Raw genomic sequence first — 58,192 nt, 5'->3', positions numbered from 1 at the left:
TCAATTCTTGTTACAAACTCAAGAGATCAGAATTGAACAAATGAACTCCATTGCTGCCCTGGATCTGCAAAATCCAACTGCAAATTATGCTGCAACAAATAAAAAAGGACCTCCACCACAAAGTTCTAACACCACCAGAGGAAGTCGTAATCCCAACAATCGTGGAAGTAATCGACCAGTTTGTCAAGTATGTGGACGATCTGGTCATATAGCACTGAAATGCTATCATCGTTTCGACTTGAGCTATCAAGGTGAAGGAAGCTCTAACACTCAAGAATCCACTCAAGATGAAGCACAAGCCATGCTTGATACAGCTTCAACTCTCACGGATCCTCAATGGTATCTAGACAGTGGTGCTTCCCACCATGTCACTGCCCATGCCACTTCCTTAACTGATACAGTGGACTACAAAGGAAAAGGCAAGCTGACCGTAGGTAATGGTGCCTCCCTTTTTATCTCTGCTATTGGCAATTGCTTTCTTTCTTCCTTTTCTCACCCTTTGATACTCAAAAATGTCCTATATGTTCCTACCATTCATAAGAATCTCATTAGCATTTCTCAGTTTTGTGCTGATAATAATGTCATCATAGCATTTGACACTAACAATTGTTTTGTCATTGACAAGATGAAGAGGCAGGTCCTTCTTCAAGGAACTCTTAGCCATGGCTTATACAAGTTGTCTCTCCCCACTACAAATTGTCCATCTGCAACATTTCTTTCTGCAAATTCTTGGTTGTATTCCCCTACTGTTTCTTTTAACAATTCGAATAAAATGGCCTATAATGTTTCTAGTTCTTGTACCAATTCAGATTGTGTTGCTACATTGTGGCACAATAGACTTGGCCATCCCTCCTCTGTAATTCTTACCAAAGTTCTTCAAAAAATAAATACAAAGTTGTCTAAATCTAATTTACATTTTTATGATGCTTGTCAATTTGGCAAAACCATTTAATGCATTTCAGTAGTTCTTCTTTAAAAAGAACTCAGCCCTTACAACTCATACATTCTGATGTTTGGGGACCCTCCCCAAACCCAACTGCTGAAGGTTACAAGTACTATATTCTATTTGTTGATGATTTTACTAAGTACAGTTGGATTTATCCAATGAAAGTTAAAACAGAAGCTTTTCTAGTATTCCTATCTTTTCGAACTCTAGTAGAAAAGCCATTTGACACATCAATAAAGGGATTACAAACTGACTGGGGTGGGGAATACAGAAAGTTACAACCTGTCTTACAGCAATTAGGCATCTTGTTTAGACATCCTTGTCCCCACACTCACCAACAACATGGTACAGTAGAAAGAAAACATAGGCATGTGACTGAAATGGGATTAACTTTGTTAGCCCAAGCCAAAATGCCTCTAAATTTCTGGTGGGATGCATGTGTTTCTGCAGTATATCTCATAAATCGATTGCCTACCATAGTCAATCAATACAAATCTCCCTTCCAATGTCTTTATGGTCTACAACCTGATTATAATTTTTTAAAAACTTTTGGGTGTGCTTGCTTCCCATTTCTCAGACCATACAATAACCATAAGTTCCAATTCAAGACCTCTAAATGTGTCTTTCTTGGCTATAGTCCATTCCATAAAGGATATAGATGTCTCCACTCTTCGGGTAGAATTTATATTGCAAGAAGTGTCAATTTCAATGAAAAAGAATTTCCCTATACCACTCTATTTTCCAAAACCCAATCTACTACTTATCATAATAATCTTCTTGCTCCTGCCTTTGTCATTCTACAAACTCACTCCTCTGTCAGTTCCCCTCCCATTCAATTTGGCTCTCTAAATATTGATCTTGATCTAACCCCAAACACTACCAATATTTCTTCTCCATCACATCAAAATACTCATCCACCTACACTTGCAACAGACAATCTTGTTGATCCTACTACATCTGCTGAGTTTTTCAACAATGATGCAGAAACAGAAACAAAAATACCTACACCTGCTATTCCACCATCTCTTCCACCATTACCTCAAGGTCACCCAATGCAGACTCGATCAAAATCAGGTATATATAAACCCAAAGTGTTTTTGGTTACTGCTTCCAAACAGGAAATTTATGAAGAGCCAAAATCTGTCAAACAAGCACTTACAATGCCTCATTGGATGAGAAGGCAGCTTTGCTAAAGAAGAAAACTTATATTCTGGTTCCTAGAACGGCTGACATGCACATTTTATCCAATAAATGGATTTTTAGGGCCAAATATAACAAAGATGGGTCATTGAATAAGTTCAAAGCAAGATTAGTGGTCCGGGGATTTGAACAAACTCCAGGTTTGGATTTTCACAACACTTTCAGTCCAGTTATAAAAGCATCCACCATCAGAATCATTTTTTCACTAGCTGTCACTTATGATTGGGATATACAACAAATAGATGTAAATAATGCTTTTTTAAATGGAGAGTTAAAGGAGAAAGTGTATATGCAGCAGCCTCAAGGGTATGAAGATCCCACTAAACCCGATTATGTATGCCAACTGACCGAATCCCTCTATGGTCTCAAACAAGCACCAAGAGCTTGGTTTGACACCTTAAAAGGAACCTTAATTCAATGGGGATTCAAAGTTTTAGTTTCAGATTCTTCCCTATTCTATAAAAACCAGCAGGGTTCATTACTTCTTGTCTTGGTTTATGTTGATGATTTGTTGATAACAGGTGCTGATAACACTGCCATTTCACATCTGATATCCAACTTGCATACAAAATTTGCATTAAAATCTCTGGGCTCGGTTAGCTATTTCTTGGGGTTTGAGGCCTATCGAAATGCATCAGGAATTTATCTAACACAATCAAAGTATGCCACTGATCTTCTTTCCCGCACAAACTTTGAAGAAGCCAAGGACTGTAACACTCTTATGGTTTCAGCAAACAAATTAGCTCAAGATGACAGTCCTAGCATGGACAAACCAGAAATTTATAGGAGTACAATCGGGGCTCTGCAGTATCTCACATTGACAAGGCCGGAATTGCCTATTCTGTCAATAAATTGAGCCAATATCTCAAGTCTCCAACAGTTAAACACTGGAATGCTTGCAAAAGAATTCTGAGATATATCAAAGGAACCCCTCATCTTGGACCACATTTCAGACCATCTGTTGGGTTTTATGCCCTAAATAAAACTCATTTCAATATAATCAGATTTACTTATTAATATAGATCAGAAATAACATTTAATGTTGCATGGTTCACATGATTTATTTCATGATTATATGTACATAATGTATAAATTCATCTGAAACCCTTTTCACATACTTGATCCTGTTTATTGTGCCGTCAACACATTGGAAAGTAAACATGACTATGTGAATAAAGTTTCCTAGATTTATCAGACATAGGGTTTTACTGATATGATAATCTACAACAGAGTTTACTTGCATTTGGAGAAGTGCTATGTTCTTTCCAGAGCATTGGTTAAAGTAAAGCTCAGGTTGGATGGATGGAGTATGCATCGGAAGGAACCGATATTGAACTTTGACTTAGATTTAATTAAACTTACCGTAAAATCTATTCAAGTCAATATCGCCTAGTTGATCCTAGATCAAATGATCTTAATCCTGTTATGATTAGGCTCAATCTTGAAAGGCTATTCGTGTTCCTTGAATTGTTAGTTAAGCCTACCTTTTGGTCAGGGTGATACGTACTTTTTGGGAACACGGTAGTGCAATTGAGTGGGAGCGCTATCATAAACATGGAATCTATAGCTTCTATCTGGCGAATAGTAAGCAAAGGATGATCTCCTTCGAGCTTGACCAAACGAACATAAATGGTGGAGTACTCATTTCACATAAGCTGAAATATCATTTATACGGGGTCAAGTGTTTTAAGGAATAAATACGTTGTAGGGTGTAACGGTAATTTAATCCCTTTACAGTGTAGATCATTCATATAGAGGATCATTGATCACATTAGGATTATAACAATGGATAACTAATGATGTGTCTATATGGTGGAACATATAGAGCATTCTATATAACTGAGAGTGCAATTCTAAGTTCTATGCGTGGATTCAACGAAGAATTAATAAGTTAGTGAATTTTAGTGCTAAATTCTTGATCTACTTATTGGAAGCTCGGTTATATAGACCCATGGTCCCCCCACTAGTTGAGATAATATTGCTTGTAAGACTCATGTAAATTGTTTTGATTAATCAATTATAATTCACAAATTAGACTATGTCTATTTGTGAATTTTTCACTAAGTAAGGGCGAAATTGTAAAGAAAGAGTTTATAGGGGCATATTTGTTAATTATGATACTTTGTATGGTTCAATTAATAAATATGATAAATGACAATATTATTTAATAATTATTTATAGTTATTAAATAGTTAGAATTGGCATTTAAATGTTTGAATTAGGAAATTGGTATTTTTGAGAAAATCAGATACAAAAGGTGGTAAAATTGCAAAATTTCAAAGCCCAAGGCCCAATCCACTTATGTATGGCCGGCCACCTATATGTATATTTTAAATTTATTTTTTCATTATTTTAATGCCATATAATTCAAATCTAACCCTAGTGGAATGCTATAAATAGATAGTGAAGGCTTCAGGAAAAACACTTCTTCTGAATTCAGAAAACTGAGCTTTCTCTCTCCCTATCTTTAGCTACCACTTCTTCTTTCTTCTTCCTTTGATGATTTCGAAATCCTTAGTGATGAGATTAGTGCCCACACACATCAAGCAATACCTCAATCATAGTGAGGAAGATCGTGAAGAAAGATCATCAGCAAAGGAGATTCAGCATCAAGGATTCAGAGAAAGAGATCCAGGTTCAGATATTGATAATGCTCGCTACGTAAAGGAATCAAGGGCTAGATATCTGAACGGAAGGAGTCATTATATTCCGCTGCACCCAATGTAAGGTTTCTTAAACTTTATATGTGTTTATTTTATCGTTTTAGAAAGTTCATATTTAGGATGTTAATAAACATACTTGTGAGTAGATCTAAGATCCTGGTAAAATAATTTCCAACAACTGGCCTCAGAGCCATGGTAATTGATTTACTTGCAAGAAATTTGGACTTTAAAACGATTGTTTGTTTGTTTTTGGATGGTATCATGTTGTATTGAGTGTTATTTGATGATTGATTGGTGTTTGTAAATTTTCGTAAAAAATAATTGAATATCTGTTTCTGGAATTATTTTTATTGGATAGTATGGAAAAAATTAAGCAAGTTAGCCTTTTACAGAACTCAATTTGGATTTTATTGAATTAGTTATGATTTTTTGAAGATTTGACAAAATCGGGGCTGTACTTATATTTTCCTGCGATCGCAGAATTGTCCGTACAGTTTCGAATTTTTTCTTTTTTCTTCAATTTTTATACTTTTTCATGGAATTAACTTCCAATTTTTTGTATGGTTTTGTATATATACTATTACTATTCTTAATTCAATTCTAATTATCATTTTGAATTAATTTAATTTTTTTTAATTTAATTCAAGATATTAGTGTAATTTGAATTTGAATAGAATTAGTATTTATCTTTTTGCTTAAAAATCTATCTTATTTTTAAATTTGATTATATTTTTTTTAAATTTAAGGTCAGATTTTATAAGATATTTATAATATCTTTTAAGATATTTATAATATCTTTTAAGATATTTTAAAAATATCTTATCTTTTAAGATTTTTTTTAAATCTTTTTTAGATATTTCGACCTTATTTAAATTTAAAATAAGATATTTATAATCATGTAATTTTAAATAGATGTAAGATATTTTGCTAACTTTTAAATTTTGTTATTTTATTTATTTAAATTAAATTTAAAATCTGAAAAGATATTTCATTTATCTTTTCTAATTTTTTATTTAATTTTTATTTATAAAATAACATTTAAAATTTAAAAGTAGTTAGCAAATTTTGAAATGATATTTAGGTTGGTTCAAACCTAATTTTTCAAAATTGTAGGTTTAATTTTAAATTTAAATATTTAATTAATTTTCGAAATTTTTTTTAAATTTTTTTTATTTTTTTTCGAAAATCTTTTTTAATAATATTTCGAAATTAATTATTTAATTTAAAATTAAATAAACCCTACATCCAACTATCCAGCTAACCCTGTTGCAGGAGTATGTGTTTTAGCTTGTTTGTAAGTTTTTAAAACCTATTATTACTTGATTGCAAATAGCCATGGTTACTTTTTGCCAGATCTAATGATCTGATGGCTCCCTTGGTCAAGATAATAATTTGTAACAGGTATAATTTACAATCTTCTTTCATCTGTGTATGACCTAGCAACATGATAGGACCCATCCAAAGTGTGCCTGTGTGAGCCTATGTGTTTAATTTTATTATAGATGCATATAGGTTAATGTTGCTAAAATAAATTATCATAGTTATTGATAGAATTTATTTAGGCCCATTTAGTTATTGGGCTTATTCAATTAATAACAGTTGTTCTTATTAAGGTTAAATTCCTCTCTTTTGGGCCTTGTGTGAGAGTTGGGAGCCATAGAAGTGGGTACGATATACTGAACCCAGCACCCCCTCACACAAACCACCCCAATTGTGAAGGCCCATTTGCCTGATTTGAATAACTGTACTAGGTTAATTAAACTAGTTTAACCTAATAAAATTGATTAGCAACATAATTAATTTCATTTATTTTGAAATTAATTTAAGAAAATTATAGTTTAAAGAATTTTTTATTCTAAGCTAAACTATATGTATTTTCTTGTATTTAATTAAATATAGAATTATGACCATCTAGATTCTTTCTGGAACTTATTTAAATTTTTCATTAAATATTCTTATTTGAGTTGATATTTAGTTATCTTCAACTAACCAACTTAAATCTGATATCTTTTGAATTTCAAATTTCAAAATTAAGTTGAGGAATTTTAGGCATTGGTTATTAAGATTCTTTAGATATTTTTAAGTTAATATCTTTTCGAATATTAACTTAAAATGGAATATTTTTGAATTAAGTGGTTACAACTTAATTTTTGATATTTAATTAAATTTAAATTTGAAAATATTTAAGTTCTAAATTTTTTCTAGTATAACTTAAATTAGATATTTTTTCAAATTTTGTGGAAAAGATACTTAGTCAAATAAGATATTTTCTAGATAGTTATTTCTAGACTACTTATTATTTCTAATATTAAATAGGAAAATATTATAAATTGTGAAATTAATTATTTAATTAATTTTGGTACAATTTATTTTAAGTATATTTTTCCTAGTATTAAACTAGAAATTAATAATTAAGCCTTCTCTACACTTAATTATTTATTTCTTGAATTTAATACATTTAATTAATTTGAAAAATTAAATATCTAAGTTGATTTTCATCATGATACTTAAATATTTCTTTTTCATGACATTTAATTAAATAGAAAATTATTTTTAGTTGAAATTTATTTTTTCAACTAAATTTAAAAATTTTCAAAATATATTTTTTTTATTTTATTAATCAATTTTCGAAATTGCATTTCTTAAATGCTAGAATTTCGAATTTTATCTTGAAAAATAGATTAAGTTGTAAATTAATTATTTTAATTAATTCTTGGATCAACTTAAATCAATGATTTTTTCATTTATTGATTAATTTAAAATAAATTGAATTAAAGTATATTATTAGAAATTGAATTAATTAGTCAAAGGAAAATCTAGATAGATGATATTTTTGCTTGAAGTATTTTTCTAGTGTATTTAATTAAATAGAAAATTAATATCTAAGTTGATTTTCATCATCATACTTAAATATTTGAAATTTTTCTTATATATTTAATTAAATAGGAAAATTATATTTTTTGTTGTAAATTAATTTTATTAATTAATTTTGGGTCAACATTAAATTAGAATAATTTTTCCAGGATTAATTTTTTATTTTAACATGCATTTTCGAAAATTGTATTCTTAAATACTTTAATTTTTCGAAATGCAATATATATTTATAGAAAATTAAATTTGAGTTGTAAATTAATTTATATTAATTTTGTAACAACTTAAATTGAATATTTTTCTAAATATTTATTGGAAATTATTACTAAGATGGAAATAATTCATGTTATTTTTATATCCATCTAAGTAAAAATTTATAAATATTAAATTAAAATTTATATTTAGAATTTTTCATTCTAAATTGGAAATTTTAAATAAATATATATTTAAAATAAATAAATTAAATAAAGAGAATCAAAGAAAATACAACTCATTTTAAATAATGAGCTTGATTATTATTAAGATATTCGATCTCCATTGTTGGTCTTACAAAAGTTAAATGTTTTCAATATAACCTCGAGACGCCAGACTTCGTCCCCCTATGGATGGTTATTCGTTGAACACATTTAACACCGTAAGATTTCATTTGATAAGTGTTTTGTAAGTTTTCGTCTCTATTAGACTCTCCCCTACGGTGACTACTTAGAGATAAACTTATGAAACATGAAACAATGGTGGAAGCTCATAAAATGAGAATAACCTTGACTCTCGCCTACCGGGACAACGTTGGATTCTTATTTTGATCGAATAAAAGGTTGCTAGAATGGTTTCTATTTTAGATGAGCTTACAACTCTATTCAATAAATGATGCTTTGACTCTCGCCTACCGGGACACTGTATCAGTTTGTTGAAAACCTTGGAAATTATATAGGATTGTATGTTTTAGTATTTTCACTAGTCATTCCTACTTGCTATATGTTTATAATTTCTGAATTGTGTATGAATTTATATTGAACCATGTTATTTTCTGTTATTAAGTTGTAGTTTAATTTCGAATCTTCATTGTTGGTCTAACATGTTTGTTTATCTAATGAGATAAATCCCTAGTGGATTTTCACCATTAGACATACATAATAGTGTAAGATCTCGAAAGATAAGTATTGTATATGCGACATCTAACTGTTCATCAATTGATGACACCTTAGACTAGTATTTTTACAATATGAAACAAGAAGATTACATAAATAAGATTACTTTGTCTTTCGCTAATCGAAGCATCGTTGGATTCTTATTTATAAACGAAATTATCCTAATTCCTCTTAGCTTATTCATTTCGAATTAGCTTTATAACATATCATTGGATGAATGGTCTATAAATCATTTCATGTCATTTTATATGACGCATATGATTATAATCCCGAAATTCTATTCCCAATTGATATAAATCCTCAATCTTACAAATCTCCTACTTGTATGGGCAAATCTGACTTAGAGTTTGTATTAGTAGTGGTGGTCCAAGAAAGAATTACTCATTATATTTGGTTGAATTTAAGTCTTTGACTTTAATTTTAGAATCCAAACAGAAATTTTCTTATATTTCTAATTCCAAATACAATACAGTTACACTTTCTCAAGTGTTTAATATCCATCTTCTATTAATGGATTAAAACTGTATGGAATATGAGTTAGGTATTCTGTGACCAGGATCCACTTGCACTATTCTAAGAACTCTTTGATGTAACTAAACCTATGTCATAAAAAGACTCTACCATTTTTTTTAATCTATGGTATTTGTATCTTGTTCATAGTGGATTTGACAAGATCAATCTCTGCAAAGAGTTAATATGCCTATATCCACTGAAAGTAGTTCATCTCATTCCAGATGGATGTACATTCAGGGGTGGATATGAGTTTTTCGTTGTATTCTTAAAACGATAACTCTAGATTATACCTTTTAGCAAAGAAATTTGAAATGTTTGAAAATTTCATTAATTTCTAGCAATGGTTAAAACCATTAAGGTAAGTGGTTAAGGATCTTGCAAACTGATAGGGGTGGAGAAATAGTTAGTAGATATGCAGTTCAAAGATCATTAAATTGATTTTTGAATTATATCCAAACTTACCTCCCCAGAAATTTCGAGTTGCATGTTGATGATTAGTTACTAGTCGTTGCCTAATTCCTTCTATGGTAATACAATTTCAGAATAATGTAATGGTTGTATACTTAATGTAAATCATTATTAGATTCATGGATGACCTAATCAAAATCTTAAGAAAAGCTAGAACTGTTAACCATGGTTTCTTAGCTATTCTAAGTGATTAGGGGTGGACCATCCCATTGTCAATAGATAAGAAAGTGTTTGTTCAAACAAATACTAATTTTCTAAGATAATGACTAAGTCTGAAAACAAGTAGCAAATAAAGGAGATATTTAATTCTTGATTCCAAAAGTGTTCTATCATCTTATATAACATATGATGATCCCACTGTCTTTGTTGTCTTGTCACAACCGAAGAGATCAATACCATTTAGTTTTCTTAGACATAATTCACGGTGCCTTGTCGTAGTGGGAGAGTTTCTAGGAACTCACCTTCTTATGACTTGGGAGACACTAGTGATTACAATCCATTGTAAGTTTAAACAAGTAATGGATTGTCAAGAATAAGAAACTAAGAAGAAAGCCAATAGAACTATGGTTTAATCCATTCACATGGAATAACCTAAAGTTTTCTATTACAAGGACATAAAAGGAAATTTTCGTTTATAAGTCTATTCAATGGACTTAACAAACTTCCTGTTCCTAGTATTATAGGTTTGAGTTTATCTAAACCTATGGCTTGTGGTATACCTGGTAATTACTTACTCTAATGCAAGCAACTTACTTTAGTAAGATGCTGAAGCATTTTCTTTCTAATGGCAATCTATAGAAGCTTCACAACTTCTTAGACATAGATTTTATTTATCTAAGGAAAAGTCTCAACTATTCTTGAAAAGATAAAGCCATGAAAGAATTTCTTATATCAACAGTGAGAGGTCTTAGATATGCTTTTGTATGCCTTAGACCAGACACCTGCTGTTGAGTGGGAGTAATGAGTAGGTATCAGATTATTCCAGGAGAAGAACATTGGAAGACAATCAAGTAAATCTTAAGATAAAGAAGAGGAACTATATGTTAGTCTATAAGGGTGTGTTTAAAACCCTTAGACTACACCATATCAAATTTCGAAATTTGCCTTTGTGCTAGTAAATCTTTCTGATAAGATGGTGATTACTCTGGGGGTGGAATAGTGATTTTGGAGAAGTGTAAAAACCTATCTGAAGTCTCTAGGTCTACCAGAGAGGGACTGAATGTTAAGGTTGCGGGGAAAGGTACTTATTCGCCTAAGGAAAGTTCTATACATTTTTGGCATCATTCCAAATTGCCTTAAACTACTAGTGTTAATTTCCTGATTAACCAAAAGTAGTTGCCAAAGATATAGAATCCAGTATCCCAAGAGAGTAGACATATAGAGAGGAATTTCACATTATCAATGATTTTGTGATTAAGGAAGAGTAATAGTGGAGGAAAGGTTGTGGTTAATTCAACCTTTCATATCCTATTACGAGGAGTTTACTACTACTACACTTGATTTGCATATCAAGGTGTTGAGATTATTTGAAACGCACTTTTTGTTTTATATTAGTGCAAGTGGGAGTTTGTTGGGTTTTATGCCCTAAATAAAACTCATTTCAATATAATCAGATTTACTTATTAATATAGATCAGAAATAACATTTAATGTTGCATGGTTCACATGATTTATTTCATGATTATATGTACATAATGTATAAATTCATCTGAAACCCTTTTCACATACTTGATCCTGTTTATTGTGCCGTCAACACATTGGAAAGTAAACATGACTATGTGAATAAAGTTTCCTAGATTTATCAGACATAGGGTTTTACTGATATGATAATCTACAACAGAGTTTACTTGCATTTGGAGAAGTGCTATGTTCTTTCTAGAGAATTGGTTAAAGTAAAGCTCAGGTTGGATGCATGGAGTATGCATCGGAAGGGACCGATATTGAACTTTGACTTAGATTTAATTAAACTTACCGTAAAATCTATTCAAGTCAATATCGCCTAGTTAATCCTAGATCAAATGATCTTAATCCTGTTATGATTAGGCTCAATCTTGAAAGGCTATTCGTGTTCCTTGAATTGTTAGTTAAGCCTACCTTTTGGTCAGGGTGATACGTACTTTTTGGGAACACGGTAGTGCAATTGAGTGGGAGCGCTATCATAAACATGGAATCTATAGCTTCTATCTGGCGAATAGTAAACAAAGGATGATCTCCTTCGAGCTTGACCAAACGAACATAAATGGTGGAGTACTCATTTCACATAAGCTGAAATATCATTTATACGGGGTCAAGTGTTTTAAGGAATAAATACGTTGTAGGGTGTAACGGTAATTTAATCCCTTTACAGTGTAGATCATTCATATAGAGGATTATTGATCACATTAGGATTATAACAATGGATAACTAATGATGTGTCTATATGGTGGAACATATAGATCATTCTATATAACTGAGAGTGCAATTCTAAGTTCTATGCGTGGATTCAACGAAGAATTAATAAGTTAGTGAATTTTAGTGCTAAATTCTTGATCTACTTATTGGAAGCTCGGTTATATAGACCCATGGTCCCCCCACTAGTTGAGATAATATTGCTTGTAAGACTCATGTAATTGGTTTTGATTAATCAATTATAATTCACAAATTAGACTATGTCTATTTGTGAATTTTTCACTAAGTAAGGGTGAAATTGTAAAGAAAGAGTTTATAGGGGCATATTTGTTAATTATGATACTTTGTATGGTTCAATTAATAAATATGATAAATGACAATATTATTTAATAATTATTTATAGTTATTAAATAGTTAGAATTGGCATTTAAATGTTTGAATTAGGAAATTGGCATTTTTGAGAAAATCAGATACAAAAGGTGTTAAAATTGCAAAATTGCAAAGCCCAAGGCCCAATCCACTTATGTATGGCTGGCCACCTATATGTATATTTTAAATTGATTTTTTCATTATTTTAATGCCATATAATTCAAATCTAACCCTAGTGGAATGCTATAAATAGATAGTGAAGGCTTCAGGAAAAACACTTCTTCTGAATTCAGAAAACTGAGCTTTCTCTCTCCCTATCTTTAGCTACCACTTCTTCTTTCTTCTTCCTTTGATAATTTCAAAATCCTTAGTGATGAGATTAGTGCCCACACACATCAAGCAATACCTCAATCATAGTGAGGAAGATCGTGAAGAAAGATCATCAGCAAAGGAGATTCAGCATCAAGGATTCAGAGAAAGAGATCCAGGTTCAGATATTGATAATGCTCTGCTACAGAAAGGAATCAAGGGCTAGATATCTGAACGGAAGGAGTCATTATATTCCGCTGCACCCAATGTAAGGTTTCTTAAACTTTATATGTGTTTATTTTATCGTTTTAGAAAGTTCATATTTAGGATGTTAATAAACATACTTGTGAGTAGATCTACGATCCTGGTAAAATAATTTCCAACACCATCTACATTACTCAGTCTTGAAGGATACTCGGATGTCGATTGGGCCTCCAGCCTTGATGATAGAAAATCCACAAGTGGCTTCTGTGTCTTCCTTGGTGGCAATTTAATCAATTGGAGTTCTCGCAAACAGAAAGCAGTGGCAAGATCATCAACAGAATCCGAGTATAGAGCCCTTGCCTCTGCTGCAACAGAACTGGTATGGATACACTCGCTTCTCACTGAAATTGGCATCAACCTACACAAAACTCCTCCAGTTCTCTGGTGTGATAATCAGAGTGCTCAATCCCTGGCCCTCAATCCTGTCTTCCACACCAGAACCAAGCACATTGAACTTGATGTACACTACATTCGGGACCAAATTGCTCAGAACAAGCTGCAAGTTTGCTACATTCCAACTCAAGATCAGACTGCTGACTTGTTTACTAAACCTCTGTCCTTTCCTAGATTCCAATTGTTATGTAACAAGCTTTACTTAGAACACTCAAAGTATAGCTTGAGGGGGGCTGTTAGTAAAGGTAGTTAGAGTTAGTTACTTTCAGTTACAATGTTAGTTATTGAGCTGTCGGTTTAGGGAAGAGTTGCTACTCTTACACAGCTCACAATAACAGAATTCTGTTATATTGTATAATGCTTGTTCTGTATAAATAAAGGATTCAAGAGCCTGTAACTTCTTACAGCTCATTTCATCAATCTCAACTGTATCAAATGATTTTAAAGCGGTCGACCTTTCATCTTCAACAAGTCCTTGAAATCCACAGCCTTGGTCAGTTTTATTCTGCATATAGCAAATAATCAATAAAGTTTATCATATAATATATGTGCTTGAATTCTTAAAATTCAACAAAAATTAATTACCTTCCACAACGGACAACCATAAAATAATTCCCCGTTATTTTTATTTTTTCTTACTACACATTTAGCCCCGCATTGACATTTTCTCTTCTTCACAACGATTGAATCGCTATTTTTCTTTACATCGATTGAACCACTACTCTCTTCCATCATAACTTAAGTTACAAAATTAATTTTAATTAATTTATAATAGTTACACCAAAAAACAAATATAAAATGTAATCTTATTATTTTGAGTAACACTTTCCAAATATATGATATTATTATTATCTAACTTAATAACTTGCATGCTATTAGTATATATAGTTATGCATTAGAGAAAAATCCATAAAATAAAATTATAACATTTTATAGTCTAACTAGTCTGAGTCAATACAGTAAAATTATTTACAAAATAATAAAAAATCAATATGCAGTCCATTTTTAATTAATCATAACTATTAGACAATCTAAACTTTGACACAAATAAAAAGAATTCAATCTTGTAGTGAAAACTATAAGAGTAACACCTAAGCATTTCATGGCAAATCTTCCAAGTAAAGATAAATAAATAAATAATAAAGATAAAAAGAGAGTGGATTAGTGAAAAAAAAGTAAGAAATATATTTTAGTTGTAAGAAGAAAAATATTACACAAGATAGAAATACAATTTCAAGCCGCACACAAAATTAAATTACACTAAAATTAGAATATATACCAAGGCATATGATACCAATCCTAGACTTCACACACCAAATCCTTACCCAAACCCCCAAATCTTACCATCACCATCACCGTCACCATTCTCGTAACCCCAAAAATAAACATAAATATATACATATAAACATAAATATGTATATATTATTAAAATTATATATAAATATAAAATACATATACATTAACCTAAAATACATATACATATACATCCGGTCTGATTTGGATGGGATATGAATATGGTTGATTTGAGGATTTGATATATATTAGAGATTAGTGGTTTAAATTTAGGGATAATGTTTACAATTTGAGAGATGATGAAATATAAATTTAATCTTTATATATCAATATATATACCTGAAGAAAATTTTTATTGGAGCTTTGGCTGGTATGGGGGAGCTTGGACAGAGCTTGGACGGTACTTCCACACCAGTAAAAATTTTAGATCTGATGCAGTGGCTGAAACCACTTCAGCTACTGAAGACTGTTTGTTCTTTGCCAACCATATCCACTCTCCAAGAACTTGCTTTTGCTCACCATCCCAAAGGTCTCTTCTTTCACTGTTTCACACACACACACATATATAAATATATAATGTAAAAGAAATGAACTTTTCATGTTTTGGGTCTGTAGAATTGCATTCTGTAGCAACAATTTTTTTTTATACATGAGTTGAGATGGGGAGAAAGAAAGAGATGGAGTGAGAAGATGAAAGATGAAGGAGAGAAGAAGAAGAGGACGAAGTGATCGGTTTGAAGAATTTTTTTATACATATAAAATTATTATCAGAGGAGACCTGCCGGTATTAGTGGGTTCTGCCGATAATAGTATAAATAGGAAAATTATTGTTCTATTAGCGGCGGAATCCGCTGGTAAAAGTCCGCCGCTAATTATTTTCAAAGTAAAAAAAAGCGAGAATTTTCCCGCACAAACCACATTGCCCATTACCGGCGAGACATTCTGCCGGTAATAATTACTGTCTGCCGCTATTGTTCATTTTAATTAAAAAAATAATAATTTGTTCTACTCCGCCGGTAATAAGCCCATTAATAGGGGCGGACATGCTCCGCCGGTAATGTGTCCGCCACTATTTCTAATAAATGTTGTAGTGTGAGTAGTGTTTTTGAAAGATTTTGTGAGTTTGCAACTGATTTTGGAGATTGCATTTATGAATATGATGAAGAATGTGAATTCATTGAGGCTTGGGGGAACATGCTTGGGAAATATAATCTTGAAAATAATGAATGGTTGGCACAACAGTTCAAACTGAAGGAGAAATGCGCTTTGGTATATGGAAGAGAGGCTTTTTGTGCAAATATGACTACTACTCAATGAAGTGAAAGCATGAATAATGTACTTAAAAAGTATGTTAGCTATCAACACACTATGTTGCGGTTTTTTCAACATTTTAAGAGGTTGATCAATGATCGTCGTTATGAAGAGTTAAAAGCAGACTTTAAAGTTAGTCAACGTAATTTAGCACCATCACTTCCAATTGAAATTTTGAATCATGCAGCAATTGAATACACCCCTGCAGTGTTGAGAATGTTTGAAGTTGAGTTTTCAAAGGCTTAAAACTGTGCGATGGAACTTCGTACTGAGGAAGGAGCAGTTACAGAATAAAAGCTTACTCCAAATGGTAAGTATTTTCACCACATAGTTAAATATGACTCATCTGTTAATACGGTGATATGTTGCAAGAAGTTTGAGTTTGGAGGAATATTGTGCTCACATATCCTTAAGGTTTTCTCATTTCATAATGCTGTGAAAATACCATATCAATAGATTTTAAAGAGGTGGACAAAGTATGCAACGATGGGAGTTACAAGTAGTACACCTGAGATAAGACAAGGAGATGATCTTAAAGTGTCTTTGGCATTACGTTATCAAAATTTATCCAGGTCTTACAATCATATTGTGACAAGAGCATCAACAACTGAAAAATCCTATAAACTTGCAAGAGATGTTTTTAGAAGACTTTCAGAAGATTTGATGCATGTTTGAAAGAAGAAACAATTCAAAGCAAAGAGGAGAATCATACTGCCAATGAAATTAATGCAACTATAAAAGGTATAAAATCAAATAACAAGAGAGTTTGTGGTAGTTCTTCACGTCCAAAGAGTGCTCTTGAAAAATGCGGAAGAAGACCAAAGTTTCCAAAAAAAATTCATCTACAAAACAGGTACTTATTCTTGATTTCTTTTTACTAGTTTATATTTTTAATAATGTAGACAATATTAAAAATTACATATTTTATCTTGTAGGTTTCACAAGACTTTAACAACAATGATTAAGTCAATAGTTATATACCACTCTCTCAATCAGACTTGTCATTCTCCGCACCATCATTTCATCATAATCATGTAACAAATTTTATATATTTTTTTAAAATATTATTGTTATCAACGGTGATGTTTATATAGATGATATTATATATATATAATGATCTTTTTTTACAGATTAATGATACACATGAAATTTCAAACGTAAGAGCAAGCATGACTGAATTACTTTTACAGGTATATTGATTTCTTTTTTTTGAAAGTATTGATTTTAATTAATTATGTATGATATATTTTATTTTATTTCTTATAAAATTTTAATTGTTCATGTATACGAGTTGAGAAGGCATCTACTGGGTTTATTTGAAAACAAGCAATTTTTCAAGAATACTAAAATTAGTTAATATGTTTGAAATGTAATTCATAATTATGATTATGTGAAATGTTTATTTAGAACATATTATATATTTTAAATTTGTGGTGTGGATTTAATTAATTAGTTTTATAAATTATAATTATTTTGTTTTTTTTTTCATAAATGAATACATCATATCAAAAGTCTTAGTAATTTGTAAAAATGAATATATTTTAAGATTTTTTTGAAAAAAAGTTAAAGAAGAAAAATATATAAACATATAAGTATATTAAATTCATAATATTGGTATATATGTATATAAGTCTGTTTAAAATTAATTAATATTCTTAAAGAAATTTAATAGTGTAAATATAAATAATTATATATACTGATATAACTATACATAATGTTAATTTAGGAGAAGTTAATTAATAAAAGACTTTGTTTTTTTTTAAAAAAAAAAAAAAAAGACTTTTTGATATTCTTGGAAAGAAAAAAGTTAGCAATTAATGTGGAGAGAGAATACCAATTTTGTTAGTTTAGCTGTTAAGGTTGATTTAATTTTTTATTGAATAATTAAATTAAATTAATGAGGTGGCTGTAATTAATTGGTGGGACAAGGTGGAGACAGCAAATTGGAGAAAAGTGATTTTTTTTTTTCTCAAATAAGAGGCAAGAAGAGATTCCAATAGAAAGAAGTCTTACACTTATTATGTTGATTTTTTTTTTCGTAAGTTTAAGAGTCATCATAGAAGTTTCTTGAGAATATTTTTTTGCTACCACCAAGAGGCTTAGCCTGCTATAATTGCAACTGTAAAGTTCACCCAGCAAAGCATTTATAAGTAATCTATCATAAAAGTGTTGAATTTGTTAAAAAATTAATTTCTAAAAATAATTTTTAATTCTTAGGATAATCATTTTTTATAATTAACAAAATAAATAAAATTTTGAAAAAAAAAAAAGAATCTTGTTGATAACCTACTCTAGCAGGTCATCAAATTGGCACTTCATTAGTCTATTTAGTACTCATCAATGCGTATTACCCATTAAGAAAACATCATATATGTATATATCAATATATATAATGACATTTTAAAATTCCTCCAAAACTATTTTTCTCTGCATAAATCTACAAATTGATATTTTACTATTATTTTAATATTTTTTTTTAAAAAAAAAACATAAATCTACAAATTGATATTTGACTTATTTTAATATTTTTTTTATAAAAATATAAAATATTTTTTTAAAAAAGTTACAAAATAAAAATTAAATTCCAAAAAAAAAAATATTAAAACTTAAATCAAATATAATTAATCATAAATTTCGTTTATATACATACATAAAATATCAATCAATATATATACCTTAACACATTTTTGGCTTTTTTTTTTAAAAAAAAAATAATAATAATAATATAAAAATGATAACTCTAATGTGTACATTTTTTATTTTTTTTTTAAAAAAAAAAGAAAATTAAGATATAATAATAATAATAACAATAAAAGAATCGGTTGTACGTGATACTTGAAATAATATTTTAATTATTTTTTACCACGTTTAAATTTTTATTAAAAATATTAATTAATTTTTAACAAAAGGCTACTTTACATTTTTTTAAATGATAATTTTAATGTCAAGTATCACACAATTATAACTAAGGAGCATTGTTATTGGGCACTAGTGCCCAACACCTTTCATAAGTGGTAATCTATGATTGGTTAGCGATATTCCCTAAATCTTATTTTATCTTAAGTTATATGGGACATGTTACTTAACTACCAAAGACGATTGCCTTTTAGCATTTCTCATAACTAAAATATCACATTTTTTATATTCTTTTCTTATTTTTTAATTAAGATATTTAAAAAATAATAATCACTTTTTTAAAACATATTAATTAATAATAACAGAACAAACTAATAATGAATTTTCTCCAATTTCTTAAAAATATTAAAAAAAATATATTTAAAATTCGAGTTGAAATCTAAGATTAAGATATAGATTTAGAAAATACAATAGTGACGACTACAAGTGAACTACGATAATAATAATGGATGAGATACAATGATGACAGCGGGTGAGATACAGTGATGAAAATAAGTGAGATACAATGAGGCAACAAGTGACATATAATAATAACAATAGTTTTGAATAATCGAAATATGAAAATAATGCATTATGGGAATACCCTAAATTTTTTTTCTGCACCACCCTATTTATTTATTTTATAAAAATAATTTCTTTTAACAAACCAATTTAAAATACTACATATAATAAATTTTAAACTTCTTAATAAATAATTCTAAATAATAATTAATAAAATTGTGCATTTAGTTTTTAATAAATAAAATTATTAATAATAATATGAAATAAGATAATAAATTTATAGTTTTACTATACATTTGAATTATATTTTTAAGTAACTATTTATTATAGGGCCTTTTTCATTTATACAATTCAAAATAATTTTTTTTTTACATTTTTACGGAATTCTACATAGAAACCCCTATTGCAACTAGTGGTGTAACCTAAATTGCAACAAAAAATCGTATAGAAGCCCCTATTGCAATTAGCGCTGAAACCACTTTAGAAAATCAAACCGTAAATTTGAAAAAAAAAAAAAAAAAGTTAAAAAAACAGTATATGGGGTAATTTCCCTTTTTCAAAAAAAAAAATTAAATTAGCTACGCGAAGAGCATTATATTATCTAATCTATACATATAAAGGAGAAGTATGAGGCAGATATAGATAAAGCCAAAAGCAATGATTTTTTTTTTTCTTTTTTGTAAATACTCATATTATGACAGTTTTATACCTATAATCTATTTATGTAACAAACACCGGATTAAATACTAATTTTATACCAAAAATATCACAAGGTTTTCTAATAAGGAAAGCTTCTCATATTATTTTGAAAAAACTAAATTAGAAATTATTATGGTTAAAATTTAATAAATTTTATTATTCAATTATTATTAATTTAATTATCTCATATATATATATAGTTTTAAATATTCGTGGCAAAGTGCTGGCTGTTTACTAATTGAAAAAAATTAAAAGTAGATAGATAAAAGTATTTAAAGTAATTATAAAGTCACGTGTCACCATCTTATAATATATAGATTTTTCATAAAAAAAAAAAAAAAAAAAAATCAATAAAATAAAATAAAGGGATCGAATTAATAACATTTGACTCATTAAATGTATACATCTCATTTTATATAAAAGTTGGAGAAATACTACAGGGCACCAGTGGCGGACCCAGAATTTAAAGTGAGGGAAGGCGTAAATAAATTTAAAAAAGAAAATATAAAGTGTAGTTAGTGAGGTTTGAATCTTTACCCTCTAATCTATTTATCAACTACCTTAACCATTACACCAAGGTTACTATTATGTCTATAAATATCATCTTTTAATACAAATATATGTTGTAACTAATTAAAATACATATACATTTTTTTCTCGATTTTTTTTTTCAGGGGGGGCGACTGCCCCCCCTCGCTACAATGTGGGTCCGCCTATGCAGGGCACCAGTGTGCCTAACAGTCTCTTATGTGTAAATATCGCTATTAGCCTAATTAAGTATTGGGTCTTATATAGTTTAATATAATAGCTAATATAGCTAGCCAATCACAACGCGATATGTCGAGAAGGTACTAAATACCACTAGTGACTAATAACAATGCTCTTCCAAGTTGCAACAAACAATTCAATTCTTAGGGACAGCAACAACAATGGACGAGGAAATGGAATTATGGGACACGCGACCTTTTTCCAACATAAATCTATCTCTCTCTCTTCTATTATTTTATTATGACTCCTTTTCTTACCCGTTACTCTTTCTCTTATTCCATTTGTATTTTCTCATATAAAAGTAACGCTCTCAAAGATTCACAACTCATTCTCTCACTACTCTATAGTCTATAGTGATACTGTTTGTCAAAACTTTAAGCCCAAAGTCATGGAAGCTACAAGATTTGAGTTAACTCAGTCTGATCTTTTACTCATTCCTCATCACTACATCCAAAAGGGACTTCTCTTCCCAAAACCATCTCATCAATCTCAGCCCTTCATTCAATGGATCCAACTCTTGGAAACCGCTTTCTTCAAAGCACTCGATATTTTCTATCCTCTAGCGGGTCGCCTAGTGATGACCCAAAACGACGACATTCAACTTACTAAATCTTTCTTCATAGACTGCAATGGCGCTGGCGGTGCTTTCTTTGACCACGTCACCTTTCACGACGTTACAATTGCCGATATTCTCGATCCGCTCTACATCCCAAACGACGTCGTTTACTCTTTCTTTCCCTTGAACTTGGTTTGTAACTTCCAAGGAGTTTCGAAACCATTGCTGGCGACTCAAGTAACAGAGTTAGTTGACGGCGTTTTCATTGGTCTCTCAGCGAATCATTGCGTTGCGGATGGGACTATGTTTTGGCTTTTCTTCAACACGTGGTCTCAAATCTGTCGCCAAAACGGCGTCGTTTCAGACCCTCCACACCCAGTTTTTGATCGTCACCAATTCTTTAAAGGTATCAACCCATATCTTCTTCCACTTAGAATACCTTTTGATCCAGATCAAAATACAAATAACACTAACTCAACACCAATCTCATTGAAGCAAAGAATGTTTCGCTTTTCAAAAGAAATCATAGCCAAACTCAAAGCTAAAGCCAACACTGAGATAGTCCATTTGTCACCCACAAAACCCATTAATAATATATCCTCTCTTCAAGCGGTGATGGCTCACCTTTGGGTATCCATAACCCGAAACCGAAGTTACCTGAAATCCGAAGACAAAGTGAAGTACATTGTCATAGTGGGTCTCAGGCAAAGAATGGAGCCGCCATTATCAGAAGCGTATTGTGGCAATGCGGTGATGTTTGGGAATGTGGAGACCACAACAGGAAAGCTTTTGGGTAAGAATGGATTGGGCTGGGCCGCATTGGAAATGAATAAGATGGTCGTTTCGCATACCTCGAAGAAGGTCCAAGAGTACTTAAAGAATTGGGTAGAAAGCCCAAACGAAATAAAAATAAAGAAAGAGTTAGGGTGTGAACTATTGACCGGTAGTTCACCACGGTTCAATGTTTATGAGAATGATTTTGGTTGGGGAAGACCAGTTACTGTGAGAAGTGGTCCAGGGAACAAATATGATGGGAAGTTGACTGTTTTTCCTGGGTCTGAACAGGGAAGCATTGACTTTGAGGTTTGTCTTCGAGCTCAGACACTTGAATCTATGTCAGTAGATAAACAGTTCATGGAGACTGTAACCATATGATTAGTATTGTTGTTTCTTTTGAGTAATGATATATGCTTAATCAACTTGTGCACGTTTTTTTAAATTTGGTTTGAAAGGTATTGTATAATATATTGGGTGGATATTTTGGTTCAACACATACTTATTGTTTTATTATCATTGAAATATGTCATTTTAGTATGACAATATATTGATGTATTTGTGAGGTTTGTGAGATTTACTTTATTATTGAAATGAGTTTGTTGCCAAATATCAATTCTTGATTAATTTTTTTCTATTTCTTTTTTAAGTATGTAATTTTATTAATAGCAATCAATTAAAATAATAGTCTGCAATCTAATCAGAACATTTTTTCCATTAGACACAATTAGGATTAAAATAAAAAAAAAAATTGAGCCAAATAATCAGCTACTTAATTCTCAAATTAATTGATAAAAAAAATTAAAAATAAAATCAAATTAAAAAAAAAAAATTGCATCATCACAGACTTTAAAAACACCTATATTGAATTCCATCTACTGTTCAAAAGATAAAATAATATTTATTGCAGTAGGTTTATTTAACTCCTTTAGTCGCATAAAACTTGTTATTCTTAACTACTAATAACGATTTCATTGCGAGTCATCGAAGAAAGAATAACCAACAATAAAACTAAATTAAACAATGTTATACAGACAAGATTAAAACACTCAAATCATGTCTCTAAGACAAAACTAAAACACTGAAAACTGTGTCATATAAACAAGACTAAACGCAATAGCAAAAATCAAATTGCAATAGCAAATACAATCCCAACCAAACTATGTCTATGCCCAGAAAAGGTCAGAGAAAAAAACAACCTCTATAACTATAAATTTAAATACGAGAAATCTATATTTTTTTAAATTATTTTGCAACTCTAGAAAAAGCTTCAATAGTAACTTTGATTCTTTTGAGTTTTGTTTCGAGCGTAGAGATGCTAATCTTCTCGCTCATAGTTTAGTTAAGTTGGCTCTGGAGTTCAAAGAGTCTGCTAGTATAAAATAAAAATTATTAAAATAGAATCTATTTTAAGATGTGCAAATAAAACTTCATTTTACCAATATATATAGGAAGTGACATTTGTATATATAATGACCTAAAAAGGTCCATGAATGAAAGAATGAAAGTGGTTTTAATTTCCTTGTGAGATATGAGCAAACAGCAGGTTGCCAGGTATTATGTTTATCAGGTGTGAAAAATGGAGAGCAATTCTCTGATATGTCTTTTTTTTTTTTTGAGATATTTAATCATAAAATAAATAAATAAATAAATAACCAAGGAAGAAGAAACCGTTCCTAAATAAATAATAATGTTATCAACAATTTAGTAAAGGTTATTTCTACTGCCTTCGATAGTTCTTCCACCAAAGGTCCAAAGCCACCATCACTTGTTAATAATGCTTCCTTTTAGCCCAAACCATGACAAGAGTGAAACCCATCAATGACATTATTACAGTCTGCAAATAAGAGGAAACCAATACCTTCAAATATAACAATCCATAATATGGACTCAGAATTGTAAGTTGTATTACAAAATTAAGTTGAGTTGTTTCAACACCAAATAACCGTTTCTTCATTCTTATTTTTAATTTTTTTTTCTATTTCCAAATTGAACCATTTAAGGTACCAACCCCTCTTACCACAATATGAAACAACTTTTAAGTAATATCAGATCATACACTACAGAAAGACCAAAGTATAAACTTACTGAGATTGCTGGAGGCACACCAACTAGTGGATCCTGAAAAAACCTATTAGCAAGAGCAAGGCCCAGAAGACTGCTTTGCATTCCTGAAACAATATAAAACAAGAATTTTAAAATCAAATATGGATTGTTTAATATTCTACAACTAACAGAATAAAAGACAAAAGAAAAAGAGAAAAAACCTGTCTCGTAGGACAGTGTTCTTTGAAGCGCTTTTACATCAGATTCCTCGTGAAAGACCACTCCGGTGAGCATATAGCCAATTATAAATGCCGATAAATGAAAGGCAATGATGAGCAACAAAACAGTTAATCCAAAAGGAGACAGTACAGACTCTATGTTAAGAGCAAGTGGTGCTCCCACACAGAGAGCTGTCACAAATACTGATAGCGGAGGTAAAAATGGACGAATAGCATCGCAGAGTCGAGGAAAGAACCTAAACATCAATCAGATAACAAGTTAAGACCTAACAAAGAGAATTTTGGATAAAGAAATATATGTTTATATGTAACTATTGTGGTGAAAAAGTATCACCTATTCAGAAGCAAGCCTGAAACAATTGGAGTAATAACAATTTGCAGTATACTAGAAATCATTCCTTTAACATCAACAGGCAATCTCTTTCCAATGAGCAAGAGTGACAGCAATGGTGTGACAACTACTGCTGTAGCCGTTGATAACGATGTCATGACAATGCTTAGAGGAGCCATTTTGGGGTCAGTCAGAAAAGTAGCATAGTTGGAGAGTTGTGCACCACTAACACAGGATACCAACATAATCCCAGCACCTGAAACAGATTTAGAAGAGAGTTTAGAGCAAGCGCACCACAAATACTTATAAGATCAAGTTGGTTGATCCTAACCTATAGGAGTTGGTAGACCAAAGACTAGAACCGAGATTAAGCCAAAAAAATATCCAAGAAGTGGCTTGATTACGAATTGACCAACATAACCAGCAAAAATAGGTAATGGTCTCTTAAACGCTTGAAGAAAATCCTTTTCACTGGAATTAACTCCTACTGCAAACATCAAAAAGCCTAAAGCAGGTGCATAGTACCTGAAAATATAAGCACAAGACATTCAATGCTAATTCTTCATTTCTCAAATGATAAAACTATAAGAAAATTCCACAACCTTGTGGTAAACCATGTAAAGGAAGGTGGATAGATTAAAGCCAGGAGTGTACTAGCTAGGACAACATGAGGTAGAAACGAATTTGATTTCTTCAGAATCTGCAGGATTGAAAACTCCTTTTGCTGAACCATCTGAAACAAGAGATCATTTATTTAAACTAAAATCAGTGAGACTCAAAATCATTTCGAATCGTTATAATAATAAGTTGGCATGAAGTTCAGTAGCACAAAATTAACAGCACCAGCTTCAACATATAAAGTCCAACAAGTGTATTTGAAAATAACAAGACTTTGGAGGTCAACTGTAGATAATGGTTAAATATTAAAAGTTGTATTACAATCGAATCCAACATACATTTTTAAAGTCTGTTTTACTATTTAATTCTTGTTAGAACAGAATATTTTTCCATTGTAAGACAAACCCACTTTCATAAAAAGGGGTGCCTGCCATGCCATCCCACCAAGAGAACTTTGGAGCACTGAACCTCCAAATTAAACTATTATTCTACTCCAACCCAATGAATGAACTCAATTCAACTTAAGAAGCAACGCAGATAATAAATAACTATACTAAACCATTTAGTGGGAAAGCATTCAACAATGAAAAAGGTAAAATGTGCTCTCATTTGGGAATAAGATATGAAACCAATAAGAAATTGCCATTAAAACTGAAAATAAATAAATAAAAAATTATCAGAACCTCTGTCTTTTCGTAGGAACAATCTTGATCGGAGTCCAATTCGATAGAAGCAGGAAACTTTTCCGGTTGACATCTGCGCACTATATATATGCATATATACCCAGAAAGGAAAATTAACCCAATACCAAAAACAAAGGGCAGTTTCTGAAAAATGAAAACTTTAGAGTTGAATTGAAGAACTAACAAGGAGAGAATGACTCAAACCGAGTGGAAAGACCCAAAGACAGAGAGTCCGAGGGAGAAGACGATATTGGGAGCTGGGGTTTTGGCGGAATACGGTGGAGACTGTGAACAGGAAAGCGTGAATACTGGGGACAATGGATCTGCAACCGCCACGGGTTTTGAGTAGATTTCAAATTCAAAAGCATTTTGATTAGCAAATTTCACTCTGTCTCTCAAGAAGTTGACTTTTACAATCAAAATTTGTATCAGCTTCACCTTCACTTCAGATGTTACAATTATTATTATTGGCAAAGAATAAGTAAAAATATATATAATTTATTATTAAAAAAAGGTTTGCACAAATAGAATGGTAGGATAGGTAAAATGATCAGTTGTATGCTGGTTAGCAATGTATGTTGGTAAATATGTTACTTCAAAGCCTTCTTTCGGTCTGGATTTTGATGAGCTATTTACTAAAAAATGTTGGTTCTCAAGAGAATTAGTGCCTTTGTTGAAATTCCAACTGGTGATGAAATTAGGGGAGACTGGGAGTGTATTTAATCTTCATTCCCTAAAGGCCTGGATGGCCTTTTGAGATGTTTTGAAGTATTGGAATATGGTGGGAAGCAATTTATGTGCTGCGGTTAAGGAAGCTTTTCTGAAAGGGGTTGTTAATCCTAAACTCAATTTTACATTTATTTGTCTTATCCAAAAAATTGAGTTTTCTTTGAGTATGGATCAATTCAGGCCTAGAAGTGTTTGTAACTTTTTTTAAAGGTTGTTGCAAACATTCTCTCCAATAGATTGGAATCGCTTATGGATGGTCTAGTGTCACCCTTGCAATCGGCATTCATTCTTGGTTGTTGGATTGTTGAATCCTCCATTCTTACCCAAGAAATCATCCATAAAATCCAACATAAGAGGGGGTCTGAAGGTCTTATGGCCTTAAAGCTTGACATGCATAAGGCTTTCGACAAAATGAAATGGAGTTTTCTCGAGAAGGTCCTTCTTGTTATATAAATTAACAATTAACCCAAGATCTATTTGTATATAACATAGAACACAATAATAAGATATAATAATTAGGTATGTGTACCTGATTGATCCATAGCAATTATCTCTGATTGATCCAATTACTCCAATTTGATAGTGCGATACTATCAACTAAGTCTTCCTCCCTAGATCTCTAAATCAGAAGCAGTTTATTTTCTCTGATTATCAAAAGGTATACAATTGTGATGAGACAATATGTATTTATAGAGTTAGGGAGGGGACTTAGCTACAAAACCCTAGTTGGGTTGGGCCTGCTCATCAAAGGCTTCAGTCAACTAGAAAAGCCCACACTTCTGCTTCACCTAGACTTTACTCACAGATGCTAAGCCCATTAACAATTGATCACCAACAACATGGGCTAACACAGCAAAGAACTATCCAATCAACCCAAGTTTTAATAAAACCAATAAAATTTAATGTAAGCCCAAATAAAAGTCTAACATTCTCCCACTTGGGCTACATTGATTTTAATACATATATATATTATATATCAAAATAATTTTGTTTGAAAACGACTCATGGGTTGAACAACAGGAAAACATTTGTGGCCACTTTAAAAACTGATAGTTCTCTGATAGCATCTCAACATACCGGTCCAATTCAACCTTTGATAATGAACTATGACAGTCATATTGTTTTTAGCTCAACAAAAGACATTCATAATCACAAATACCAAAGTATTAAATCGACATGGTCAATAAGTCTAGTAGTGTGGTAAGGAATTATGTTCAACATGTGATCAATTTAAAATAACATAATATCCTTATCAGTCCTCAATTTCACTGATACCGTGATGCTTAATAAATAAGCCAGTGAAATTAAACATACACCACTTAAAATAAGTAAGTGTCACTAAACTTGCTTAAAGAATTAAGCCAACAACATATCATTGTCAATAAGCAAATAGATTTAAAAGACAATGATCACAACAATATGAACCACATGCTTTCAATTCAATCATTCTCGAGAATATAACAAAACATAATTGAAAACATATCCATTCAATAATAAAAAAATATTGAAACATAAAATGTAGTTCATAACTTTATTCAGAAAATTATAAATAATAATTTCTAAAAACAAACAGAAAACAAAACTCCCACTAACCCAAAAGATCAAAAGATTCTAAAATGCCCATATTAACAACATGTTTATTAAACAGCACGGCACTTAACCCTTTGGTTAGAGGATCAGCTAACATCGACTCGGTCTTGCAATTTTCAATGACAATGTCTCCTTTCTTGACCAAGTCTCTGACAGTGAGATATTTTATTTCCATATGTTTAGAAGCACTACTAATCTTGTTATTCTTTGAAAAGAAAACAGCAGCATTATTATCACAATAGATTAGCATAGGTGTGGAAATAGAATCAACCACTCGTATCTCCGAAATAAAATTCTTCAGCCACAAAGCTTGCAAAGATGCCCCATAACATGCAACAAACTCAGCATACATAGTAGATGACGTGATCAAAGTACGTTTGACACTCTTCCAAGAAATAAGAAGACTCGCCAAGGTGAAAATATAGCCAGAAGTTGACTTTAAATCATCTACACAACCACCAAAATCTGAATCTGAATAACCAACAACTCGAAGATTGTCAACATGCTTATACACAAGCATAAAACTCTTCGTTCTTTGCAAATATCTCAAAACTTTCTTGGCTGCAACCCAATGATCAAGACCAGGATCAGATAAATATCTCCCAAGAACATTGACTACGAAAGCTATGTCAGGTCGAGTGCAAACCTGAGCATACATCAAACTCCCTACTACACTTGCATAAGGGATGTTCTTCATTGCTCCTCTTTCCAAGTCGTTCTTAGGACATTGCTGCTTAGTGAACTTGTCCCCTTTCGTAATAGGAACGAACCAGCCTTTACACAAATCCATGTTGAACCTTTTGAGCACACGATTAATGTAAGCTTCTTGAGATAAGCCAAGAACTTTTCGATTCCTGTCACGATGGATCTCAATCCCCAAAACATAGGATGCCTCTCCAAGATCTTTCATATCAAAATTGGAAGACAGAAAATTTTTGGTCTCATTTAGGAGTGACAAATCACTGCTGGCAAGTAAAATGTCATCTACATAAAGAACAAGAAAAATATAACGACTCCCACTGATCTTCATATAAATACACTGATCAAACTTGTTCTCTACGAAACCAAACGATGTCACAACCTGGTCAAACTTCAAGTACCACTGGCGAGATGCCTGTTTGAGACCATAAATGGATCGTTTCAACTTGCAAACCAAGTGTTCTTTTCCATTCTCCTTGTAGCCTTCAGGTTGAGACATATAGACTTCCTCATTCAATTCTCCATTCAGAAAAGCAGTTTTAACATCCATTTGATGCAACTCTAAATCAAAATGCGCAACTAAGGCCATAATAATTCTGAATGAATCTTTAGTGGAAACAGGTGAGAAAGTTTAAGTGTAATCAATACCTTCTCTTTGAGTAAAGCCTTTAGCCACTAAACGCGCTTTAAACCTTTCAATCTGTCCCTTTTTATCCCTTTTAGCCTTTAAAATCCACTTACAACCTATTGGTTTAAAACCATCAGGTAATAAAACTAGCTCCCATACACCATTTTTCTTCATGGAGTCGATCTCATCATCCGTAGCTGTTAACTATTTTGAAGATTGTGGACTATTAAGTGCTTCACTAAAAGTGACAGGATCCACAAAATGATCAATATCATATTCTCCTTCTCCAAGATAAACAAAATTATCATGACACTTTGTTGACTTCTTTTGTCTCTGAGATCTTCTTAGAGGAGGTACTTCTGGAATAACTTCTCTTTGTTGATCATTGTTTTGAATAACATCTTCCACAACTGGAATTTCTTCAATAACAGGATTCTCATTAACAATAGGAGCTTCATCATTAATAGGCCCTTCATCAATAATAGGGCCTTCATCATCTTCGATATCGGGAGCAATGTATTCATCAACAATGGGAGCATTACCAACGGGAGTAGGATGAAGACTACTATTATCATCTCTTGAAAATGACATAGGAATACAAATTCCTTTAGATGACTCCCCCATTTCAAGAGATGTTGAAGGAATTTTTTCAGCAACATCAAATTCCAGAAATTTAGCAGTCTGAGATTCAACAATTCGCGTACCACGAGTAGGACAGTAAAAGCGATAGCCTTTTGAGCGCATTGGATAACCAATGAAATAACAGCGATTTGTTCTCGGATCTAACTTTTTCAAATTAGGATCATAAATCTTTACTTCAGCTGGACAACCCCATACTCGAAGATGATTTAGACTAGGCTTCCGCCCAGTCCACAACTCAAAAGGGGTCTTGGGAACACGATTTAAAATATAAGTTGCAGTCATAAGTGCTTCACCCCATAAAAACTCTGGAAGATTTGTTCTACTCATCATACTTCTAACCATATCCATGAGAGTGTGATTTCTCCTTTCAGCAACGCCATTTTGCTCAGGTGAACCAGGCATAGTGTATTGAGCAACTATACCATTTTCTTGTAAGTACTCTGCAAAAAGCCCCATGTGTTGTCCAGATTCTGTATAACGACCATAATATTCTCCTCCACGATCAGAATGAATAACTTTGATGACTCTTCCTAATTGTTTCTCAACCTCATTTCGAAAAATTTTGAGTTTATCAAGGGCGTCAGATTTTTCTTTAATTAAATAGGTGAATCCATAACGAGAAAAATCATCGATAAAAGTGATAAAATACTTATTTCTGCACAATGTGGTGGAATAAGGACCACTGATGTCCGTGTGGATAATTTCCAATAAAGATTGACTGCGGTTTGCAGTCTTCTTTCTTGTTTTATTCAATTTTCCACGAGTACAATCAACACAAGTATCCCAATCAGAAGCATCAAGAGGAGGAAGTATTTCAGATTTAATTAAACGATCAACCCTTTCTCTGGAAATATGACCCAATCTTTTGTGCCATAACAATAAGGATGTTTCCTTAATATGAGGTCTTTTACCCACAGTATTCACAACATTAAAAGAGGAATCTAAAGGAGCCAATGACAACTTGTAAAGACCATCAGAATAAAAGCAATTTCCAATAATTCGAGAGTCAAGCATAATGTCAACATTATCATTTGCAAAATGAAAAGAATATCCTTGTTTAACCAAAAGCGGAAGCGAAACTAAATTCCTTTTAAAAGTAGGAACATAAAAAGTATTGTTCAGAATAATCTTATCACGAGACTGTAATTCAAGAATAAATGTTCCAACATAGATAACGTCAACTCCAACATCATTGCCCACTTTAAGCTTGGACTCCCTCTCACTTGGCTTCCCGAGATCCCTTAGCCCCCGTAAGGAAGCGAAACATGAACAGTAGCACCACTGTCTAACCACCAAGAATCAATAGGAACATCAACTAGATTAGATTCAAAACAAACACATGCCAATGGATTACCTGATTGTGCTTGCTTCTTTTCTAACCAAGTCTTAAATTTGTGACAGTCCGTTCTCCGATGCCCCAATTTTTCACAAAAGTAACACTTCACATTAGAGTATTTGGACTTTCCGTTGTTATTCTTCTGTTTATTCTTATGCTCCTTACCATTACCATTCTGTTTAGTAGCACCATCATTTTTATTCTTGAATTTTCCTTTTCCTTTGTTGGGCTTGAGGTGAGAAACATAGTTAGCAGATTCATTCTTCTCCCTTTTAAGCTTGCTTTCTTCAGCTACACACTGAGAAATTAGGTCGCTGATAGTCCATGTTTGATTGTAAGTGTTGTAGGCTGTCTTGATTAGGCTGAAAGAGGCAGGAAGAGCATGAAGAGCTCGATGAATAATGAAAGAGTCAGGAAGAGGAATATTATGATCTTTCAACTTGGACTGAACATTCACCAATTTCAGAATAAAATCTCGCACTCCTTTTAATTCATCATACTTAATGGTTGTCATTTCATCCATAAGATGTCCAGCTTCAGCGTTTTCACCAGTGTCATATAGTTTTTCTACAGCATTGAAAAACTCTTTGGCATTTGTAGTGTCTGGCAAACCACTCAATAGATGTTCAGGAATGGATCTTTTCATAGTAAGAAGACTAAGACGACTTGACTTTTCCCATTGTGCATGATGAGTTCTCTCGGCGGTATGCGGAGTCAGTAAGATCAGCAGGTTTTTCTTCTCGTAGGCACAAGTCCAAATCCATTATGCCTAAAGTAAATTCCACATCTCGTTTCCATGTCTTGTAGTTGGAAGCATTCAAAATATGGATGGAAGCATTATTGTTGTTCACAGAAAAGGAGACTGAAAAATTCAAAAAATTAAAACTTGAATAAGCAATATGAGCAATGTATTATAGTTGGAAGGAGCAATATGAGCAATATGAGCAATGTATATGAGCAATGTATTATAGTTGGAAGGTTTAATATAAGCAATAAGCAATATGAGCAATGTATACGAGCTGTACTGGAGTCTGTAAGATCAGCAGGTTTTTCTTCTCGTAGGCACAAGTCCAAATCCATTATGCCTAAAGTAAATTCCACATCTCGTTTCCATGTCTTGTAGTTGGAAGCATTCAAAATATGGATGGAAGCATTATTGTTGTTCACAGAAAAGGAGACTGAAAAATTCAAAAAATTAAAACTTGAATAAGCAATATGAGCAATGTATTAGAAAATATTGTAGAATCAACTGGTCATTATAAACTCCCCTTTGGGGTGAGAATATAACACACACATGATCTACCTTCATGAAGTTAACAACAAAGAAAAAATACATATTATTTAAGAATTTTATTACCTTTGGGCAAATAAATTTCTTAAAAATATGTATTAATTCAAGCAAAAAATAATAATAAATTTATATATTTAAATTATTACCTTTGGGCAAATAATTAAAATATATACATTTAATATTAACTCACTTCATGGAATGTGAACTAATATATGTAAATACTACCTTTGGGCAAGTAATTACACATATAGTCAACCAAAAATATAATATTTTCTTCAACATGTGAAATTTGGTGATAAAACAATCATTGAAAATTAATAATTTTCAACCAAATTTCCAAAAGAGATATATAATTGCTTTTATTATATTGATAATCAAAAAATAAAGTGTCCACCATAACACATTATTTTTGTATCAAATAATCAAGTTTTATAACTTTAGAACAACAATTAATGAAAAGATTTGAATATAAGAAAATTGGTGGAGACTACATAGTCAAGATAAATCAAATAAGAGAGTGACTATGTCTAATGGAACGAGAAGAAACTCAAAAAATTTTCTATGATTGACAAATTTCGAAAAATTATCAAAAAATATTTTTAATAATTTTTTTAACTACATAATTATCATTAAAATAATAATAATTATTAAACGGAGTCAAAAAATTAATTAAAAATCACCAAAAAATCAGAAATTAAATTCTAATAACGCTGAAAAAAAAAATCGTCGAAAACGGACCTCCCAGCCGGCCCCACGCGCCCCCACGCGCCGCCTGCGCGAGTGGGCTTCGCGGCTGGGAGTTGTCTTCAAGCTGCAGCCGGATCTTCCAGGCGGGTCGCGCGACCCGGTCGGCCCCAGTCGGGTCTGCACGTTTTTCCGGCCAAATAATCGACGAAAACAATGGATTTTCGATGGGTTTTGCTCGGGATGTAATTTCTAATCAATCTAAGCTACTAATTTCGGGTATTAATTGCTAAAAAACAATAGATCTAAAGAAAAGCTATACAAAAATAAAGAACATAAAAAAAAATTGATTTGGAATATCAATCTTAATCAAAATACAAAATTAATCATTTAAGAACATTCATAAACAATTAATAATGAGATATCTATAATCAATTTTAGATTAAAAACGATAAAATCAAAATACACAATTATAATTTCACATTATAATCATATAAACCCTAAAACTTTAAATTTAAAATTCTCTTAATATACACAATGATTTTATGCATATAATATATCAATTGATAGAGAATTTAACGATCAATAAAACACATAAAGTTTTAAGATTTATAAAAACAAAAAATTCAACATAAAATAATAACAAAATTAATATGAAATTATGGATAATTAACATATACAAATTAATTATACTAATTATAGGTTCTAAATCATATACAATAGGCAATCTGATACCACATGTTATATAAATTAACAATTAACCCAAGATCTATTTGTATATAACATAGAACACAATAATAAGATATAATAATTAGGTATGTGTACCTGATTGATCCATAGCAATTATCTCTGATTGATCCACAGCAGTTACTCTAATTTGATAGTGCAATACTATCAACTAAGTCTTCCTCCCTAGATCTCTAAATCAGAAGCAGTTTATTTTCTCTGATTATCAAAAGGTATACAATTGTGATGAGACAATATGTATTTATAGAGTTAGGGAGGGGACTTAGCTACAAAACCCTAGTTGGGCTGGGCCTGCTCATCAAAGGCTTCAGTCAACTAGAAAAGCCCACACTTCTGCTTCACCTAGACTTTACTCACAGATGCTAAGCCCATTAACAATTGATCACCAACAACATGGGTTAACACAGCAAAGAACTATCCAATCAACCCAAGTTTTAATAAAACCAATAAAATTTAATGTAAGCCCAAATAAAAGTCTAACACTTCTTGCTACTAGTTTTAGTAAGAAAATTGCTATCTTTCGATGGCTTGTGTGAGAAGTATTTCATATTCGGTGCTTTTAAATGGCAACCCTCTTAAAAAATTTATCCCTCAAAGAAGCCTTTGTCAAGGGGACCTCCTCTCCCCTTTCTTATTCTTACTTCGTCAGGATGTGTTGTCCAAGATCATTCTTAGAGCTGAAGAGAAAGGTTTCATCCATAGTATCAAGATTGCGAGATCTGTCCCTTCAATCTCTCATTTAATGTTCGCGGATGATACTATTTTCCCGTGCTAAGAAGAAACAAGAATCTTGATTGATTGCTTATCTCTGTACGAAAAATAGTCTGGGCAGTCATGTAGTTCTTCAAATCTAGTGTTCTTATTTCCAAAAACTTGAGCAGTGGGAAGAAGAACGCAATTCAAAAGATCTTGAATTTTGAGCAAGTTCGGGGTGAGGAAAGAAACCTGGGAAATCCTTTCATCTTCAAACGTAAGAAAAAAGAAGATTATCTCAGATTAAAGAATAACACGATAAAAAGATTAGAGGGTTGGAAGATAATACTCCTCTCTTACGTGGAAAGATTAACTTTGATTAAGTTAGCAGCCTCATCTATGCTAGTTTACGCAATGTCTACTAATAAGATTCCTCTGTCAAGTTGCCGAGAGATGGATGCAATTTTGAGAAAGTATTGGTGGTTGGGTAATGTAGAGAATGATAGATTTATGGCCCTAAGAGCTTGGGATCAGATCTGCCAACCCAAGTCTTTAGGGGGCTTAAGAATAAGAATATTTGAGAATATGAATAGAGCCTTACCTGCAAAGCTATCTTGGAGTCTAGCAAACAGAGAAGAGAAGCCTTGGGCCACTTGCTTATTGGGGAAGTACTATAAACATGAGAACTTTTGGAGAGTGGAGCAAAAGAGTAACGATTCTTATCAGTGGAAGTGCATCCTGGAAGTGAAGGAAATTTTAGCAAAAGGTTCAGTCATTCTCGCTGTTGGTAGAGATACCGTTGATTTTTAGAATCAACCTTGGATTCCATGGATGGACCTTTGAGAATTTAAGGAGACAAAGTTCGAACTTAAGAGTAAGCGCTTTATGGTCAAGACCTTACTGATGTCTCCATAGGCAACGATTGGAATAAAGAAATGGTGGTTTAGATCTTTGGTGAAGAGGTGGGGAATAGAATATTGAATATCTCGAGAATTATTCTACCTTTTAAGGACCAGCTCTTTTGGAAATACAAGCAATATGGCTAATTTTCAGTCAAAGATGCTTACTTTGAGGATCAAGCTTGGAGGTTTGCCCCCAAGAGAGATATGTGGAAGTGGGTATGGGATACTAGTACCCATCCCAAAATCTCTATCTTCCTTTGGAGAACCCTCAATGAGACCATCCCCACAAAAAATAGATTACCTTTTGTCTCGAATAAGGTCTGCTGTTTGTGTGGCAATTTTGAAGAATATGGCTTCCATCTGTTTAGAGATTGTAGCTTCTCCAAAGCGTTGTGGTTAGCTGGTCTCTTTCTTATGCAAATTGAGAAAATACTAGGGGACTTAATGATTCAATTCATGGAAAACTTAATTTTTAAAAGTCGCGGGATCAATAGGAGAGACCTCATTATGTTCGTAGGCTACCTCTTTGCTGAAGTTTGGTACCAAAAAAATTTACTTAGCTTGAGAGAAACTTGCGCGAACCCCTCACGAGGTGTAGACAAGATTGCAGTAGCTTGCAAAGAATTTTTTGATGTGTTTGAAATGAATTTTTTGATGCAATCCTCTCATGGTCCAATTTTGAGTGACAAAGATGTTTCTTTATGTCCAAGGGAGAAAGAAGTCAATAATGTTATGTTCACTAATGCTTCTTGGATCAAATAGGGATTTTGGTTGGTGGGCTTTCAAATCCCAGAGGATCAATACAACATCTATTTCGGAAGCTAAACTGAGGACAAATTTCTTGGCTCTTACTTGGATAGAGGATAAAGGATGGAAGAGCATTCAAATTCGAAGGTGATAGTCCAAGCTCTATCTGAGAACAGAGGCTCTCTAGATTGGAATGTTTTTAACTTCTTTCTTTCAGTAGTTAATTTAATTTAGAAGTTTATGGTTTGTAAGTTCTTTTATATTAATCGTAGTCTTAACTCCTTTGCGGATGGTGTAGCTAAGTGTGCTAGAGTTGCTAGCCAACTAACTATTTTGTGTCAAGGGGAGGGATGTCTCTTTGTGATTCCCATCTATCTTTCTTAATCAATGAACTCGAGGTTCTTTCAAAAGAAAATATGTTGCTTAGATATTATTAGCCTTTCAAACTTCAATCGTTTAAAGCTACGCTATTACTAATTTTCCATTTTTTTCATTGTAGGAAGGGGTAGAGGTAGAGCCATTAAAATACTTAAAACTATATTTATTTACCCGTATTTGTAAACCTATTTACCAATTACAACATGTTAAGTACCTCAATGATGCAGCTAGGGCTACACAACACGACAACACAATTCGAAAATAATATGAAATAAATGGCTTTAGGTGACACATTTAATTTTTGTGTCAAATTTGGGTCGACACATTTAACATGTTTAATAAATGTGCCATTTTTGGGTCAACACGCTTAACCCAAAAATAATACGATTATAACACTTATAAGCATACATATAAGTATTTTTATTTTATTATATCATGTAAAATAAAATAAAAAATCTTAAAATAAACCCCTCATAAAAATACTTATTAAATTAATTAATCGAGTTAAGAAGATGATATTATCTCAGAAAATGTGGGGACCATGGGCTTATGTATCCAAGCTCCTAATAAGTAGATCCGAAATTTATCGAGTAAATTTTCTATCTTATTAATGTTGGAATTTTACGCCTTAAATAAAACTCATTTCAATATTTTCTTATTTGTTATCAATAAAATATTAGAAGTCATTTATGTTTACATATTTTTTTTTTTTCATGTTTATGGTTTAATGTATACAATTTTTGTTAAATCCAAAATATATAGCTATTTACAATTACAGTGATGTCAACACCGTGGAACGTAATTGTGATTATATGCTTCAAAAGATAATATCCCATGATTCATCAGTGTACTGGATTTACACTGATGTGATAGTCTGCGATAAAGCTTACTTACACTTTGGATAAGCATTATGTTATTTCCAGGATATTGGCAAAGTATGCTAGTATCGAATGTATGGAGTATATATTGGGCTGGGACCGATATTGATCTTGGTAAAGATATTATAATCTTACCGTTGTATCTTTCTAAGTTAATATCACTGATTGATCTTGTGACAGTCAGTAGTCCCGTGATCCGTAAGGGGAAATACCGGGTAAGCTGTGCAATCCCACATCGCCCGAGGAAGGTCAAGTGGGATGATTCTGAGACTGTGTAGGTATGGGACTACACAGTTGAAGATGGCTTAAATGGATTGATTGGTACTACCTATATCAACAAGGTGCATCTTGTTTTTCGGTAGCCCATCTCGAAAGAACTCCACAGTTAAGCGTGCTTGGCTTGGGAGCAATTTCAAGGATGGGTGACCTCCTGGGAAGTTTTCCCAGGAAGCGTGTGAGTGAGGACAAAGCACGCTGGAAACACTCGTGTTGGTCTGTAGGGTCAGTCGTCAGTCCATGAAGCAGCCAAAGTGACGTACTCGTGTATAAGAGTCATTCATTCCGTGGGTGTAAGGGCCCAATGGAGGCTTGAAGCGAGGACGTTACAGATCTTTGATCAAAAGATCTTAATCCTGACATGGATAGGTTCGATCTCAAGAGTGTTATTTGTGTTCTTTTAGTTGTTAGTCAAAGCCTACCATTTGGTTCGGATCACACGTACAGTTTGGGAACATGATAGTACAATTGAGTGGGAGCGTTAATCATAGATATAGAATCTATAGCTTCTATCTGGTCATAGAAGTGAGATAATGATTTTCTTCGAGCTTGGCTTAATAGAGATAAATGGAAGAGCTCTTATTTCAGTGAATATATAAGTTTATTGAAATGTCATTTATAGGAAGCTAAGTGTTTTAAGGATAAAATACATTGAGGGGTGAAACGGTAAATTTGTCCCTACTCGATGTAAATCATCTATAGAGGATCTTTGATTATTGGGATTAGAACGATGGTTAAATTTTCATAGCGTATCTATATCGTGGAACATATAGAGCGTTCTATATAATTGAGAGTGCAATTCTAAATCTATAGTGGTGCAAGGAGGAATTAATAAGTTAGCGAATTTACTTAGTAAATTCTAGATCTGCTTATTGGAAGCTCGGTTATATAGGCCCATGGTCCCCATACTAGTTGAGATAATACTGCTTGTTAGACTCAGTTAATTGATTTTAATTAATCAATTATAATTCTAAAATTAGACTATGTCTTATTTATGAATTTTCACTTAGCTAGGGCTTAATTGTGAAGAAAAGAGATTCAAGGGTTTATTTATTAATTAAGAGACTTTATTGAGTCTAATTAATAAATATATTAAATGAAAATTTTATTTGATAAATAATTTTAATTATTCAATAAATAATTTTGGCATTTAAGTGGTTGAGTTAGAAAATATGGCATTTGTGAAAAAAAAATAGGATAAATAGTTGAAAAATGGCAAAATTGCAAGTGGTGAGCCCACATCTTATGGTCGGTCACTATTGCTTATTTTTACCATTTATTTATCAATTTTTTAATGCCAAATAATTCAAACCTAAACCTAGAAGGATTCCTATAAATAGATAATGATGGACTCAAAACTTACAGTTGATGCACTTAAGCCTTTCAGTCAAAATTGAGCCTTCTCTTTCTGTCTCTATTTCGAATCCTTCCTTTCTCTCTCTTTCTCTCTTCAATTTCGAACCCTTATAGTGATAGAGTACATGCCCACACATAGCAAGTTGGTACTCAATCATAGTGTGTAAGACTGTGAAGAATCCAATCAACTGGAGGAGAATCAGGCTCAGATCTTGGTGATACTCTGCTACAGAAAGGATATAAAGGTTAGAGATCTGAACGAAAGGAGTCATTTAATTCTGCTGAAACTAATGTAAGGTTTCTTAAATTTTATATGTGTTTAAATTCTATTATTTTAAAAATTCATACCAGGAAGGTTGCATTGCAGGCCTTTCCACGCCCATCCGCCCACAAATGCGCTCGCAGAGAGTATGCAATGCATACTCCTTGTGCCCAAAATTATTTTTGTGATATTTTGACTTTTTTCATTGAAACAAAATTCAAATTTTGGTAGAATTTTGTGTAGAATCCAAATTCTCAAATAAAATCTAATTATCATAATAAAATTATTTTTTATAAATTTTTTAATTAATTAAAATTAGTTTTAGAAATTAGTAGCCTTTGAATTTGAAAATTTGATTTTTTCCATAAAGTAGCCTTATGGTTAACTTTAAAATTTTGATTATTTTTGTTTGTTTTATTTATTTTAATTATAAGATCAGATATTACTTATTTTATTATTAAAATTTGAAATAATCTTATTTTGATATTAAAATATTAATAAAACTTAAAAATAATCTAGTTAAAATCTTAAATTTGTTAACCATATCAGATTTTCAAAATTTATTATTTTTGAAATATATTTTTATTAAAATTAAATTATAATATTAGAAAAATGTTGTTTTGACATTTTATCTTATTAGATATTTATTTTAATTAAAATTTTATTTTTAGAAAAATAACATGAAATTTTGAAAAGTTTGTTAATTTTGGTTTGAATAGAAATTTAGGGTTAGGTAACCATAAAATTTTCAAACTTAGGATATTTTATTTTAATTAATTATTAGATAAAATTGATAATATCCTAACCATCTAAATATCTTAATTTTCAAATTGTTTATTTTGTTAAATTTATTTTATTAAATTATAAGAGTAGATACATAATATCAAAAATATCTTAATTTTTAAATTAAGAGATTATATTATCTTATCTTATTAGATATTTAATTAATTTAAATTATTTTAGATAAATTGAAAATTTTGAAAAATTAGTTAGATATTTAAATTTCAGTTAGAATTTTAGATATTTAGGAGATTTTTTAGATTTTAAATATTTCTCAAAATATCATCTAACAACCTAAATTTTAAATTCTAGTTAAGATATATTTTAAATATTTATTTAAAATAGAAATATCTTAACATACTTCTAGATATTTGTTACATGTTTGTAATGTTTGTTTATTTATTTATTCATTTATTCAATTTTTTTTTACAAACCTATTATTTATTTGATCTAGATTGCTATGATTAACTTGTTGACAGATCTAATGATTTGATTTTAATCATAGTCCAATTGTCAATAGATCTTATAAGTAATTTGTAATAAGTAAATTTTGTAATTTCTTTCATCTGTGTAAACCTAGAGACATAATATGTCCCATCCAAATCATTTGCCCTGTGTGAGCCTATATGTTTGCTTTTGGACTTAGATGCATATAGGAAGTCCATTTAAGTTTTAATTAATTAAATAGACTAGGTTTCTAAAATAAAATATCATATAAGATAGTTTTATTTAGGCCTAATTAGTATTGGGCTTATTGAATGAATAACAATGATTTAATTAATGGTTAAATTCTTCTCCTTTGGGTCTTGTGTGAGAGTTAGGGGGCTATTAGTAGTGGGTACGACATACTGAACCCAGCCCTCCCTCACACGAACCACTCCAATTGTGAAGGCCCATTTGCCATATTTAAATAACAGTATTAGGTTAATTACATTAGTCTAACCTAATTAAAATTGAATTAACAACATAATTAGTTTTAAAATATGTAAAATTTATTTTTTATTAGATTATTTTAAAATTAATTTTTAAAAAAACACTTAGTTTCATGAGATATATTTTAGATAGTTATTTCTAGTAATGAATTTATATTTTCTAATATTTAATTAATTAGAAAAATATATTTAAGTTGAAAATTAATTTTAATTAATTTTAGATCAACTTAAATTAGAATATTTTTCTTAGATATTAAATTAGAGTTAATAATTAAGTTGATTCTATTCTAGATACTTAATTATTTGGTTCTCATATTTAATACATTTAATTAAATAGAGAATTAAATATTTAAGTAGATTTTATCTAGACACTTAAATATTAGTTATTTTCATGAAATTTAATTAGATGGAAAATTAGATTTAAGTTGGAAATTTTAATTTCAGAACAACTTAAATTAGAATAATTTTCAAAACATATTTTATTTTATTTTATTAATCATTTTTTCACAAATTTTAAAAAACATTATATTTAAAATGCAGATATTTTTGAATATTTTTTTTTAAAATAGATTAAAGTTGAAAATTAATTTTAATTAATTTTAGATCAAGTTAAATCAAGTAAATTTTTCATTAATGATTAATTAAAATAAATAGATTAATTATATTATATTTTAATTAGAAAATAAGTAATTAGTTAGTGAAATATCTAGATATTTATTTTCTGTATACTTGTGGTATTTTTTCTAGTTACATTTAATTAAATAGAAAATTAATGCTTAAGTTGATTTTATTCAAGATACTTAAATATTAGATATTTTTCTTAAAAATTTAATTAAATATGAAAATTATATTTATGTTGAAAATTAATTTATCAATTTTGGATCAACATAAATTAAAATAATTTTTCATAATTTATTTTATTTTATTTTAAGTCAAATTTCAAAAAAGGTATTTATTTTAAATACATTGAATTTTGAATTTTACTATATATATTTATAGAAAATTAAATTTGAGTTGAAAATTATTATTTTTAATTAATTTTAGATCAACTTAAATTAAGTAATTTTCGTAATATTTATTGATAATTAATACTAAGATGGAAGATAATTTTATTTATTTTCAGATCTATCTAAGTATAATTTTATAAATATTGAATTAAAATATATATATTTAGAATTTTCTATATTGTTAATTTTTATTAAATAAATAGATTAAAATAAATATTAGATGAAAATACACTTTAATTAATGAGCTTTATTATAAGGATATTCGATCTCCATTGTTGATTCTACACAATTCTTGTAATAGTGAGATTCATCCCCAATAGATGGACGTTCATTAGCAATTTAACGTCGTAGAATCTCAAAATATAAGTATTATTGTAACTGTTTTATTCTTAGTAACGTCCATCCGAATAGTGACTGCTAAGAGTAGGACTTACAAAGTATGAAACAATGGTAGAAGCTCATGAAATAAGAATGACCTTGACTCTCAACTAAAATGAAGCAACGTCGAATTCACTTTTTGATCGAATAAAAAGTAACTAGAATGGTGTCCATTTTAGTTGAGTTGACTGCTCTATTCAATGAATGATATCTTTGACTCTCGCCTAATACGAATCACTGTATCAGTTTGTTGGAAACCTAGGAAATTATTTAGGATTGGTTTTTTTTTTTGTATTTTCACTTGTCATTCCTATTTGCTAAATGCTTAATAATTTTTGAATGTGTATGATTTTGTATTAAACCTTGATTTCTATTTATTGATATTTGTAGTACGCAATATGATTATGACCAACTCCATAATGTCACTGTTGATTGACAACAAGCTCTCTGGAGCTAACTTTGTCAAATGGAAAGAGAATATTAATATTGCTCTTATAGGTGAAAATGCCTTCTTTGTGTTGACTGAAGAGGCTTTTGAGCAGCCAGGTGAGAATGTGACCAAGGTAGTTAAAGAAAAGTTCGAGCATTGGCAGAATGCTAACAACAAAGCTCGATACTTTATGCTATCTTGCATGGTCAACACCTTGAAGACAAAGTTTGCTATTACTCTTACGGCTGTAGATATCATGAACCAGTTAACTGAACTATTCGAGATGGCATCAGATCAATCTCGGTTTGAGGCGACCAAGAATTTCATCAATGCACAGATGAAGCCTCATCAAAACGTTCGTGATCACCTGCTCCAGATGGCAAGTTACTTCCAGGAAGCTGAGAATCATGGAGCTATTATAGATCAGGAAACTCAAGTGAGTTTGATCTTAAATAGTTTGACTCCAGCTTTTCTGCCCTTCACCTCAAATTATGTCATGAACAAGTTGACGTTTGACTTCCACGAGTTAATTAATAACCTTCAGACATTTGAAAATTTGATTGGAGGTCCATAGAAAGGAGGAAACAAAGCTCCTAGTTCTGGCACTGCTAATGGTACGGCCAAGGCAGAGGCAAACACTGCCTCTACTTTAAAACCCATCAAAAAGAAGAAGTGAACAAATAGAAAAAAGTCTCTTAAAGTTGTTAACACCGCTAATAAGAATAAAAAGGTTGCTGATTCAAAGGCAAAGCAAAAAGAAAAGTGCTTATGTTGCAACGAAAAGGGTCAATGGAAACCCAGTGTCCTAAGTTTTTGGCAAAGAAACAAGGTATTTCTATCCTTGCTATAAACTCATGTGTTTTAGAGAATTATTATCCCCTTGGGTTATTAATTCTGGATCTACTAGCCATGTTCATTTTTCTTCTTATTTCAGCTCCAGCTACTTAAACTTGGATTGCTATCCTAGCGAGTTGAGTCGGATGTTTGGACAGAAGGGTGGAGATTGTCCAAGTGAAGATGAAGTTGGAATCTTCTTTTTAATTTTTGGATTAATTTTTTTAGTTTATGAACAATTTACTTTCAATTATTAGTTTGGGATTTTATTCCCTATTTCATATTTATGCAGACAATTCATTATGACATTTTTGAGATTATTAATAAAATTTTCTCTTTAAGAGATTTTTATTATGAATTTCTTTTATAAAACTGAGCTTCGTATTCTTTAACTTGTATGCCAATACCAGTTATATTTATATGTTTATCATGTTTGTATGTGTTTTGTGTTTTATTATACAAAATCTATGGTATGTTATTCTCTAAAAAGAGATAATACCACATAACACTTAGAATTTAAATTCAGTGTTTATGAATTATTATTAATTCTTAAGCAATTATTAAGATTTTGTTTAATAAAAATATCTTTTGATCTGATAGGGGTGGAAGAAGTTAAAAAGTAATATATGCAGTTCAACGATCTTTTATATCTATTGAACTCTAGACTATATTCATAACTCCACAAGATCTTTATAACACTTAGGGGTGGAAGAAGTTATTTATATATGTAGTTCAAACACTTTCAACTTTGAACTCTAGACTATACTCAACACACCACAGTATCTTTATGGCACACATATTTTGATTAGACGTGGATATAGTATAATAAACAAATTAGCAAATTTTAGAATTTATTCTTGATCTTGTAATTATTCTAATTAACATGTTACTGTAATAATAGATATGATACCAATAAAGTTCTTGCACATAGTATCACAGTATCTTATCTTAGTGGGAGAATTTTAAAATTCTAGTCCTTATTATTTGGATGACACTAGTGATAGCTTACTATGTTATGATCATGATAGGAATTTTAGAATAAACTGAGAGAGTAAATCTAACCATTTATATGGATAGCAATAACTTATCAGAACAATAAGGATAAGATATGAAGTTTTGCCAAGTCTATTCGAATGATTTAGGCAAAATCCCTAATCCTTATGAAAAGTTTTATGGTATCTAGTATGATAACTTAATCTTAAGCAAGTATTTTACATTAATGTTAATACTAGAATGCTATGTTAGTCTAGATGGAACTTATGTTTTCAGACTAAGATAATATGTCACAATAAGATGTCCCTAAGAACCAATAGTAAGAGGTTAAATGTACTCCTATGTACGAACTTAACCAGACTCCTACTGTTAAGTGGGAGCCATCTAAGATGTAATCAAACAAGGAACATTAGGAGACAATTAAGAAAGAATCTATGAAAGTGACATATATGTTAGATGATAAGGGTATATATTAGAATCCATTTATCTACACCAACTCATAACCTATTAGAGATGGTGGTTACTCTGGGGGTGGAAGAATTATTCTAGAAGAGTGTAAAAACTCATCTATAATAATTTAAGCTCCATTAGTGAAGCTAAATAACTTAGTTGTGTTTGAAAACACTGGAAAGTTATTCAAACTGGAGAAAATTCATAACTGTGTTATCTCTTTTAGATAGAATTAGAGATATGTCTTCTGTTTATTCAGATGCACTTAATAAGCAGTAAATAATTCAGTATCCCTAGAGAAGTAATACATATAGAAATATGATGTTGCATAATGTTTTATGAATACAAAGGAAGTAATGGTGGAGAAAGTAGTTTAGTTGCTTACCACAGACTTACAGTTCCTGTAATTTGGGTTTAGTCAGATACACTACACTTGATCTAGATTAAGATAATAGATTGATTAAAATGCACTTCTTGTTTTATGTTAGTGCAAGTGGGAGTTTGTTGGGATTTTATGCTCTAAATAAAACTCATTTCAGTATAATCTGATTTGTTATCAATAGAAGATTAGAAGTCATTTATGTTTACATGTTATTTTCATGTTTATAGTTTAATGTATACAATTTCTGTTAAATCCAAAACATATAGTTATTCACAATTACAGTGATGTCAATATTGTGGAATGTAATTGTGATTATATGCTTCAAAAGATAATCTCCCATGATTCATCAGTGCACTGGATTTACACTGATGTGATAGTCTGCGATAAAGCTTACTTACACCTTGGATAAGTGTTATGTTCTTTTCAGGGCATTGGCAAAGTATGGAGTATACATTGGACTGGGACCGATATTGATCTTGGTAAAGATATTATAATCTTGTCGTTGTATCTTTCTAAGTCAATCAATATCACTGGTTGATCTTCGATCAAAAGATCTTAATCCTGACATGGTTAGGTTTGATCTCAAGAGTGTTATTTGTGTTCTTTAAGTTGTTAGTCAAAGCCTACCATTTGGTTCGGGTCACACGTACAGCTTGGGACATGATAGTACAATTGAGTAGGAGCGCTAATCATAGATATGGAATCTATAGCTTCTATCTGGTGATAGAAGTGAAATGATGATTTCCTTCGACCTTGGCTTAATAGAGATAAATGGAAGAGCTCTTATTTCAATGATTATATTAGTTTACTAAAATATCATTTATAGGAAGCTAAGTGTTTTAAGGATAAAATATATTGAGGGGTGAAACGGTAAATTTGTCCCTACTTGATGTAAATCCTCTATAGAAAATCTTTGATTATTGGGATTAGAACGATGGTTAAATTTTCATCTATAGATGATCTTTGATTATAAGAAATATGCATTAAAAAATGGTAAGGATATTTCATTTAAGAGGAATGACTCACATAGGCTAAGGGCAAAGTGCCAAGGTGTTGGTTGTCCTTGGATGTGTTTTGCATCTAAGATTGGTGATACTCCAACTTTTGTCATCAAATCATACAAAGACATTCACAAGTGTTCTAGAAAAAATACGAATAAATTTGTAACTTCTAAATAGTTGAGGAAGAAGTACTTGAATGAGTTCAAGATGAATGACAAATGGGGTATTGCTGCTTTCATGAGGAAAGTTAGTAACGATCATGTGATAGACATAACAAGGGATAAGGCATACAGAGGTCGACTACTTGCAACCAAGAAAATTGAGGGAAGTTATGAGGAACAATATGTTGCACTATGGGATTATGCCAACGAGATTAAGACCACCAATAGAGATTCAACTATGGAGTTCTTGACAAAATATGACGAGAATGAACAACCACATTTCAAGAGGATGTAGATATGCTATTTAGGGCTTCAAGATGGATTCAATGAAGGTTGTAGACCATTAATTGGTTTAGATGGTTGTCACATCAAAAGGATACATCCTGGTCAGCTACTAACTACAGTAGCAATTGACACAAACAACAAAAAGTTTCCTGTTGCAATCGTTGTTATTAAAATTGAGAATAAATACTCATGGAGTTGGTTTCTCAATCTTTTGAGGGTGGATGTAAAAATTGAAAACTCAAACCACTGGAGCTTTATCTTAAGAAGGTATAGAACAAGCTCTAAAAGGTATGTGGGAAGAAGGTATACCAAAGGCAGAGCATAGGCATTGTGCTACGCATTTACAGAAAAAATTCTTAAAGTATACAAGGATAAAGTTTTGAAGGATTTATTGTGGAAGGCTACAAGAGAACCAATTGTGAGATGATTTGAAGCTGCAATGGAGGAGATCAAAGTGTTGAATGAAGGGGCTTTTAATTGGTTAATGGCTATTGGTCCCCATCACTGGGCTAGATCACATTTTACGATTACTCCAAAATGTGATATACAGACGAATAATATGTGTGAGGGTTTTAACGGAACAAGGACAATATTGGATGCTAGAGATAGACAAATATTGTCGATGTTAGAGCAGATTAGAGTATATTTTATGCAACGATTGACCAAAAATAGATAATCTATTGTAATGTGGCAGTCCAATATTAGGCCAAAAATATAAAAAATCCTTAAGAAGAATAAGGTGGAAGCTGGCTCACATTTGCCCCTCAAATCAAGGGACTTTGAGTATCAAATCATAACTAGGTATGGGGGATTGTTCTCTGTGGATTTAAAAAATTAAATTTGCAAGAGTAGGAGATGGGAACTAACTGGAATCCCTTGTAGTCATATTGTGGCTACAATTTGGCATAAGAGATTAAGAGAGATGATCCAGAGTTGTATGTAATTAAATGGTATAGAAAGAAGTACTATCTGAAAGCCTACTCTAATCAAATTTTTCCAATAAGGAATCAAGAAGAATGGCCTAGGACTGGTAAGGTGCCAATGATCAATCCATTAAGCAAGACAAACCTGGACAACCTCAAAAAAAGCAAGATAGTTGAACTTGATGAAGTTGTTGGACCTACATCAAAGAAACTAAGAAGGAGATACATAAAAATTAGATGTTCTAACTGTGGTAGAAATACCAAAAATGCAGTAAGTATTTGTGTTGCTTATAATCATGATCATTAGTTTAGTTTTGATGAGTAAATCTCTGATCTTTCAATATTTCTTTTAGACAACTAAGACCACGCACGATTCTAGAACTTACGCTAGAAATAGCAAGCCAAAAGGTATTGCTTAAGTTAGTTCCTCAACATGCCAGACTAATTTATAAGGAACAAATGCCCTCATTGAGGTAACTCTATTTAATACTTGTGAATTTTTTATGATTTTTTTTACTATGTGTATTGATAGTATTTAGTGCTAAATTTTATGCAGAAAATGATATCAATAAACATCAGCACAATGCAAGACATGTTGAGAAACAATAATGAGGTTGCCTCAAAAAAACACAAAGCAGTAGGGTTAAACTTGAAGGACTTTTTGTTGGCTGGAATGTTTATCTTCTGATGATTGGAGATGTTTACTGCAGCCTAAAATGATTTTATTTTAATTTTGGATGACTTTATGGTTGTGTAACTACTGAAATGGTGCTTTTTTTATGATTTTAAGTAGTGATTAGGTTACTGATATGGTGCTCTTTTTGAGGCTTCATTCAATACCATATTTTCATGACTTTGTACTGTTATTTAGGTGGCTGGAATACTTTTGTTGAAGCTTTTTTGGGGCTTGAATGCCATGTTTTATATTAGGTGAACTCATGTTGTTATTAATGGTTGTTGAATAAGGTTATGGAACACTTTCATTAATGAAAAATTTGAATGTTAAATTAGCCTTGGAGACTATTGAATGTTGTTATTACAGGTTGTTGAGTTTTAATTTAACTTATATTTATATTCAGTGGACATAAAAAATGATACACCAATTAAATTATCCATGTGATACAAAATTTGATTAAGTATATTCACAAGTCACAACTGATTCAAAAATTCATTGCCATTGACAATTGTATAGTTCATTCACTTAAAATGTTGATATAACACACTACCTCCTATCACTACAAAATAAATGGGATTGCAGCCATTTTGCCTATTGGAAAAACATCATGAGCTTGGTTTTGATTTGGAAACTTATAGATCAGATCAGCTCTTGCAAAGGGTGGTGAGCTTTGTGTTGAAACTTCATATGCTAATTAATTATATATATACATATAGATAGAAAGATATATAATTGTCCAATGATATGAAAATATTTTTTTTGTGAACATGTTAATAGGGGATTTTTTGGAAACCAAAGTTCAACTCTTTGTCTCAATTTTTATAAGTAGTACTAAGCTCACTGTGTTGAAAAAGAAGAAAGTATGCCATGTTTATTTAATCTATTAATTCTTGATTTACATGCTGAACTATACAAGGACTCAAATGATGAAGCTACAAATGAGACACTCTGAACTATAAAAATGATTTATGAATTGAATGAAAATTGTAGTGTACAGAAAAGAAAGAACCAACTATATATATAGTTAAACAGAAGAGGAAATACAAGAATACGCCTAACTTAAAACTATCTAACCAAGCATGTTAATGACTTGGTCAACAAATAAAGAGAAAAAAAAAATAACAATAAAAAACATTTATAAGGAAACTTATGTATACTAATAGTTACACTTAGAAACAATGTATCAAAATTGACATGAGTGGACCAAAATTTGAATTATTATTATGACTACATGAAAAGAAAACTACAACAAAATATTTGAAGCATGAGAGAGAGAGAGAGAGTTAATTGCTTTCATGGTTAGAACTACAAACACCAATCAAAGCTTGTATATCATTGAAGATGATGGTCACTGGTCTGTCAAAACATAGATATTGACCGAAACTTGAAGATCACAATCCACTTTGAAGTGAGCATGGAAGAACCTCTGTTCCTGTAATATGGTTACTTGTCTAAACTGAGCTTAGATAAACAAAAGTTGCTAGTAGTAGAAGGAGAATATGAGATTTTGCCTTGCCAAGAAAAATAAATCCTAATTGTTGCAGAATGAGAAAAACAAAGATAAAGAAAAAACATAAACAAAGATGAAGATGAAAGAGTAATTTGCGGTATAAATACCTAAGTTTAACTTCTGCTTGTAAATAAGTACTTAAATTTAATTTTTGACAGTAATAATATTAATACTTAAAGAATATTTCTGGAACTTCAGTAGGTACTTGCCTGTTAGTTGCCAAGTTAATATCTACGTGTCATTTTCTTATTGGTATATTTAAATAAAAATAAAAATTTAATGATTTGGACCAATCAGGGACTGTCCTATGGCTATTGACTTGACATTTAACAGTCAGGTGCTTACAGAAGTTATAAAATTTATAACTTAGGTATTATTACTTTCAAAAATTAAACTTAGGTATTTATCTACAACCGAGAGTTAAATTTAGGTATTTACGCCGCAAATTACTTAAGAAAAAACTCAAAGAACATTTGGGTTCATCGCTCGTACTGCACCTATTATCTCTCACCTTTTCTTCGCATATGACAGTCTTCTTTTTAGTGTTGCTTCTCTTTTTATGGCTTCCGTCATCAAAGACTTTCTTAACGACTATAGCCTGACATCTGGACAATAAGTCAATTATGTTAAATCCTCCTTTTACTTCTCTCCTAACATGGATGAGTATACTAAACGATCCATCACCAACATTCTTAATGTTCCTATTCGCGAAGACATCGAGAAGTATCTTGGTCTCCCTCAATCTTTTGGCGCTCCAAGAAAGAAGCTTTCAATCACTTTTATGACCGGGTCTGGGCTCATTTAAACAAATGGAACTCTACTTTCTTCTCAAAAGGTGGGAAAGAGATCTTGCTAAAATCTGTAGTTCAGGCTATTTCGTCCTATGCCATGGCTTATTTCAAACTTCCTTTTAGCTTCCATACTAAACTATAATCTCTCATAGCTAACTTTTGGTGGGGTGGCATTACTCAAACCAGGAAAGCTCATTGGGTGGCTTGCGAACTCTTTATCGCTCCAAATTTAACGGTGGCCTTGGCTTTCGGTCTATAAAAGCCTTAAACCAAGCTATGCTGGCCAAGCAGGCTTGGCACCTCATCCAATCTCCCCACTCTTTGGTGGCCTCTTTGCTTAATGCTCGTTATTTCCCCCATTCTACATTCCTTACTGTTGGCAAGGGTCGATGACCCTTGCTGGTATGGACTGGTATCTCTTGGGGTAAGGAACTTCTCTTGTCAGGGCTTAAGAAGAAAGTTGGTAACGATGCAAATATCTCAATTTATGATTATACTTGGGTTCTGGGGTATGGTAAGCTTGCCTATCTCAACGTTCCTTCAAATCGAGCCAATATTGTATCCACTTTAATCACTCCCAGTGACACCTGGGATGTTACCCAACTTCACAACATTTTCCCCAATGACATTTGCCATGCCATTCTTTCCATCCCCCTCCCCAACACGCACACACCAGATTCAGTCTACTGGCCCTTTACGCCTCATGGAAATTACACAATCAACTCAAGTTATCACCATGCTCATACCCTTGATATCCAACAAGAACATTCCCCCTCAGACTCGTCTACTCAAAAAAATTGGTGAAAATATTTTTGGTTCTTACCTATCCCCTCCAAGACCAAATATTTTGTTGGGACGGTTTATAACGATGCACTTCCCACTGGCTCTAAGCTTTAATAGCGACGAATCATCTATAATCTAGTCTGCCACCACTGCCAGTGCGCTGAGGAGACCCTGGCTCATGCTCTTTTTCGATTGTTTAACTGTCTAGAAGATACGGAAACTAACTCCCTTCCATGAATATACTACTTAATATAAATACTATCTATTGTTTTTATATTACATCTTATTTCTAACATTTTCTCTACTAGAGATTTTTAGTTTTTTCTTTGTTTGTTATGGAAATTGTGGCACTGGAAGAATGAACAATTATACCAACAAAAAGTTTCCAATCCACAAATGGTTCTTTACTAGACAACGAACCACATACAATAATACCAGTTTCATACCAGGCCCCTGCATCTTCCCTGGCAAATCTGGCTAGTCTTTCTCACCCGCAATGGGATCCGCCACTAACTGGTCATTTGAAATTAAATACTAATGCAGCTCAGGATATTAAAACTTGCAAAACGAGACTCGACTTTATAGTTAGAGACTGTAACAATGTTATTCTTATTGCTGCGTCCTTTCCTTGAATTGGGGTCTTTTCTCCTCTTTTGATGGAAGCTCTCTCTCTCCAACAGTCTCTTAAATGGTGTCTTGAGAATTCTCTTAGAATTGATTACATTGAATCTAGGGCATTTTACATAAATGTATACATTTTCTTAAATAATTACAAAAAATGTGCAAAAAAACACAATTTTAAAAATGTACACATTTGAAAACATATTTACAAAAATTCATACAAATTCTTAATTAAATTATAATAGATATATTAATGAGTCAACTTATTATATTTAGATTTGTATAACTATTTTTATACTAATTTATATAGTATTAATGAGTAAGCCTACTAATTACATAAAATTGTAAATTAATAATTACAAAACATAATAAGATACTAATAATAAACAATAAAATTTGTATTTATCATACAAATCATGTCAACAACATAAATGATATATTTTTAAAATTCAAAACATATATAATCATAATTTTTTTGATTAACTATGTCCAATATCATTATTAGTTGATTTTTAAAAATCTTAATTTCCACTTATCTACAATTTATATTTTATTTTTTCTAATTAAATAATATTTGAAATTTATAAAGTTATGTTTGTTTATTTATTTTTTAATGTAAGAATTGTTTTTCAATAGATTAATTCGTTCACTAACTCATTAGAAAATAATCAACATATAGAAACAATAGAAAAAAATATATATATTTATTTTAGTATAGTATAAATATTAGATATGTCTATTTTTATGTTTACAATTATATAATGAACATAGCAATAATATAAAATATTTTGTATGTATATATGTGTTTATTTTATTTTCTATTAGTTAAACATACTAATTTAATAAACAAAATAATAATATTCACATATATTTATTATATTACTCTATGTGTGTGATGTTTATTTTTTAGTAATTTTTTATAAAATAAATAATATATATAATTGTTTATCTTCTTCTTTTGTTTTTATTTATTGTGTCCTGTTTATTTTTTTTAATTAAATAATATTTGGAGTTTATAAAGTTATATCTGTTTATTTATTTTTTGATGTAAGAATTGTATTTAATTCGTTTACTTACTCATTAGAAAATAATGAATATATAGAAACAATAAAAAGAAAATATATTTATTTTAGTATAGTATAAATTGGCTATGTCTATTTTTATATTTACAATTATAATAAACATACTAATAATATAAAATACTTTGTGTATATATGTTTATTTTGTTTTCTATTTATTAAACCTACTAATTTAATAAACAAAATAATAATTTTCACATGTATTTATTATATCACTATGTGTGTCATGTTTATTTTTAGTAATTTTAAGCATTGATTTATATTTATATACATTAATGTTTATAATTTGGTATTGTATTTTATTGAAGAAAACTTATTAAATTATAATAATTCATACTAAAATAGATAATATTTTTTTTTAATAAAAAAATTAATATTTAATTTATTGATTTTTATAAAACTGTTTATTATTTATTTAATTAATTTTACAGAATTCTTTGTTTTGAATTTTAATAAATTTTTTTATTATTAATAATTTTTAATACATTAATATAATAAATATAAGGATAAAATATTACAAAATAATATTAGAAACATTAATTACAGTTTTCTATTTATGGTAATTAGTTTAATTATTAATGATTTATATTATTTAATGATTAAAATGTATGGTTTTATGTAATAAATTTTCAAAATGTATAAGTTTTTTAAATAATTTTTTTTTGCACATTTTTTGTAATTATTTTGTTTTTGTTGTACATTTATGAAAAAAGCCCTTGAATCTAATTGTAAGGTTTTGGTAGACATCCTCAAACAATTTACCATTACAAACATTCATTTACAAGGTTTTATTACAGATATTAATAGCTTGTTATCTTCTTTCCTTCAAGCTACTGTTAGCTATGTGGCTCGAGAGGCCAATACAGTCGCGCACTACCTAGCTAAGTACGCTTTAGGCTTAGATAAAGAAGCTATATGGTCATCAGAATATTTCAATTCACTTGCTTATATTCTAAACTTTTAGGGCTCGTTTGGTACGCCATATAAGGGTCGTATTTTATTAAATAATAAATAACACTATGTTTAGATAAATTAATGTATTGTATTAATTATTACGACCAAATTTTTTAATACAATGTATGTTGTATTATTTAATACATAATAAATAGTCTGTATTAGCTTGTATTATAATATTTACAAAAGATTTGGAGTCAATACCAATCTCTGACCCGGACTCGGACCCGGACCCGAGACCCTAGACTGGGACCTGGACCCAGACCCGGACCCGGGACCCAGACCCGCACCGGACCCGGACCCAGACCCGGACTCGGGACTCGGGACTCGAACCCGTAGTTGGTGTTGATGTTGGATGTACATAAATTGATCCAATCCAATGAGAACCGACCGATCCAATTACAACCAACTGCCAAACATTAGATATTCAATTGTGATCGGATCGGATTGGATGTTATTTTTAAATATCCAATTGGATCGGATCGGATGGTAGATATAGTGTTTGAAAATCCAATACATCCAACATCTAATCGATCTAATTAGTATTTTCATTTAGTTTGGATGATAATTAGATTTTATATTGTTATACGTCAAATCTATTTGTATATATGAAAATTAACATTAAAGTATTTTTTTTTTCTTGGATTGGATGGATCAAGTCTAATCTAATACATACTAGATCTAAAATATTGGATGGATCCAATCCGATCCAAAAAATACTAGGTCTAAAATATTAGATAAACCCAAATTAAATTAAATATATATGAAATACATTCCATGGATGTCTAACATTCAATGGATGTTGGATCGATTGAATGACGAAATTAATTGGATCGGATCGGATGGTAAAATCTAACATCCAATATATAATTGGATCGGATCTAAATAGACCTAAAAATATTGGATGTGATCCAATAAACACCCCTAATTATATGAATGGGTACACAGAGTTTTTTCTTAAAAAAGATTATATATAGTTTTATCTTTATTATTATTCAGGTTTAGGAGTATTGAATTTCCAACTATCCATGTCAGATTATGCCACCTAAGCTCTAAACTTCCCAAATAATTGTTTTGTTAAGAAAAATAAACGGATCTTAACAAAGTCCTGAAATACATAAAACAGACAAATTAAGGAACAATAATATAGTGGTAATAATGTAAGAGGCATTATTCCTATTTATTCCAAAATATATACATTATCAATAATGAACCATCTTGATTTTTATATTAGGGTGCATTGCACCCTGTTATTTTATTAAAATATTGTCAATTTTAAAAGGTATAATATCAGTACTCATTATCAAGATGGTATGAAATGATTATTATTGTTATTTTTTTAACATAGTATAAAATGATTATTAAATAACAAAAATGATCTGTTAAAAACAAAATGACGAAAATGAAATCAATTATTGCCATTATTATAGTTTGCTTATACTAGAACGATCACAAATAATTTTTTGGAGTAGTTATAACTCACAAGATAACTTTATAATTTATAACTTTAATAAAATTAAATTATTCGATATTTATATATTTGAAATCTACAATATATTTCAAGAGAAAAAGAGTTAATACCTTTTATAAATTTGTGGTTGGTACTATATATAAAAAATATTATTTTTAATATTTTAAAAAATATTATATCTTTTCAAGAATTTTTTTCTTTTGAATATTATGTTGCCAAACACAAAAAAGAAGTGTAATTTTTATTGCGTACAGAGAATAGAAAAGACATGATTTTTAAAATACAAGCAATTTTGCTAGAGTATGCGTTGTTTATTGCAGTTGTCTTGCTATATATAATTTGCCACATATATAATGTTGTTTAACTTTTAAGATAAATTTTAAGAATATAAATATTAAGTGTTGTCCAAGATACTAACTATGTCATCTTTTTTTAATTATTTTTTTTTTATTTTTTAAGAAAAAAGATAAGAAGTTTTTACAGAAATTTTTAATTTTTATTTTTTTTATTGTAGAGTGGATTTTTTTTAAAAAAAAAATACCGTGTAAGTTTTATACTGTGTAATGTTTTCACTGTTGTTCTATATTTATTTTTTTAGTTATTCCACTATTGTTTTAATTGTTCTATTTAATTATTTTACGGTTGTTTTATATTTGAAATTTTTACATGAAAAATCCTTTTTACACACTTTATTACAAAATTACCCTCACACGCCTATTACTACATTTCTACTTACAAAGTTATTTTTATTACACATTTACCACTTACTCATCATACCATGCATACACGTGTGCTCTCCCCATGCATCATCAATCAAATCATACTCTCTTCCCTCTCTTTTTTCTTTTTGTTTTCATTTCATTTTCGATTCTTCATTTCTGTTCTCTAAGTTCATTTTGAATTCAAGTAACCTCCATTAACCACCCATAATTTATCACGTTTTTCCCTCTTATTTTTGGTTCATCCACGAATTTTCAACTTCCTCTTAGCCCACGATTTAGCAACTGTTTTTCCCTCTGTTTCAGTTTTTTTCAATCTTATTTATAGGATGGCAATCACTCGTTCATCTTCATCCCCTTCTCCAGTTCTCAAACAGAAATCAAAAATGGGCAAGAAATCTTTGGCCAACAAATCCAAGGGTAAACGCCCAATCATTGATGATTTTGATTCTGATTTTGAAGCTCCAATGCCGAAGCGTGTGAGACCCCATTCTTCGAAGAAAACGAAGCTGAACTTGGAGGAGCACACGCTTCCAGAAATTTCTGGGAAAAAATTTCAAAAATCTATTACACATGCTGAAGATCGGACTGAGGTTGGTTTTTAGTTTTATTTTCGTTTCCCCCTTTCTTCCATTTATGCTTTACCCAGATTTTGGCGTTTTCATGTTCATTATGCTTTGTGTAATTTTAGGGTTTCATTTGCGCATTTTGTTTCATGTTTTTAAATTTTTTAGTTATTTATTGTTGCTTTTGATCATTTCATTTGATTCTGGTCTGGGTGTTGTTCTTTAATTTGGTTTTGTTTTCTTTATTTTCAGTGTTTTTTTGTGCTTACGGTGTTATGTGTTTTGTTTTCGTTTTTGGTGTTTTCAATCGGTCGTCGGTAGTTTCTTTTCGGCTTTTTAATAGTTTGTTACCGGTATGTTTT

The 58,192-nt window shown here is 30.9% G+C and overlaps 2 protein-coding genes across 2 annotated transcripts; one reads left to right on the top strand and one right to left on the bottom strand.

The window, feature by feature from the left end:
* Positions 1–21,342: 21,342 nt before the first annotated feature.
* On the bottom strand, positions 21,343–27,085 carry LOC115698295 (probable sodium/metabolite cotransporter BASS5, chloroplastic). Its single transcript, XM_030625509.2, has 8 exons — positions 26,451–27,085; positions 26,267–26,346; positions 25,568–25,698; positions 25,297–25,490; positions 24,969–25,221; positions 24,617–24,870; positions 24,438–24,520; positions 21,343–24,186 (listed from the first exon to the last, which is right to left on the bottom strand). The coding sequence occupies exons 1-8, from the start codon at positions 26,632–26,634 to the stop codon at positions 24,121–24,123; spliced, it is 1,245 nt and encodes a 414-aa protein (XP_030481369.1). The 5' UTR covers positions 26,635–27,085; the 3' UTR covers positions 21,343–24,120.
* Positions 21,408–22,730, top strand: LOC115696383 (uncharacterized acetyltransferase At3g50280). Its single transcript, XM_030623283.2, has one exon. It carries the CDS (start codon positions 21,408–21,410, stop codon positions 22,728–22,730), a length of 1,323 nt encoding a protein of 440 aa, XP_030479143.1.
* Positions 27,086–58,192: the final 31,107 nt, after the last annotated feature.

This window comes from Cannabis sativa, chromosome 5 (genome assembly GCF_029168945.1).
Source record: "Cannabis sativa cultivar Pink pepper isolate KNU-18-1 chromosome 5, ASM2916894v1, whole genome shotgun sequence".
Classification (NCBI taxonomy): domain Eukaryota; kingdom Viridiplantae; phylum Streptophyta; class Magnoliopsida; order Rosales; family Cannabaceae; genus Cannabis; species Cannabis sativa.
Note: the sequence above shows the minus strand (reverse complement) of the source record. Positions and strands in the feature narration are given on the sequence as shown.

Bases quoted from the DNA above. Each gene is read 5' to 3' on its own strand.
- LOC115696383 (XM_030623283.2), top strand. From the start codon at position 21,408: ATGGAAGCTACAAGATTTGAGTTAACTCAGTCTGATCTTTTACTCATT.
- LOC115698295 (XM_030625509.2), bottom strand. From the start codon at position 26,634: ATGCTTTTGAATTTGAAATCTACTCAAAACCCGTGGCGGTTGCAGATC. The intron at 26,347-26,450 runs GTTAGTTCTTCA...GCATATATATAG, and splicing joins GTTTGAGTCATTCTCTCCTT to TGCGCAGATGTCAACCGGAA. The intron at 25,222-25,296 runs GTTAGGATCAAC...AATCTGTTTCAG, and splicing joins TGGTCTACCAACTCCTATAG to GTGCTGGGATTATGTTGGTA.